The sequence below is a fragment of the Peromyscus californicus genome, unplaced genomic scaffold (assembly GCF_007827085.1).
Source record: "Peromyscus californicus insignis strain IS unplaced genomic scaffold, ASM782708v3 Scaffold_8__1_contigs__length_139910024, whole genome shotgun sequence".
Lineage (NCBI taxonomy): Eukaryota > Metazoa > Chordata > Mammalia > Rodentia > Cricetidae > Peromyscus > Peromyscus californicus.
Window position 1 is genome coordinate 125,460,185 of NW_026294606.1, and position 65,222 is coordinate 125,525,406.

The following is a 65,222-nucleotide window of genomic DNA, read 5'->3' on the forward strand; positions in this document are numbered from 1 at the left end:
CAAAGGCCGGGCTGGCGTGATGGTGCACATCTGTATCACTGAACGGGAAGGCTGAAGCGGGAAAATGAAGAGTATGAGACCAATCTGAGCTATGCAGCAAGACCCTGTCTCACCTACCCCCAAACAAACAAAGGAAGAGACTCTAGGGGGAATATTACTTTACTGCCTTTGAATGATAATAGTAAAAGGAATAAAAATAGGAAGTGTTGGTGAAGACACAGACACAAAGCAACTGGACTCCTCCCTGATGCTGGAGGGATGGTAAAGGTGTGCTCAGTCTGGGAAACGCTTTGCTAGCTTCTTCCAGAGTTGGACTTACACTTTCTACACATGCCAGACATTCCATTCCTAGATATTTACTCAAAAAACAAAACTACATGCCAGTAAAACACAGGAACATAAATTTATCTAGCGTCTTTGTTCCCATTGCTTTCTATGGCTGTGATAAACACTGCAACCAACAACAACTTGGGAAACAAATGATTTATTTGGCTTATACATTCCAGCCAGTCCATCACTTAGGGAAGCCACAATGGGGACTCGAGGCAGGAAAGTGGAGGCAGGAACTGAAGCAGAGACCAAAGAATAATATTGGTTACTGTCCCCACCCTGCTTGCTCATCTGCCTTTCATTTTACACAACCCAGGACCACCTGCTCAGTGGCAGCACCACCCACAAAGAACCAGGCCTTCCCACAATAATCATTAATGAAGAAAATGCCCCATAGGCCAATCTGATAGAGGCAATTCCTCACTGACATTCCCTTTTCCCAGATTACTCTACTTTGTGTCAAGATGATAACAACAAAAATAACCAACCAGCACAAACTTCATTCATAACAGCCAACAGCTGAAAACAATCTGCTGTCTATTACAGAGCACACTGATACACAAATCACAGTATAACCTTGGATACTCAGTAATATGAAAGCAGAAGTTAAGGCTGGTGTATAACTCTGTGGTCCTGGCAAACATGAGCAAGAAAGCAAACCAAATTCATACCAAATATTAGAGGCTCCCAGTTCTCCCAGTTCAGCACCAGAGAAAAAGGAAAATGGAAAGAAGGAAGGAAGGAGAAAGGGAAGGAGAGAGTCAGGGAAGGAAGGAAAGCGTTCCCCACAACAGCATCATAGATCCTGACATTTACTGGCTAGGTGAAGTAACTAATACAAAGGGAGAAAGTATATTGGATATTATTACGTTTATGTGAAATGTAGAGCAAGCATAAGCATCTGTGGTGGGAAAGAGGAGATCTGGTCAAGTGAAAGCGGCTGATTTGAGAAGATAGATGAGAATGCTTTCTGGAGAGATGGAAAGGTTCTATTAGTGCGGCGGTCACACATGTGCTGCTTAGATTTGTCAAGTCATTGACCTGTACACCAACAACATGTGGAGTTTTTTAAAGGAAATGTGTGCATTTCTCTTGTCAGATCCTCTGGAACTAAGTTAACCAGATGGCTATGGAGCCACCATGTAGGTGCTGGGAATTGAACCCAGGACCTTTGGAAGAAGAACCAATACTCTTAACACACTGAGCCATCTCTCCAGTCCTGCTTTTTCTTCCTTCTTTCCTTTCTTTCTTTCTTTTGAGACAGGAACTCACTCTGTAGTACAGGCTGGCTTTGAACTCACTGTGCAGTTAGGGGTGGCCTTGAGTTGCTGATGCCCCTGCCTCTACTTTCTGACTGCTAGCATTACAGGTGGACAACAAAAGAGACCCTGCCTCAAAAAAGATGGAAGGCAAGGGCTAGACATGTACCCTCACAGATTAACATGCAAGTATGCATATATTGCATGCACACACACACACACACACACAAATAAATATTAAATTTGAAACAATAATTTATTTGAGTGAGTATTATTTAACACGCCTTACTGATTCACAGGACTGAATGGACTTGCTTACCATTGAGTGCTCAGTGCCTGTGAAAATGGAAGGGTCCTAGCTTACAGCTGTTGAAGGAAGGAAAAAAGAACTGAGAATAAGTGCGGAGGAACAGTGGTTGTTGCATACAACTAGAAGAAACCATGCCGGTGCCATCACTACTGCAGGATGAACGCACCAAGTCAAGGGCAACAGATGAAAGGCGCATGCGTGGTCTGCAGCCCTCGAAGGAAGCATTTGGAAATAACTGAGTTGTAAGAAGCAGCAGAATTGGGAGAATTGGGAGACTGAACGGGTGTCAGAGAGGGGGTGAAGGCAGAGGTAAATGGAGGGTGAGACAGGAGCGGCTTCAGGGCTGTTCGACTTCACTACAGCACACTGGCGACCACTAGCTATTCTGGCTACACCTAGTGCCAGCCCTGACCCCTACATCCAGACCGTTGTGCCTGTCTGCCAACCTGTGCCGCGCCAGCCCCAGGCAGGCTGTGGAAGGGCTTCCCACCCACGCTGACAGGGGCATGACTTCGAACACTCCCACTGATCTCTGCGAGGCCCTGGTGTTTAATAGCGGTCCCGGCCCCAGGGCCTGCTGCAAAATGGGCTTCAAAGGGAGCATCTTTGGTCTTCTGAGTACCACACACAACAGAGACAGCAAATTACAAGCTGAAAATTCATTACATTTGTGGAAAACTTGAATTTATTTAGACAAAGGCAGATGGAGAGGGTGGGTAATCTCGTTACATTTCAGCGCACTCTACTTTATTGAGAAGAAATGAAACATCACGTTATGTGTTTTCTTTCCATCTGCTTTCTCTTGCCTAAGCTCAGGTTTGTTATTAATATAATGAATTCATCTCGCCTCCCTCTCAGTTCCATTAGCCTGTACTCCTAATTAAGTTCTGTGTGCGCTGTCCTTTTCAACAGCTCAGAGTGTCTCTTTCTGATGCAGCTCTTTGCCTCAGACCTCGAATCATTTACACAGATGAACTACTGCTTCTAGACATACGAAATCTCTTAATCAAATTATCATTTTTCTCAAATGTGGAGAAATTATCTAGCCCCTTCTATTCCCCAGACAGCTCTAACCTGAAGGGCAGATTCTACAGGGGCCTGGGACTAAGTCTTGACTCGGAATTTTGAAGAAGTAAAGAAGGATTCATGCTTCTCTGACAGCAAATGTCTAGACCTTGGGCAGCTGGCTGTTGACCAGATCATTAGTTCCCTCCCCCTTCTTTTCTTTTTTTCTTTTTGCCCTGCTCGCCCCATACCCACCAGTGCTCTTTGTTTTTCTTAAGGAATAATAAAACTTTATTTTTAAATATGTGGGGGTCGGGGAGGCTTGTGTGCACACGAGCACAGGTACCTGTGAAAGCCAGAGGCATTTGATCCCTTGGATCTGGAGTTGCAGGCAGTTTAGTCACCTGGCCTGGGAGCTGAACTCCATCCTCAACAACAGTAATATGCACTCTTAACCGCTGAGCCATCTCCCCATCCCCGGATTTTCCTTATTTCTGAATGGAACAGACTGGAGGATTTCAAGAACCTGAGCCTCCTAGACACAGAAGAGGGGTTGTGAGCAGTGCCTAGAGCCAGGTCGTGACTCAGGCAAGTATGCAACCTCCCTCAAGTCTGTGTTCAAACAGGCTGACACTCCTAACATCTCCATTTCCAGTCTGGCAGACACGAGAGCAGTTTGCCAAGGCGGTGTGGCCACTATCTGCTCTGGCCTGGGGAGTCTGGTTGCTGCCTGCACTCCCTGTGACACTGTTCTGACCTTGAGGCAACATTCCTTTAGGTTACGAAGAGGGAGACATGCTAAGACATCAGACTCCTGCAGTCAAATCCCAGCCCCATCTAGCTAGGGCCAACTTAGTCAAGGTAGTTTATGTCTCAGTTCTGCAGCTATGAAACAGGCTTAGGAGTCAAACCTGGTGCTGATAGTTACCCTCCGGGAGTAACTAAGGAGAATGGGGGTCAGGCCACTCTACCTCGAAGTCCAAGTCAGAGAGAAGTATGCCCCCCCACCTAATTTCAACCTTCCTGGCAGCGGTGGTGGGGGTGTAGGGGGATAGGGGGTGTAATTTGCTTCCGTCAGAACTTCCTTCTTGGGGCACTGTGTCCTTTAGACTACCAGCGTTGGGTGAGGCTGTGTTGAGCCGGGGAAGTCTACTGTGGATTGCTGTTGTGGAAGTTAGCAAATAGGACTCACCTGCCTCTCTCCACACTCCTGAACCCTGGATTATGGGGAGCCATCCCAGCCTCTGACCTTTGTTCTCCCGATGCTGATTTCTAAGGACAAGCTGAAGCAGCTCAACTGCAGAAGCCTTGATTCACACCCTTTCTAGAAGCTTCCTAGACCCAGAGCAAGAAGCCACCTTCCAACCAGGGTGTTCTTCCTCAAAGCAGGGTCAGGGCAAGTATGTACTGACCTCCACGGCCAGCAGGAGGCGCCACATTGCCAGTGGGCGGTAGAATGGCCACCGCCTTTAGTACATCCTTTGAAACCTTCAGAATCAACTTACCCCAACCGCCTCCTGCAGAACCGGTGACCAAGGCTTAATGACTGTGCTCCGGGGCTCTAAGGAGAGAGCACATTTTCTCAGACTTAAATCTTCTAAATTGGAATTGCCACCTTTAAAGGGTAAGCTGACCCAATGTCCTTGCTGGTCAGAGAAGCTTCTAAATGCAGTTGAAAAATTAACACTTCCCTTTCAGACATGGACGGGAGAGGCCACAGACAGGTCAGAGGACCAGCTCAAATCAAATTGCCCGAGTCTTTCAAGTTTATTTTTATAGATGAGAAGACTGCACGACGCCAATCCTTTCTATTGCCCTCCTCTGCCGAGACTCTCCCTCTACCGAGGGCATGTCCTTGGAGCTTCAGAGTACTCCACCATAAGCCTGCTTGCCCACCCAAGCAGACATGGCTGGCCTCACTGACCCAGAAAAACCATATTCATCTAGAGAGGCCAAGGAGCCACTCTGAAGGCAGGATGGTGGTCACCACTGTCTTCTCCAGGACCTGAGCCTCTCTGACCCCATGCTGTGTTCTCCACAGGTCCGCTGAGGCTCAGTGACAACAGATGAGCACACCCTGGCTGTTGTGGGAGGTAGCAAGGGCATCAGAGACATGGCCAACCTGGGACAGTCTCTGGGGTGGGGGTTGGGGTGTGGGTGGGAACCTCAGGACGTGGTTCTGGAGAACAAACTTGCAGATACTAAAGGCAAAAACTTGAGATTTAGAGCCCTGGAGCACAATTCCCTGAGTTTGAATCCTGACTCTGAGTGATAATGTTGAGACCATGGGAGATGCCTACTTTCCCCACACAAAACCCAGAACATGTAAAATATTTTATTTCATAAACTCATGGATTTTTAAATTATTTAAAACTCTTTATTACATCTATTTATTTGTGTGTGTCTGCAACAGTGCTTGCAAGCTGGCATATGTGCTATATAGCTCATGTGTGGCAGTCAAAGGGCAACCTGCAGGAGTCAGTCATGGAAGTTCTGGGGACTGAACTCAGGTTGCCAGCCTGGGCTGCAAGTGCCTTTACCCGCTGAGCCATCTCGCCAGCCCCTGGATTTTAAGGTTCCTATGGAATCCATCTCAGGACTGGAAGTGTAACTGTTTAGTAGAGTGCTTGGCTAGCATGCACATTCCATTCCCAGCACTGCCTAAACTGAGGGTGGTTGTTCTTGTCTGTGATCTCTGCTCTTGAGAGAGGAAGGCAAGAAGGTCAGAAGCTCAGGGTCATCCTTGGCTACACAGCAAGTTTGAGACCAGCCTTGAATACATAAGGCTCTATCAATAATAATAATAATAATAATAATAATAATAATAATAGGAAAAGGAACTAGAGAGATGGTTCAGCAGTTAAGAGCACTGGCTACTCTTCCAGAGGACCTGGGTTTGATGTGCCCACATGGCAGCTCACAGCTGTCTGTAATTCCAGTTCTAAGGAATCTGACACTCTCACACAGACATACATGTGAGCAAAACATCAATGCACATAAAGTTAAAATAAATAAATCATTAAAATAATAATAATAGAAAAGGAAAAGGAAAATATTTAGCTGTCCCCAACAGCTCTCTCACAGAAAGAGCAAGACCCACCTTCCTTCACAGGCCTCATGCACTGCCATTGACTACCTCTGAAATCTCCCCCCGCCCCCATTGCTCAGCCCCAGCCACACTAGCCTGAAGTTTAGTCCCTCCACCCCTGCCCCCATTGCTCAGCCCCAGCCACACTAGCCTGAAGTCTAGTCCCCCCACCCCTGCCCCCACTGCTCAGCCCCAGCCACACTAGCCTGAAGTCTAGTCCCCCCACCCCTGCCCCCACTGCTCAGCCCCAGCCACACTAGCCTGAAGTCTAGTCCCCCCACCCCTGCCCCCACTGCTCAGCCCCAGCCACACTAGCCTGAAGTCTAGTCCCCCCACCCCTGCCCCCACTGCTCAGCCCCAGCCACACTAGCCTTTTTGCTTAGATGTGGAGACATCTCTCTCACCTAGGGCTCACACTCCTCTCCCATCCATGGTGCCCCATTGCTCTCACACTTTTCTTCCAGCTGGTGCTTTCACTTCGTTCAGGGGAGTCTCTTGTCTTCACCAGCATATCTGGAATAAAATGTAATTGCTGTTAGCCCAGACTCACTTTACCTTTTTCATAGCCTACCCCCACCTTAAATGACATTATCTGTTGTGATGTTCCCAGAGCTTAGAAAAATATCTGATAAATGATCGACTCTAAGTGAAGGTTTGTTAGTGAATGAATGACAAGCAAGTAGTCAACAAACGCTCATTGCCTTTATGATTAGAGGTATCCTTCACTCATGGCCTAGCCCACTTCTGCTTTCTGTGACTGCTGGATTGATGGATGGCTCCAGAGCAGCTGTAATTCATTTCTGGCTGGCTGGCTCTCATCTCAAGAAGATTTTATTTCTCCCCAGGATTTTCCCTGATGTGTAGTTAGTCCTCCTCTGTCTCACCAGCCAGCTCCCAAATAAATACATGGAGACGTCTTATTAATTATGAAAACTTGGCCTATAGTTTAGGTTTGTTTCTAACTAGCTCTCATAACTTAAATTAATCCATTTCTATTAATCTATGTGCAGTTACATGGCTCATGGCTTGTTATTTCATCTCCTACACATCCTGCTTCCTCTGGCTGACAACTCTTCGTGACTCAACACTTCTTCCCAGGGTCCTCTCTGCTCTGAAAATCCTGCTTAGACAGTGTAATCAAATATCTCACAACACTGATGTCCTAGAGTTCCACTAGATCTAAACCCAAGTGTAGTCTCTCAGTGTGCTGTTCATGTCACTAGGGAAGCCTACAACCTGTGGAGGCAGGAGCTGCCATAGCTCCATCTGTCCTGGAAAAACAGCTATAAAAGATGTTCTTCAGGCTTTGGACTCCAGGCCCTCGGTGCACACAATACCCACCTCAGTATCACAGGCCTGGAGTGATTTTTTTTCCTAATCACATCCCTCACTTACCCAGTTTCTTGGCCTGCTTCCTGGGACCAATGCAGTCATGTCCCAAGCCCCTTGCCTCTGCCTCTGCCTCTGAGCAAATATTGAGCAGCCGCAGCTAAGCGGGACCAGGCTGTGACAGATAAGCCGAGACTTCCTGAGGGAATGAACACACAGGGGTGGGGGAGGTTTCAGGGGTTGGTTTTGGTTAGTTGGTTGGTTGTTTTCAGACGAAAGGAATATGGATTATAAACTCAAAAAAAGCCCTTCTGGGACATGATGTTTCAGTGTTTACCCCTGAAGATGGTAGCAATGGCATCCTGCCTTTCCATCCCCAGTCTTTCCTCAGAGAGACAAGATTTCTAGAAAGACTTTTGCCTCCTAATGAAAATTTAGCCTTTCGAGTCTTATTAACTCTAATGGGGGAAATGCTTCAATTTATTTTGTTCCAGAGGTAAAAGCAATGATATTAAGTGATCCAATTTACCCATTTCTAGTATCATGCTGGTCACTAATGAAGATGCCCCTGCAGCCCAGTGTGTGGTTTATACAGGCATCACTACTTAACAGTTTACAGATGGCTCCATGCGGTAAGAAAGCAGTACATGCAAATGAAAGTTTTGTGAATCAAACATTGCTCTCTTCTGTATTTACTTGATCTTTAAAAATAGTAGCCTTGCCTGGCAAGGCCTTCACAGGTTTTTCCCATGGCTACCTTCCCTCACTGACAGATGGCTGATGCCCACAGATACATACCTACAAGAGAGAATTCCTCTGCGAGTGAGTCACATATACTGAGCTTTGAGCAAGCAAGAATTTTTTAGTAGTGTCTAGTCAATTGCTCAATTTAGCAATAATCAGAAATATTCTATGTGCTGCACCAGCGTTAACAGCCCTATGAAGTAAGCCATACTATTATTGTCTTTTTTCTAACTGTGAAGTCTAGGCTGAGAGACGAAGTAAATTGCCAGGTTCATGCAGCCAGGCCATCCAAATTTATCATAGGAACTGCACTACAGTTTGAAACCAAAGTGTCCCCTTCAGACTCATAGTTCACAAGGCTATGCCCCAGGCAGTGGTTCTGTTTTGAGTCTATGGAGCCTAGCTGTCAGAAGCAGGCCACCAGGGTGGACCTTTGAAGGTTATATCTGTCTGGGGTTCTTGTCACACTCTCCTTGCTTTCTGGTTGGCCATGATGTCAACAGCTTCTGCCATACACTCTTATCATCCTGGGCTGAGCTCCACCATGCCTTTCCCACCAGAGTGGACTGAAATCTCCTGAAACTCTTGGCCAAAAAAGCCCTCCCCCCCTCCCTTAGGTAGTCTCTGTGAATAAATCTTCTCTTTGTGGTTACAGAATATCAAAGTGAGTAGTACAAAGTGCACACATGTGGTGCAGATCGCTCCTTTCAACTGAAGAAGAAAACAGTTTATGTTATTTACTTTATATTTTGTATCCATCAGCTTACTCACTCAGTATTCTTTGGGCACATCTTTATGTTAACTGCCTCATCTCATGGGATTCTCGTAATAACCTTATTCTCATTTCTGCTTTACAGTCTAGGAGGCAGAGATGTGAAGAGGGTAAATTTGTAGACTAAGCCATACAGCACGTAGCCGAGTGGAATTTAAACCCATTCTAGGCAGAACCCAGCATGACTCTCTTTGCCTTAACCTTATATTTCCTCTTACAGTAAAGAGTTAAATTCCAATCAGAGTTATTCGGTTCCCAAACCTGGTGTTGCTACACACGATGTGCAGGTATTATGTTCTGGATCTGCTTATGCAGGCCATGCAGCTGTGGACATGCCCAGCATCTGTACTCTTCCTTGATGGAGTCCTCTGTCTGCCCAGTGCCCTTCACAAGTGGGGATTGTAACTGAGCTCTTTATGTGTCTTGTGTACCATTTACCCTGGAGACATGCTGGATTCAGATTGAAATAAGAGTGTAGTAAATCACTAAGAGAAAAACCCAACCTAGCCCAGGAAGAAGTATATGCTGGGTCTCTGGCCTATGTCTCAAGAGCAAGGCAAAGGAAAAGGGATTGTGTCTTCAACTGAGGCCCTGTGTACTGCCCTGATAAACTCTTGTCCCTGTGAGCTACAGTGGTGCTGGGCTATGCCTGTACTCCTCTTGAATCAGGATCTGTGCTACATGCTCCCAATGAGCTTCATTTCAAATGCTAACATGGGAGATGAACAAATTATAGACGAAAAACTGCTCTCTGAACATATTTATTTATAATGATACATGAAGTCTGGTGTTTAAAGGAAACAGTTCTCCAAAAAGAAAACCCCTGATCACAATGTGAGCTGCCAGGAGGCTGACTTGAAAGCAAGAGAGGTACAGAGTTTTTCTGTGTATAAAATGCACAATCAAAGAGAGCCATCTGCCCCCATTGATAATGATGGGAATTGACAGACAATTCCATTAAGTGTAATCTTCAGATTGGGACTTTCACGAATGATATGCAAGAATGGGTTTTGTTAAAGATTGATTAAGCTTATAAACTATTTTTGTACAATTATTCAAAACAGACTGAGAGTAAATTATTTTCTCAAATGTTCTTGCAATGAGTGTGTACATTCAGGCTCTTGAAGTGCAGGCATTGTTTAGAGGGCTCTCGATGCCCTGCCACTTTATTTGGCATGTCTTTTAAAATGTCAGCAAGAGATCTTTGTTTGGGGATATTTTTAAGCATTTCTGTAAGACATAAAAAACAGAAAATGACTGAATTATAGTACAATTGCATCTAGGGCATTAAACTCAGGCTGTCTGCTTTTCAATGACGCTGTGTGGAAGTGATGGAGGCCACTGGTGTGTTGGTACTGGGGACCAGGAACGGCACCCAGATCTCTGCAGTCTATTCACAATATCCCAGCCTCACAGATGGATAAACTTTGAGCTACCCTCAAGTCAGAATGCAATCCCAATTTCACTGTCTAGATGGTCCTTCCAGTGAGTCCCATTGTATCTTTATCTTGCAGGACTTCAGAATAACACAGTCCATTTTTCTTCCTACAGAAGACCTGAAAACTTAAGAGCAACAACCATGCTCTTGAGGCAGGCTCTGTGCACCCCTCACTTCTGAGGACAGGCCCTGTGTACCCCTCACTTCTGAGGGTATGCCCTTTCCACAGGGGAGATCATGGAGAGAGAAGGCCTTTTGCTTCTGTTCACTGGCAATAAAAAACAAAACCACCCAGGCATCCCTGTGCTCACCCCTCCCCTGCTTCTACAGTTCTGCTTATATCAAACCTTTTGGTGGCTTAGCCTTGCCTGTAAAATAAATTCTCCTAGAATCAGGTATCAGCTTAACTCAGAGAATGGGGATAAAAGGTGAATTTTGTATCACCCAAGACAGACATGAAGAACGGCAGCATCTTGCTTATTGGTTGGTTTGGGTTAATATTTAACAAAGCAATGTTCTTCATGTCAAAACTACTCCTCAGGTATAAATGTGGCCCAAGTGGAATAGGAGATTTCTTTTCCCCTCTGCAAGTCTGAATTTTATTGTAGTCTTCTCTCTGAAGCCCCATTGTCAAACACTCCAAATTGACTCTCCTGTCTGGGCATCCCTGTGTGCTGAAACTCAACTGCCCCTTCTTCTGCCCTTGAATTGAAGACATTTCTAGTCACTGAATTAGAGTATCGCCCATGAAGTCAACTATTCTGTTTTCTCTTCCATTGTTTAGTGATGACATCAGCTGCCTGGAAAGAACGGAAACTTGTGGAGACATCAGGAAAAGCTGTTGAAGGAAATGGAGAGATCAGCTGGAAAAATCTAAGCCCAGAGGGAAAACAACTAAACCAGAGACACGGGTGACAGTGTAGCGCAGTGGTGGAGTCAGCCAATATGTGTGTGTGTGTGTGTGTGGTGGGGGCGAGGGCCGTGCACAAACTCTGGAGCTACCAGGGATCCTACCAAGGTTCTTGAGCTACATTTCCTTGGAGCCTCAGAGTCACCCTCTTGCTGTGGATATCGCTCTGTATAAATAAAATGCTGATTGGCCAGTAGCCAGGCAGGAAGTATAGGTGGGACAAGCAGAGAGGAGAATTCTGAAAAGTGGAAGGCTGAGGAAGAGAGATGCTGCCATGGAAAGCGAGATGTAAGGTACTGGTAAGCCACGAGTCAGGTGGCAACTTATAGACTAATAGATATGGGTTAATTTAATATATAAGAACTAGATAACAAAAAGCCTGCTGTGGCCATACAGTTTGTAAGCAATATAAGTCTCTGTGTGTTTACTCTGTTGGGTCTAAGCGGCTGTGGGACTGGTGGGTGAGAGGGATTTGTCCTGACCGTGAGCCAGGCAGGACTGGAGAAATCTCCAGCTACACCCTCTTGTCACACAAAGTATGCATCTTAGTCAGGGTTTCTACTGCTGTGAAGAGACACCATGATCACAGCAGCTCTTATAAAAGAAAGCACTTAATTGGGGCTGGCTTACAGTTTCAGGGGTTTAGTCCATTATCATCAGAGCAGGAAGCATGGCAGCCTACAGGCAGATGTGGTGCTGGAGAAGGAACTGAGAGTTCTACATCTAGATAGGCAGGCAGCAGGAAGTAAACTGGCTTGAGCTTCTGAGACCTCAAAGCCCACCCCCTAAAGGACACACTTCCTCCAACAAGGCCACACCACCTAATAGTGCCACTCCCGATGGACCAAGTATTCAACCAGGAGTCTATGGAGCCATTCCTATCCAAACCACCAGTGTGAATGTTATCAACGTGTTCTGTGACTTCTGTGGGGTAACATACAAGCATGCAAAGAGCCCACCAGTCACAGGATCAGAAAAGGACTTTTCATCTATCATGTAAGGAGGCAAGAGGCCAAACAGTTAAACTGACAAAAGACAGATTGATGGGAGAAAAGGCACACAAAACACATTGGATGTAGCATGAAATTTTTTGTATCTACCTAGGCATTCCACAGAAGAGGAGGTGGATCCCAAAGAGAGCTGGGCCTGAGAGCTCACAAACCAGCAATAATTTGTAAAGAAATGACAAAAGAAAGGTGTTTGGGATTTTAGGTTTAGTAAATTGTAAGGATATGAGTCTATACAGGAAATTAATGAAAGATAAAGGTTATCTCAGTAAGTAAGGCTTATTTATTTGGGCAGATTCATCAGTGACCAAATTATCTCCCTTCCTCGTGGGGGAGGCAGGCAGAATGGACACCTTCACCAAGGGAAATTCATACCCAGTGTAGGAGCAGAAAGAAAGAAGGGACCCATCTTTCATATAGGATTCTCATTTGTCTTCAGCCCAAAGTGACCACACACCAAAGTGGCATGCTCTGGGCACCCTGATTCTCTATGCACATTAGTGATTGCACAAGCAGGGTGATTAATCAAAGTGACTATCCCATGAGTTAAAACGTTTTCTTTACCCAGTGTTGCTGCTCTAGAACTCAGAATTTCTTATGCAACCATGGTATTTTGTGTCCCCACTTATTCTATCTCTAACATTTTAATTTTATTTAAATTTAGGAACAAATGCTAGTTTAACAATAGGTCATCTCTTCTGCCCCCGCAGACATAACCAGAGGCACTAAATACATTTTCAGTCCTGACCCTTGGTGACTTGACTCATAAGAAAAGGTGAAAAGTGCCAAGAAAGAAAGGAAATTATAAAGGCAAGTGAACTTAGAGGCCCAAAGGACCCAGGAGGGGCAGGGTGGGGGAGAGAGTTTCATATGATCAAACACAATTCTTATCCCAGTGGAACTTTGAAACAAAGATTTCCTCCACAGCTTCTTATTATGTTTGGAGAAACTGAGGCACAGAAAAGGACACATATCTACAGCGGCAGAAATAGATCACAAACCTAAGATTCAGCTTTCCAAAATGCTCACCCCCCCCCCACCTAGGATACTTTACCTTCTTTTCCACGATCCCCACATACCCACTTACCTAGTTAATATCTAGTCGGCTGGACTTTAGGCTCAAGCATTTCTCCACCTACATATACCACCCCCCAAGCCTCCCTGAGCAACCCGCTTCCCAGTGGATCAGGATCTGGTAATGTGCTTCCAGAGCACCTGCCAATGTGTCTTTCCCACCGCCTCCTTCTCCTCCCACTGCATAGGCCACACAGTCTGTGCTCCATAAGCACATGAGTCACCCAGGAGGGGTGGATGGAGCATTGCACCATGGCGGATGATTCCACTCCCGCAAACACCTCTATGCAGTTCATTCACAAAGCAGAGGGCAGGAATGGTTTCCATTCATGCATTTTTCAATAGCAAGGTTCATTATGGGAAGCTTCTCTAATTAATCCTGATGCTCACCCCTGCAGAGACAGTGCGACCTTTTCTCTCTCTCCTTGGCTCCTCTTCTCAAGGCAAACGCTGCTAGAAGACAGGGACTGGCAGGCAAATCCCATGAATCGTCCAGTGCTTTATTGTTTTCTAACACTTGCTCTTATCGCCCCAGACATACTTTATGTGGAACAAATTGATTAAAATATAAAATGGGGATTTACTTTCAGTTAGGCTCTGAAGAGCACAGTTATCAGGATGTAAAAAGATCCAAGGAGCTAGAAGAGAAGGAGAAGGGGGAGGAGGGAACAGGGCACAGCTGCAGCAAGAGCAGCCACCACCCCCAGACTCCACCACCCCAGACTCCACCACCCCCAGACTCCACCACCCCAGACTCCACCAACCCCAGACTCCACCACCCCAGACTCCACCACCCCAGACTCCACCACCCCAGACTCCACCACCTCCAGACTCCACCACCTCCAGACTCCATCACCCCCAGACTCTACTACCCTCAGACTCCAGCACCCCCAGACTCCACCACCCCCAGACTACACCACCCCAGACTACACCACCCCAGACTACACCACCCCAGACTCCAGCACCCCCAGACTCCACCACCCCAGACTCCACCACCCCAGACTCCACCACGCTCAGACTCTACTACCCCAGACTCCACCACCTCCAGACTCCACCACCCCCAGACTCCACCACCCCCAGACTCCACCACCCCCAGACTCCACTACCCCAGACTCCACCACCCCAGACTCCACCACCCCAGACTCCACCACCCCAAACTCCACCACGTCCAGACTCCACCACCCCAGACTCCACCACCCCCAGATTCCACCACCCCAGACTCCACCACCCCCAGACTCCACCACCTCCAGACTCCACCACCCCAGACTCCACCACCCCCAGACTCCACCACCCCCAGACTCTACCACCCTCAGACTCCACCACCCCAGACTCCACCACATCCAGACTCCACCACCCCAGACTCCACCACCCCCAGACTCCACCACCCCCAGACTCCACCATCCCAGACTCCACCACCCCCAGACTCCACCACCCCCAGACTCCACCACCTCCAGACTCCACCACCCCAGACTCCACCACCCCCAGACTCCACCATCCCAGACTCCACCACCCCCAGACTCCATCACCCCCAGACTCTACCACCCTCAGACTCCAGCACCCCCAGACTCCACCACCCCCAGACTCCACCATCCCAGACTCTACCACCCCCAGACTCCACCACCCCCAGAGTCTATCACCCCCAGACTCTACCACCCTCAGACTCCACCACCCCCATACTCTACCACCCCCAGACTCCACCACCTCCAGACTCCATCACCCCCAGACTCTACCACCCTCAAACTCCAGCACTCCCAGACTCCACCACCCTCAGACTGTCTTATCTTCAGTCCTAACATTTAAGCTCCTTGCCCAGAAGGTTAGAAGAAGAATTGCTTTTTACTGAGTCCCTACTCTGTGCCACGCACCGAGTAAAGAAACTCTCGTTATTTATTCAGCCATCATTGGAGGGCCAAGCTCTGTTTCCAGAACTGGGAAGACAGAGGTGAAGGAAAAGGACTTGCTGTCATGGGTTTCCTGTTCCTAAAGAAGAGACTGGAAGCACACAGGTCACATAACACCATGTGGCAATTAAAGCCAGAAAGAGAATAAAATAGGTTAAAGAAATTAGAGTGATGGGATAGACCTCAGGCTTTGCAGCAAAAAGAGTCCCGAGGAAGCAGGACTGACAGAACAAGGTGACCAGAAGGCTAGAGACACATTGGAGGACATGTTCCCATCAGAGGAGCCATTGTGGATAGACCAAGGTGTGAGAGCAAGGACTGGAGAGTAGGAAGAAGGCAGCTGTGTGGGTACAAGAGCAGGCAGAGAGGTAGACAAAGGCCAGGCCCCATGTCTGTGCTAAAGACATTAACCTTTTCCAAATTCCCTACTGTGGTGGTTTGAAGGAGCCTACCCACCCCGCCACCATAACTCATAGTTTGAATGCTTGATCCTCAGTGCATGGAACTGCTTGGGAAGAATTAAGAAGTGTGGCTTTGTTGGAGGAGGTGTGTCACTGGGGCCTTGCTTTGAGGTCTCCAAAGACTCTGGCCATCCCCTCTCTCTCTCTTTCTCCCCCTCTCTCTGCCTTATGATGTGGATCACAACATGAGCTCTTAGCTACTGCTCCAGTACCATGTCTGCCTGCCTACTGCCATCTCCCCACTATGATGGCCATGAACTCCAACCCTCTGAAATTGTAAGACCCAAATAACGACTTTCCTTTATAAGTTGCTTTGGTCATGGTATTTTATCACAGCAATAGAAAAGTAACTAAGACACTTAGCTGTAGATGTAACGAACCGTCTTATTAAATAAGAAACACAGAACCAATGCAAAGAAGAAAGCCAAGAGATCAGAGCTAAGAGCCTTACCCGCCTGCTGCAGCTAGCCTCTTCAACCAAGAGACCTCTCCGAAAGAGACCTACTTCCTGTCTGTTTGTCTTTATATAGACTTTCTGTTCTGCCTTCTCATTGGTTGTAAACCCAACCACATGACCGCCTCATCACTGCCTGTTTGTACAGACCTCCAGGTCTTCTATGGTTGGTATTGAAATTAAAGGCGTGTGTCTCCAATGCTGGCTGTATCCTTGACCACACAGAGATCTACCTAGTTCTGTCTACCAAGTGCTGGGATTAAAGGCATGCGCCACCACCACCCAGCTCTGCTATGGCTTGCTATTAGCTCTGACCCCCAGGCAACTTTATTTATTAACATACAAATAAAATCACATTTCAGTACAAATAAAATATCACCATACTTAGCAACCTTTTGTAGTGTTTTGAGTGAAGGCCTGTCATGATCACGTTCACTTTGTGAAAAGCTGTATCCTACTCAGTCCTCAAAAGGACCTTAAGAGATGAGCAGCATTGACCCCACGTGTTCAAATAGGAACTGGGGCTTGGAGACAGTAAACCTTTTGCCCAAATTTACGGAGCAATTTCCAAAAACAGATTGTGAGTCCAACTCAGGATAGTATTCCAAATGCACCCTTTTCACACAGTCCCACACTGTCTGAGGACACTGACTGGGTCTTATGTGACTCCAAAGCACCCTCACAGTCCCAAACACATAGCTGCTGCCCAGTGTCTGCCTTCTAAATGAATACATTAGGTTCAGCTCAAACCTGCCAGGTTTCTAGGATGCCTGGTGTTTGGGTCAGATGGGAGAAGAAATAGTAAAGGGATTTTTTACAATGAAAAAGAAAATAGAAAAAAAATAATATATTTAGGTCGGAGCTGTTTTTAGTACTATCCTTCCCAGGGGGGGAAACATAACTGCTTTTCAGAACTTCAATTTTTACCCCTTTTGCTATTTTAAACTTTTTCAGCTCTACACTTGCACACTTCAGCTCTGAAACACTCAGCTTGCTCTTCAGTCCAAGGGCCAATTGGAAATGGCACCCATTAAAAGTCAGCTGAGTTTTGCACTTGCTCCTAATGGCTATTCACACACATACATCATGCCAGGAAGCAAAACTATGAAGGGATCATGTTCTTTCTCCTTCCCAAGCTTTCACAGCCACATGGAGCAGCTCCTCTTCCTATGATTTCTGGGGTGACCTGGAAAAACAAAGACCACCTTCAGGTGAGCACAGGTGTGTGCCTGACAACTGATTCAAGCCTTGTCCCCAGACCCTGGGGCAGTCAGCTGTAGTCACAATGAACAAATCATGGCTCCTGCAGACAGACTCATAGAGCCAGAGGTGCCCTACTTGCCTAGGAAGCTCACAGGCTGGTGAGGTCCCTTGGGGACAAGGCATCATTCTCTTCCACAAACCCAGAGCAGCAGAAAGCTATGAAGGAAATAACTGGGTATTCTGAGGGCTTCTGGTCTGGGTTAGAAGCCAGAGTTTCTCTGAGGACACAGTTATAGGGGGAAGAAGACACAGGCATGCTTAATAGCACGTACCTGGAATCTCTCAGGACTCTCTCTCTGAGACCAGAGGATAGTGAGTTTGAGGCCAGCCTATGCTACAGAGAGAGGCCCTGCTTCATATAACCAAGGGCTGTCTGGGCATGGTGATGTATCCCTGTCATCTTAGCCCTTGAGAAGTGGAGACAGTAGGATCAGGATTTGAGATCATTGGCTGCACAGCCAGCCTGGGATCTAGGATCCAAGTGCCCTGCCTTAAAAAAATAAAATAAAGTAAGGAAGAAGGAAAAGAAAAGAAATCTAAAACAACAAACAATTCCCAAGGGCTGGAGGTCTTGATCTGTGTTCAAACATTTTCTAGAACCAGCAGTGTGTTGGGTTTAATCCTCAGGACCACCTTCACAGCAAAAGACAGAGGAGGGATATCCTGGGTTAAGAGCTTTCTTGGGATCTCAAAAAGGATAGAATGAAGGGTTCCAAAGACCTGAATGGGGCTAATAGGACCTAGGTGCAAGAAGAAGGGACCATAAGTGGTAGACAAGGACTCTAGGGATTATCTGAATGGATCCTTTCTCACCTCAGCATGCAGCGTTGACTCGGAGATTTTAGGACTATGTATGTACTGTCCAGTGTACAGTATGTCAGTATCCAGTATAACAGCGGTCTACAGTATCAACAGGTGAGGAACGATAGGAGGGATTTGCAAAGAAAACCATTAGGGGACCCTAAGTGAGCTCCCAGGAATCTGGCAATATTCAATGCTGTGCACCCTGGGGCCCCCAGAATCTCTGAAATGAGAAACAGTCATTGATGCATCGAGGAGCTGCCCACCTCTCTCTTCTCCGTGATAACACTGTCACCAGAGAATGGAAAATCCCTCAGACAGCTCTGCATCTCCAAACTCACCTCAGTGGCAGGCTGCATAGGCAAACAGCCTGGTGGAGAGCTGGCTAGGCTTGCAAGCAAAGAACTAATAAATAACCTTGAAATACACAGTCTGACGGCAGCTTTGCTCTGTGCCTCCTGGCTTCTGCCCTAGAAGGCTCATGAATTGCTAGGCCTGGCAGGTGGAGTCAGGAGAGCAGAGTCTGCCCAGTGTGTTGAAGACGTACAAATAAACACCCAGCGTTGGCTTCAGTATTGCTGCTTAGCCAACCTCTCCTCCGGGAAGAGGGGCTAGCCTGGAGCAAGGCTCAGGTAGGAAATAAACATTTCCAGCCACCCGAGAGGAAGGTCAGAAAAGGAATCACCCTGCCTACACAGGCAGCCGCATGTCTGCCAGGCAAATGGGTTTTTCAGTGGGGATTTAGAAACTCCTCAGGAGAGAATATGCAGCATTCAGAGAGCCCCAGTGGAAGGTGCAGAATTGTCAGTCAAACACATTCTCAGATTCACCAAAGCACTTTTGCAATCATTTGTAAATTGCTCTTCCAGGGCGTCTGTGAGAATGTTAAATGACTAGGAGATGAAATCAATACCTCAGCGCTAGGTTGGGGGTGGGCATCCCAGTGCAAAGCAAGAATCACATATCCATAAAAGGACGCAAAGATGTCGGTCTCCTTGGATGAGAAATAGTTCAGCAGAAGGTGGCAGGCGCCGAGCTAGAAGACTATCTAAACTGCAAACAGACACAAAACGGGCACAAGCAGCTAGAGATGTGGAGGCTCTTTGAAGAAAAAGAAAATCAAGTTGGGTATGTGGCTCAGGCCTTGAGCTCCAGGGCCTGGGAGGCTGAGGCAGAGTGGGTGGATGTTGAATGCCGGTTAATCTGCATAGTGAGACTTTGTCTCAAATAACAAATGATCATGTTTTGTCAGGGGAAGCACTGATGAGCAACACCACAGTAGATTACAAAGAAACCTGGCTTGCTCATAAATAGTGGCTGAAAAAAATGTGAGAAAAAAAGCCAATATTTGGGACATGAATAAGAAAACATGAATAATGTTGAATCTGGAAATTAATAGAGAATTTGTGTTTTTTTTTTGTTTTTTTTTTTTTTTTTAAACTGTCTCCTAGGAGAAGCTGCTTGGGAAGGTAAGCTCCTTCCAAGAGCAACAACTGTTATCCCTGCTCAGGTATTGGTTCCATGCCTGGTACCACACTGTGAGTGGGTGCTTTGTTTTGTGAACAGGTAGATTCCCTGGACACTCAAGAAACCTTATAAAGGATGTGCTGTGGATTTGGCTCTGTATGCTGTGAATGTGTATTGCTCTGATTTGGTTGATAAATAAAATGCTGATTGGCAGGAAGTAGAGTATAGGCAGGATAAGCAGAGAGAAGAATTCTGGGAACAAGAAGACTGAGTCAGGAGTCGCCAGCCAGCCACAGAGGAAGCAAGATGTGAAGGCAGAACTGAGAAAAGGTACTAAGCCACGTGGCTAAACATAAATAAGAATTATGGGTTAATTTAAGTGTAAGAGCTAGTCAATAGTTTACCTGAGCTAATGGCCGAGCAGTTTTAATTAATATAAGCCTCTGTGTGTTTACTTGGGTCCAAGCAGGAGCCGGGCAGGACCAGGAAAACTTCAGCTACAAGGATGAATACTATCAACCTTATAGAAAAGTTAATTATCTTATCCAAGGTCACATGGCAGACCTGGTGTCCCATGTCTCCTGTCACAGAGTTGCTGCTGCTGCTGCTGCTGCTTGAGTCTCCTCTCATTCTGCTTTGCTGGGAGGCAGAGTTTTGAGGGGAACAAGATGGTGTTCCCTAGAACAAGGAATAGATATCTTTACTTAAGCAGCTCCCACTCCAGGAAGAAAAGAGACATTGTGCAACTGTCCCTGGACTCTGGTTCTTTCTCATCAGTGATTTTCAGTGGTTTCAGACCTCTTGGTAGGACTTCAGAGTCTCTAAACACAGCTATATTTAGCTAAAAAAGTAAATTAACATATGTCAGAGAACAATTCATTTCCTGTTTATTTGTTTGTTTGTTTTTTCAAGCTCCTACAGGAAAAGGGACTCTATTAAAAGAGTCACTTGGAAGTGTTTTGGTCACACAGTGACAAGCACATGCCTGCCTTTCCCTTCTTAGCATGTTCTGACTGCTTTTAAACTGGAATAACCAATCACTGCCCCACCCCTTAGATAAATTGCCTAAATCTGGGCTGTGGCCCAGCGGAAGACCATTCGCCTCACAAATGTGTGAGACCTGAATGCAAAGCACCAGAAAAGAAAATTTAAAGGGACTGGGGCCTCACAAAACGGCTCCACAGGTAAGAGCATTTTCTATGCAAGCCTGACAACCTGAGTTTGATCCCTGGAATCCACAAAAAGTCAGATGCAGAGGGTTGAAGTGCCTCAGAGGCTAGGATCGCTTGTGTTCTTGCAAATAAACATCAGGCTTGTTCCCCCAACACCCCCTAGGAAGGCCCATAACCGCCTATATTTTGACTATCTGATGCTTTCTCTTCTGGCCTCACAGAGAGAGAGAGAGAAAGAGAGAGAGAGAGAGAGAGAGAGAGAGAGAGAGAGAGAGAGAGAGAGAGAGAGAGAGAAGAGGAGAGGAGAGGAGAGGAGACAGAGAGACTTATGAACACATACCTAATGCAGTGGCTTACATTTGCAATTCCAACACTTCTGTGAAGATGGGATGTGGGGACAGGGGGATCATTGGGGAAGCTCTCAGGGCACCTAGCTTGGGTTATGCAGAGCGGCAAGAACAAGAGAGACCATGCCTCAACAATGCAAAGGCAAGAACCAGCTCTCCAAGTTTGTCCTTTGGCCTCCACATGTGCCCATGCACACTCTCATCATAACATTTTTCGATTTTTAAAGGAAGAACAGCATGAACGTCTCAGTCAATGCTGTGCAGCAGAACTACCTCTGAGTATTCCCCTCAAGCATCATTATGATCAATAATCAGATGCCAGGAATAAAACAGGACTTGCTTTTTGTTTCTTTTTTTCTTTTTGGCTAGTGTTCTCGTATATCAACAACAGTTTCTTTCTCCTCTCAAGTAAACATGCAAATAGGATTCTCTTTCCAAATAACAAATGTGTGGTTTCATTGTGTGAGCAGGAATCTGGAGTGAGGCTGGCTGGCCTTGTCTCCCATCCATTCTGTAGGATACCCTCCAGTTGGCAGGCATTTTCCTCCCCAAAGAACTGATGTGTAATCTTTTGTTCTTTCAAAGCTCTTTTTGTTTCCAAGAGACAAAATACCTACTTTGTGTCATGTTCTCTTGTGTGTGACTAACGATAACGGAACAGTTATGAGAGTTAGGAGCTGGGCATTTGTATTCTTGTACTATAACAATTGTATTAGCATAAACTGCTGCTAAAACATAGCCTGTTAAAGCAAATTAAGTGACTTAAAATATAGATAGACACTAACTGCTAAACATTAGGAGGTAGACACCGGCAGTTCTTTATCCAAATGCTGTATGACGTCTGCTGCCTGAGAGATGCTCGGATGACTCCCTCTGCCTTCTGAGCTCAAGTGGTGTCTGGGCAGGGTAGATGGCAAATGCCAAGTCAGCCAACTATGGGCAACCCCACTTCTGACCCGACTTGCTTTGTTGATGGCCTCTTGGCACTTTGGTGTGTTGATTAATCTTGCTCTGTCAGTGAGTAGAACACATGAAATAATCAAGAGGAAAGGTCTATTTGGGCTCATGTTCTGAGGTCCAGGGTCACTTGGCCTTATCATTTTGGGGCCTGAGGTGACACAGTATGGGGGAACATGAGAAAGGAAGTTGCTCACTCCATAGCAATCAGAAAAGAGAAGGAGGAAGGGAGGCCAGGGTCGGGGAGTGACTGGCTCTGTGATCACAATATCCTCTTCAAAGGCGTGCTCCAATGATCTACATTCTTTCCACTAGGCCCTGCATTCTGAATGGTCCACCTACCACCCAACAGCACCACAAGCTGATGGTTAAGTCTTCAACCCATGTGTCTTTGGGGGGAGATTCATCTAAATCATAGCAATTGCTCATGAAATAAAAGTATTTTAAAACTATAGACTTTGCCAGGCACAGTGGCACATGTGAAGCTAATCTGAAGGCTGAGACAGGAATTTGCTTGAGTCCAGGAGTATACTATATCTAGCCTGATCAACATAATAAGATACATAGAGAGGCAAGGACTGTGGTAGATAGATGGGTGGCTGGATGATGAAAGGACGGAGGCATGAATGGTGTTGAATAGTTAAGGTGGATACTAGACAGACTGGTGGATGGTCACGGTGAACTTACTCAAGTCAGAGCACATCGTTTAAGGAACATCACCAGTAGCTCAGCTCATTTCCAATTACACTAGTGCCTGCTACATACAAGATCGGACAATGGCAAAGAGTCTGCAGGACAGAAGTAGAAAATGGAATGATAAGCTGAAGAAACACACAGAGAGATTTCCCCTAAGTCATGGACTGTGGACTATTCTTGGGATTCATGGCATATAATGATGTTCAGCTACATCTTTATATGGATTGTGTTGGATTAGGCTTCCCATGCCTGAAGAGCCCTGGCAGCAAACATGACATGGAATGGCAATGTGATAACAACAGAAAACTCATAGTTTGGCAGTCGTGAAGACAAGCCAGCTTTTATGTTTTTACAACATGAACTGTTTCATTTGAAATGGAAAGGACCAAAGGGGGAACTGGAGCCATGCTCTGATGCAACCTAAATAGTTTCACCTCTAACTGCTTAGAAAGATCAAACCTAATAATATTTGCCCAGGTTGTTCTTCAAGAGGATGCTAACAAATCTCTCCCTGGACTTTAGCCTTGCAAACAGCAGCATGTGGTAATTTAATTAGCTAGTTGTTGTATTGGCAGTTTATAAGACAAGATTTGAAAGTTTTCTTTACACACACACACACACACACACACACACACACACACACACACACACACACACACACACACCATCAACAGAAGTCCTGAACTGAAAAGAAGATCATTGGGAAGTGTGGCTTTTCCCAAAAGTGGCCATCTCGGGCAATGAGTCACATGGGGAAGTGTAGTAGTGTCTTAGTTTGCTTTCTACTGTTGTGAGAAACACCAAGACCAAAATCACTTGGGGGAAAAAAGGATTTATCTCATCTTACAGTTCACAGTCCATCATGAAAGGACATCCAGGCAGGGAACCTGGGGGCAGGACCTGAAGCAGAAGCCGTGGAGGAGTGTGCTTAACGGCTCACCTTCCTTTAATCATTAATCAAAAAAATGCCCCCACAGCCTTGCCTACAGGTTGATTTGAAGGCAGGAAGCATAGTCTCCATTGGGATTTCCTCTTCCTGGGTGACTCTAGCTTGTGTCGTGTTGACAAAAAGTAATGAACACAAGTCATGACTTCACGTTTCCCGGGCTGCTCTAACCGTAGATTTGCTAGAGCCCACATGCCCTGTACACTGTGCCTTTGTGGATGTCTGTCCCAAGGCTGGAGAGAACACTGAAGAGACAGTGGGGAAAATGAAGGAATGTTGTCACTTCAAGCTGATGGCCTGCCCCAGCCTTTGCTTCGAAGCCCTTGTCCTGTGGCCTAGCCTTCCTTCAGCCCCCCACATCCATCAGACATCTACCTGACATCACCCCAAAAGACAGATATTCCTAGGTCACTCTAGTCACTACCCCCTCGCTTTTGTCATGGACCCCTTTGCTCTCTTCACCCTGCTTCGTTTACTCCAATGCTGGTTTCACAGAAGGTAGCCAATATATAAGTTCTTAATGGATCAAGGAGAACTTATTGTTTTGTTGTTGCCTTTTTGTGCATATTTAAGCCTCCTTAAAGAGCCAAATTGAAAGCAAGAGATCTATTAAGACATAGTCAGCATTGGCCACTATCTATAAGCTCATCAACTCGGCTAACTCTGCCACTGCTGTCTTAGTTAGGGTATTCTATTGCTGTGAGGAGACGCATTGGTCACCATCTATGTGCTCATCAGCTCGGCTCACTCTCCCACTGTTGTCTTAGTTAGGGTTTTCTATTGCTGTGAGGAGACACCATGACCCTGGCAACTCTCATTAAGAAAACATTTAATTGAGGGTGACTTGCTTACAGTTTCAGTCCATTATGATCATGAAGGGGAGCATGGCAGCATGCAGGCTGATGTGGTGATAGAGCTAAGAGTTCTACACCTTCAAGAGGCAACAGGAAGTCAACTGAAAGTCACACTGAGTGAAGCTTGAGAAAAGAGACCTTAAAGCCTGCCCCCACAGTGGCATATTTTTTCCAAATAAGGCCACACTTCTTACTAGTGCCACTCCCTTTTGGGGGCCATTTTCTTGGCCAATACAACAAACACCATGACATACATTCTAGGCTTCTAGGCTTCGTCTTCTCCATGATGTAAGTTCTAGGCTGCATCATCTCTATGACATGAGTACTAGGCTGCTTCTTCTCCATGAAGTAAGTTCTAGGCTGCATCATCTCCAGGATATGAGAACTAGGCTGCCTCTTCTCCATGATGTAAGTTTTAGGCTGCATCTTTCATAGGCAAGCAAGCTAACAGAGCCAGCACACTCTGTAGAAGCACTCCCTCCAAAGGGACTGGTATTTAGAACATCCCTTGGCAGCCTATGGTGAAACTACCTTACTTCTGTGAAGCTGAGGAGGAGGAGCTGACATTGAGGGCTTAGTGTTCACTTAGGACTCTCTTAGTGCATTACCTGTGTCCATCCAGCCTTATAAGGTGGATACTGTTGTTAGCTTTGTTTTATAGATAAGGAAAGTAAGCCAGAGAGAAGTGTCTTTTTCAAGGTCAAACAGATGTTAAACATCAGAGTCTGACTCCAAGGTCATGTAGAAATCCCTCTAAGGAAAAAAAAAAAGATAGCTGGAATCTGTGTCAGCTTCATGGGGACCCAGCATGGGCTGTCATCAGGGCAGGCTACCAAGGATTCAGAGACAAGAGCATCACTTTCCCCTGAATAAGCTTATGCAATATTTACAGTAAACTGCTCATTGAAGGGACCAATAAATGTGGAACCTCTTGCCAATAGGGATTTTTTTTATAGCCAATAATCAGATATGAGTGGGGGGAAAAGCATACTCCAGAGAGCTAAAACACTTTCTGAGAAGGCTGGAAGAAACATTCTCTAAAACGAAACAAAAACAAAAACAAAAAATCAAAAAAGAACACAGTAGATAATGAGTATGCTAAATAATGTATATGGAAAATAAAGCTCGCCTAGTCCCTTGCGTTAGACTAAAAGGTTTTCTGTTGTTGAATGAGGGTTTCACACTTGCATCTAAGCTATTTTTTTCCACTTGAACTGCCTCAAAAAGAGTGAGTCAGAAAGAAGAGTTGCTGAGAAAGGAATTCAATAATATTTAGAGAGAAGTGAAATTAAATATTATTTGATGCCTCAATTCCTAGTTGGCCGTGCTTAGGTTCCTGGCAGAGTTGGCACTTATCTATGCTTCAGGAAGCAGCTCACTGGATTGTGAATTGTACATATGTTCATAAACACTCACAGTGTGAACACAGAGACAGAATAGAAGGGGCATGATCCTTTCCCAGAGAAGCGTGCTTCCTCGGTCCAGATGCTGCTTCCCTTGTTCAGATGTTGCTTCCCTCTGTCCAGATGCTGCTTCTCCTGTCCAGATGTTGCTTCCCTCTGTCCAGATGTTGCTTCCCTCTGTCCAGATGCTGCTTCCCTCTGTCCAGATGTTGCTTCCCTCTGTCCAGATGTTGCTTCCCTCTGTCCAGATGCTGCTTCCCTCTGTCCAAATGCTGCTTCCCTCTGTCCAGATGCTGCTTCCCTTGTCCAGATGTTGCTTCCCTCTGTCCAGATGCTGCTTCCCTTGTCCAGATGTTGCTTCCCTCTGTCCAGATGCTGCTTCTCCTGTCCAGATGTTGCTTCCCTCTGTCAAGATGCTGCTTCCCTCTGTCCAGATGCTGCTTCCCTTGTCCAGATGTTGCTTCCCTCTGTCCAGATGCTGCTTCCTCTGTCCTGATGTTATTTCCTTCCATATTGGCACCTTCCTACTTTATTGTTTTGCATCAGCATGATGAACATAGAACACAAATGATACTGCATGAAAGAGGCTTTTATGGTTAGGTACAAATGGGAGGCATAAATGCTCAAACATACATTGAGTCCTCACACTGGGTATTGAAGCTGCCTCATGTTTAGATTGACAGGGCCATCATGATCCTTGACCCCAATCAATGCATGGAATTAGGGTGCCCAAGACCCTTTTCAGGAGCTTTCCCCAGCTCCCTACAGATGAGATCTGTTCAGAATAAGGATGACTGGGGTCCTAGAAGGCCAATGGTCAGAAAGGGTTATATATCCTACATTTTCTTTTGTTTCACTACCTAGGCAGGAAACAGACTCACTGGCTTTCTTGAATTCCATGCATAAGACCAGCACAACTCTTCCCAGCCACAGGGGACAGTGAGCCATGCACTCTTCACAAGACCTGTCTCTCATCTTTACAAATCTTCAAACAATCCACACTGTGATATACTTGATGTCAGCTTCTCAGGCCAGGACCTCACACTGTCTGCAGCCATCCTGTGTAGAAGGGGTCAGGGAGCAGGACTTTGGCCGGGTCCAGGACACCAAAGTAGGCCTCCAGTACATGGCAATGCCCTGTGTGGAGATCTTGATTCAGTGATCTTGCCTAGTCTCCCAGGCCTCTGAACCTATGCTCAAGCTGAATTTCCTCAAATCCCTGATAGATAGGCAAGGTCTGGCAGGTACAGCAGGTAGACATACAAAGGGAGGTGGTCCTGCTGCCCCCATAGAGGCCCTAGTACAGTCAAAATGCCCTCAGAACTGTAGGGAGGAAAATCTGTACTTATCCCGGGATCAGTCTGTCCTCTCTCCCACTGTCCTTCCTCCTCATCGTCCTTTGGTTTGGCTTTTTGAGACAGTTTCACTGTCTGGAAGTGTCCTGGCTGGTCTGGAACTGACTATGTAGCCCTGGCTAAGGGTTTGGTGAGAAAGTTAGGCATGCCACTGACTAGTTACCACCCAAGGACAGTTCACCCTGAGTGAGACCTTCCAAGCCTTTTTACTGTCTGTGTGTGATCTGTGCGCTGGTGGGATGCACCTTCAGCAGCCGCCTGTTCTACTGGATCCAGGCCAGGGCCATCTTGGAGGTGTCCATACCCCTGACCAAGATGTCCTTGATAAAGTAGATGACCTTTTCTGTCCTGATGCCCCAGCTTGAGGTGGTATGCGAAGCAGGTGGAGAACAAGCAGGGAGCTGGCAGAAGGCCACTAGGCTCAGGCCTGCTGTTACAAGGGTCCGAAGTCACTCGAATTTTATATGGTTGCTCCTGTCACTTTCCTTCAGTCAATGACAATTTTACTAACTTAAATATTAATAATTACTATGTGCTGAACTCTCAATGAGCCCAGAACTACACTAATAGGACCCTCTGACTGTCTACTATCTGAGTGTCCATGATGAAGGAATTGTGGACCTCAAAAGGTGTCCAGGGCTTACCCCAGCTCAGTTGGTAAAATATGTACCTAAGTTTGAAACATACCACACTTTCCACACCCAAAGTGGCTAGCCATTCCGCAGCACAGACCCGGGGTCTTTGGGGCAGCTGTAGCACTCGGAGGTAGAGTTTGAATCCCACCCCTGAGCCCCACAAGATGAGGCCAGGTAAGAAGTGGTCCTTCAAAAGGAGTGGCAGGCTCTTTGACCAAAAGAGAAAAATACCAGGCTATAATTCCAGCACATGGGAGGCAGGAGGATCAAACTTCAAGGCCAGCTAGGGCTACATAGTGAGCTCTGGGCCAGCCTGGGATACACAATGAAATCCTGTCTCACAAACAATGCGGGGGGGGGGGGGGGTGCGAGAGCAATGGTAGGAGAAGGAATGGACTCATCCCAGAAGTTGTCATTTACACATGGCAGGGGTCTCTACCTCACAGCCCACACTGAGACACCAGAGACTGAAAAATGGTTTAGAGACACCATCCAGAGGTGATGAGCTGGGGATTCTAGGAATGAGGATGGATCATCTCCAGGAGGACAGTAAAGACAAGCCACACACCATGTAGGGATGTCTGGGGCTCTGGTTCACTGAGAACAGCAGTTTGTCTCCTGACACTGGACTAGAAAATGCCAGACAGGCCATGTCAGCTACAAGGCTTTTTTATTCTCCTTTTAGGATATAGTTAAAGGAATTTTCTTATGATTTCTCCAGAAGCAAATCCTGAGGCAATGGTGTATAAGTGTGTGTACATGTGTATGTATGTGTGTGTATTCACATGTTCAATTGCATGTGGAGGCACTTACAGTGCCTGCCACAGACACAGGAAGTGTTATCTTCTTCGAGAAAGACATCAGAGTGAGAAATTACATCATCTGCTTGTCTCCAGCTATTGGGCATGTGAGGACACGGACCCAGTGCTTAAGAGGAACTAAAAGTCAAGTTTATTTTGAACTCTGGATTTTCAAATATGTTTTTGCTGTCCATGGTGTCATTTTTGTGGCTGCGATAAAATGGGCTGACAGAGTGCAACTTAGCAGAGAAAGGAGTTTATTCCAGCTTACTTTCCAAGTTACCATCGATCGTTGCAGGGACGTCAATGTAGGAACTTCCATCAGTCACATCACGTCCAGTCAAGAACACAGAGAAATACATTCCACTTGCTCAATTACGCTCACTCTATTTCTCCACACTTATGCCACTCAGGGTCTCCTACGTAGGGAATGATGCCGTTCACAGTGGGCTGGGTCTTCTCACATCAATTACTTACGACAATGCCACCAAAGACACGCCCACAGGCCAGGACAATATTGACAGTCTCTTACTGAAGCTCTCTTCCCTGTGACTGTAGATTATGCTGACAATTAAAATTAACCATCATAGTAACCAAGTGAAAAATTAAAAAATACAAAATCCATGTGCCTGTTTTAGTTTATAGTTTCTGTTACAGCAGAACATTTGTTACCTTGTCATTTAATTGAATTAATTCACTATTTATTTGTTTGTTTGTTTGTTGTTGTTTGAGACAGACTCTTACTCTGTGGCTCAGGTGGCATTGCCCACCTGCCTACCTCAGCCTTCTGAGTACTGTGATTACACATGTGTCCCCACTGTACCCACCCTGGTTCCTTTCTTTAAGTTTTTGTTTTTCTTGTCACCTCACAAGTCCCTCATCACATCTCAGGAAAAGCATACTTTCTGGAAAAGGGAGGTTACAGAATATGTCTCAAAATTAGTCCTGCTGAGAGGCATAATTCAAGATGAAGGACTTTGCTGGGGATAGCAGGCTGGTTGGCGATACAAAGTTTTGACCATTTTTTTTCTGCCAAGAGAAGTGATAGTTTTATGACCTGCCTCCTCCCCACAGAAGCCTTTCAGCAGGGAATCAATGTCTCTGGCTTCTGGAGAGATGAATTTCTCCTCTTTTCACCTGCCAAATAGAGATGGGAATCTCTCACAGGTAGATGGCAACTGTTAGTCGATATTTCTCTGAAAAGTCTCTCACACTAGAAAATCCCATTCTCGTGATCTATCAATGACATCCAAAAGAGATGGATTTAATGGAGTCATGTGAATTCTAAAGATGACTTCATCTATAAAAGTAATTCTCCACTTTTAACTTCCAGAGAATGGTCAGGGAACGAGGACCAGACTCACACATTTATTTATTCACTCAATGAGTAATGTGCTCTATGTCAGGCACAGTGCTAGCTGATGAGGCTTTTAATAAGACTGCCAGGCTCCCTTGTGCTACTTAGAGCCCGTTCAAGGACACCAGCACCCACCCTAGGAAAGTCAGGCGCTTTAGCTTGGCACTGAGCAGCTGTGGCACCATATTCACCTGAGCATCATGCCCCTGACCTACCCACCTTACTGATCTGTGTCAAGACAAGACAGATCCATCGGTGTAGAGTGAATGGGGACACCGAGGCAGCCCTCAAGCTAAGCCATGGTTCTCGCTTGCCTTGTCTGTCTCCTTGCCTCTCCCAGGTGAGGAGGAACAACTGTGCCTTCCAGTCGCACGGGAAGAAGTGAGTAGATGACAAGTCCCACATTTAATCAGGAAGTTAAACATGGACAAGAGACTGCTTTCTCAGAAGTTAGAAATAAAAAGACTCTCAACTACAAAGATACACCATTTCACAGAAAATCAAGGTATTTTGCCTTAAAAATTAGCATTGGGTGGTCTAAATCAAAGCATGCAGCACTGTGTTTAGAGGGGTCTTGTAAAGATGCACCCGGGCTGGGAAGATGACTTAATGGTTAAGAGCACTGACTGCTCTTCCAGGACCCGGGTTCAATTCCCAACACCCACAACAGCAACTCACAGTTGTCTGTAACTCCAGTTCTGGGTGATCTTATGCCTTCTTCTGGCCTCCTCAGGCACCAGGCAAGCATGTGGTACAGTCATACTTGCAGGCAAAACCCTCACACACATAAAATAAAAAGTGTTACCCAATGCATATTCATGCTAATCAAAGTTGTGAGGTCCAGAAAGGTCATTTTAGGAACTTTTCACTTCTATGAGGTAAACTAAGGTTCCAAGAGAAAAAAATGACTTGCCAGGGATTGTCCAGCTGAAGAGGGAAGCAGAGGGGACACCAAGGCTTAGTCTAAAGCACCCTCCACCATGAAGCACAGACAAGACGTTACCGTGACTTGTCAGTTCATCAGTAAGTTTCCATGAGTACCTTTGGGGCTCAGGGAAAGCCCTTACCTAAATACTTCAAGTAAGATTCCTAAATACTTTTATTTTTATTATTGGCACATATTAATTATACACATTAATAGGATTCATTGATATTTCCATATGATGTGGTTTGTTCAAGTCTGTACATGTTTCTTCTTCTCCTTCTCCTCCTCCTCCTCCTCCTCCTCCTCCTCCTCCTCCTCCTCCTTTTTCTTTTATTTGAGACAAGGTCTTATGTCATTCAGACTGGACTTTGCCTGTCTTGGAGACTGTAGTGTAGTCACGGAGGACCTTGAACTCCTGGTCCTCCTACCTTTTGCCTCCTAAGCACTCTTCATTACAGGCGTGCACTGCTGTCATGCCTGGCTTAGATCTGTCCTTCCTCCACCATCCAACTTTCCTATTAACTACTATTCTGCTTTCTGCCCAACTTTCTTTCTGCTTGTCTGGTGTTTTGTTGTTGTTTGCTTTGGGTTTTATGTACTATAAATTTGTTTTTTTGCCAAAGTCTCGTGTAGCCCAGGCTAGCCTCAAACTCATTATGTAGCCAAAGATGATCTTGAACTTCTAATCCTCCTGACTCTACCTCCCAAAGGCTAGGATTACAAGTGTGTGCATCACACCCAGTTTTTGTGTTGCTGGTGAATGCAGACAGAGCTCCATGCATGCTAGACAAGCACACTACTAAGTGAGCTACACCCCCAGCCTCTTTCTCTTTTCCTTAAGTTATTCTAACTTAAGAGTTTTGAAGTGGAACCAGAGAACCTGCATATTATGACAAGTGCCTTTTTATTATTCTGGGAGTCAAGCCAGCCTATACAATACCAGCATGAGGGGCTTTGGAAGTAAGTGGTCCTTTGGTTGGTTGGTTGGCTGGTTGATTGGTTGTTTGGTTAGTTGGTTAGTTGGTTTATTGGTTGGTAAGTTTTTGTTGTTTGAGACATAGTCTGACTTTGTGACTCAGCCTGGCCAGGAATTAACTATGTAGCTCAGGTCAGACTTGAACTCACAATCCACCCAAGTGGTTGGGATCACAGGGTCATTTTAGCCGTTTTTCACTTACCATTAGGTAACCTAAGGTCTCGTTACTATATTCAACTTGGGATACAGTTCTTAACCAAAGCTGAGCATGACTATGTATGAGCACACATGCCCAGGCCCCTTCTCCAGGGACATTTCATTTCACTCTATTTCCAAATGCTTTCTGGGGTGCATCCCAGTACATCATGTTTGGGGAACTTCCATTAGTGGTGTTAAGTTCATAGTCATTATTTGTCTGCTTCAAATCCCAAGAGATGATGTTAACAGACTCTACCTCAGAGAACCATTGAGAAATCAACAGGACGCCATCAAGGGAGACGAAGTGTACCCTGAAGCATGCTGCTTGGTACACAGTTCCTACAAATGTCAGGCTGTTTTAATTACATGTGCTCTGCCAGAGCTATGCTTACCTGATGGCTTAAAACTGCATGTGAAGCTACGATGAATCCTGTTGGAAGAGAGCCTTCTACTGAACTTTGCCCTACACAGAAAACAAATATCTGAGTCTTACAAGTATGGATTTTCAAAGTTGAGCTTTAATGAGAAAGTCATTTCTGAATCGTGAAAACTTCCTTTCTGATCTCTACATCTGTCTTCTGTTTTTCTATATATTCCATATGTGCTCTCCATATAATATCTATCCCTTGACTGAGAGGCATTTCCTGGCACCAGCATTCTGGCAAAGGAAGAGTTCCAGGTCCATTTTTATGCAAGCTAAAGCACATGCTGATTTCTCGGAAAATCCCCAAATCTTCCAAGGTTACCCAAGAACACTGGTGAACTGACAGAGATTTTCTGACTTGACCCACTTTTTTCCTTTTTCTGTTTCTCTTTTTTTTTTCCTTTTTTCTTTTTTAGAAACTTCCTTGATTAGGGGTCACAATGAGCCATTCATTTTGGTGTTCTGCAAAGAGATTATCCTAATCTAGGGGATAAAACTATTTCAAAGGACCTTAAAAAATAAAATAAAGTATATTTTCCTTGCATTTAAAGCCTCTGCCTCCTTTGAACTTCTCATTTTAGAATCTTTGCTGATAAGGACAAATGCAATTTTCACCATCAGTGGATCTGAACAGACAATTACATTAAGGCAAATAAGACAGGGTGAGGCCAATGATGTAAATCACATTGTGTGCAGCTAATGTGCAAACAAAGCCTCAAATAAAAATGAACACACTCAAAACAGACAACTTTTTTTTGTACCTAATCAGAATTCAATTTGCATAAACATTTCTTTCCCCATCACCTACACACAATCACTTGCTGGCACTTAGGGGTCTGGGGAGTTGGGGGAATGCAACCACTTTTCAGAACACTTTCGATAAGAAACCTGTTTGGCCTCTTAGGAAAGGTTTAGACTCCTAGAGAGCATCATTCTCTGATTGCTATAGCACTTTGAGCTTGCAAAGACCTCATGCTCATTCCCCATGTGGTCCTCACTGCATCCCATGAGCTGGAAGGAAGGATGTAGCTTAGTTAGTAGAGCATTTGTTTAGCATGCCTAAAGCCTTGACTCTACCCCCAGCACTAACATAAAGAACTCCTGCAATCCCAGCACTCAGGAAGGAGACAGGACGATCAGAAGTTCAAAGTCATCCTTGGCTTCATGGTGAGTCTAGGTCAGCCTGGGCTACATGAGTCAATCCAGTTAGTTCTAAAGGCTCTATGAAACTCTGACCTAGCCAGAGCTGGACGGTGATTCAGAATTGCACCAGCCCATCTAAGATTTATATTTTTGAAAGTTGTGTTTGAGCTAGACAAGCAAAGTTGAGCTAACTTAATGAACTCCCTGTTAAGCTTTTATGTGCAGGAGGAAGAAGAAGAAATAATGTTTAGGAAAAGAATACCAGAGAGACCATGGGCCAGTATGGTGGAGTTGAGGCACAAATGTTTGTGCAAAGAGAAACAGCAGCCTGTTCTTTAGAACCTGCCCAGTGCTTGGCATGAAAGGAACAGAGACCCAGACTGGCAGAAGCAGGTGGCTCATGGTGTTAATTGCAGCCCTCATCACACATAGGATCCAAGGTTTGATGAGGGCCTTGGGCCATATTGGGGTATATTGGGACCATAAAGGAGAGCAAGTTGTCTGTAGCCTCCTCTCCTCCACTTGGCCTCTGACATGTTTTTGCCTCTCCATGGTTGCTGATGGGGAGGCAAAGGTCACTTAAATAGCATCTCTATGGAAGGGACAAGCAGGGCACAAGAGTCAGGATAGGGATGTCCAGGCTGGTTTTGGGGGGAGCTTTAGTTTCCACAGAGAAAGAAAGGACAATCTATCCCAAAATACAGACAGAGTGACCCTTTTCTATTTCATGAATCATTTCAGCTGAAGGAAATGTTAGAGAGGATGGCACGGGTCATCAGAGGTGTGAGGAAAAGCTTGCAAACCACTCTCAGGGCTAAGGAAACGTTATGGCTCCAAGTCTCCTTCCTCACTTAAGCAAAAATAGGTCTGTTTCATTTCTCCAGCCCAGTGCTTTCCTAAAGTGACATAAATTGTCACCGATGCTTTACATGACACATCATTCTGATGGGTGTGCATCTACTGCCAACCATAGTCACAGAAGATGATGCTGGGTGTGCATCTATGACACTTAAATGCAATATCTTTTACATCACTGTAGTTCCTTCTTTAAAAGTGAATTGATGTTGTTACCTAGCAACTAAGCAATGGTATGTGTTGGACATGGTGATGGCTTCATGACATCTGGTTCACAATAGTTTGGGACTTTCTGTGAGGACCCAATCAGTGGTTTCAGCCAAGTAACCCCTAATCCCCCAATCCATTGAGTCTTGGAGCAGATCACATGAGAATCTATAGCTGGCCAAATGCATTCCACGCCAAGACCAAGCACCAACTTAAACCATAAATGGCAAGAGAAGATGGCAAACCCAAAGTCACAGACAACAAAGAGCAGAGGTTGTGGTGAAGTGTCTTGATAAAAGTAAGATATAAATAGCCTTTGTGAGTCTGTATCCAGGATGAACTCTGTCTTCCAACCAGGCCACTCTATCACTGTCTCATAGCCTCACTGTTAACTTTCACCCTATGTCTCTGTCCTCTTACCCAAAATGACCTCTGTTCCCAATCTCTAATGCAGAGCTTGACCCTAAACTGCCCTAGAAAGCCCCCTATCACCCCAATAGCACACATTTTCTAGTATCTAGCATGCCCCATGCACTCTCCACATCATTTCATCCTACTTTCTCTGGAGCAAGAAGTGCACCTGCTGATTATACCTGAGATGATTTGTGAGTGGACCAACTATGCCTTAAATAAAGCTAAATCACAAAGGAGAAAGTCATTTTATTCTTGCTTGCTTCTTGGTATACCTGTGACATTTGCTAATGTCACTGTTTAACAAAGAAAGAGTTCACGATAAGAGCCTTTATGGTAGCATCCATCTAGAACTTAACAACATTATTTTGCTTTTATTATATTGATTTTATATTTGAGTTAATTTCTAACTGTTGCGTAAAATCCATAAACATTATACACACTGATGGGGTAACATGTTGCTTTGATATACATATACTTTGTGTAATGTTAAACTTGACTCTTTCCTCAAATGTGTATCATTTCTTTATAGTAGTTTTCAAAACCTTTTCTTCTGGCTTTTTGAACAGCATAGCACTACTGTCATCTGTAGTGGCCCTGATGTGCACAGCCACCAGAAATATTTGCTTCCAGCTGCCCGTAATTTGTTACTCATTGATCAACCTTTCCCCTCCCTCCCCAGGTCTCTTGTGTCCCAGCTCAGGTAACCACCATTATACTCTCAATATCTGTGAATTCAACTTTTCAGATTCCATGTGAGAATGAGGTCATATAGTGTCTGTCTTTCTGTGCCTAGCTTATTTCACTTAACATGATGACCTCCAATTCTCCAATATTGTACCAATGACAGGATTCTGTTCTCTCTCTCTCTCTCTCTCTCTCTCTCTCTCTCTCTCTCTCTCTTTCCTTTAATGAATCAATACTATGTGTTGAGTGTATGTGACACCTTTTTTTTGCTTATAAATGAGTGGTATTTACAAATTATATTTTTTTCTCAATTGATTAAAATGTAACCTGGTATTTATTTTAATCTGTTAATAACACAGATATTCTGAGGGCTGGGAAGATGGCTTATTGGGTAACATGTTTGCCATGCAAGCATGAGTACTTGAGTCTGAATACCTAATACTCATGTAAAAAGCCCAGCAGAGTAGTATATATCTATAATCCCAAGGCTGGAGGGGCTGTGGATCTTTGAGGCTTACTGGTCAACTATCCTAGTTGAATCTGTGAGTTTTAAATTCAGTGTGGAATCCTATCTTAAAATGCAAGGTAGAGGTCAACTGAGGAAGACACTTGGCATTGACCTCTGCCTCCATGTCACACCTGCACAAATAGAAATACAACACACACACACACACACACACACACACACACACACACACACACACACGGTTTTTAACAAAAATATATAGATATTCCAGGAATTTCTCAAATCATACTTGGTAATGATGTAGTAGTCCTTCCACTCAATTCTTAATTTCATGGAGAGGTCAGTTCTGTCCTCATTTCTTGTGTCGATTCATCCTAGGCAACATTTCTTACTTGGATACCATGCCTGTGTTCATCAATGACACTGACTTGTTTTCTTTCTTTCCTTCTAACAGGATACACCCTTCAGACATTGTAGAGTTGGTTACAAATCATCAGAATGAAGCTAAAAATCACAATAAAATAGATTGTAAGAGATTTTCAAAATTTTTCAATATATATAAAAATTATGTTTACATTGTACTGATGCCTGCAAAAGTACATATGCTTGATTTTAAAATGGTTATTGCTAAAAATGATATTATCTGAGGCTTTAACAAGTCCATTGTTTTGCTTGTGGTGAGCCTTGCCTCAATGTTGATGGCTACTGACTGATCAGGATGGTGAGTAATGAGGGTAGGGGCCTGTGACAATTTCCTTTTTTTTAATATGATTTCCTTTTTCTTTTTGAGACAGGGTTTAAATGTGTAGCTTTTGCTGCTCTGAAACCTACTCTGTAGACCAGGCTGGGCTCCAACTCACAGAGATCTGCCTGCTTCTGCCTCCTGAGTGCTGGGGTTAAAGTTCAACACTACCACATCCAGCTAGCTGTGGCACTGTCTTAAAGTAAGATGTGAGTGTGCTTTGTCATATTAGCTGACTTGTCCTTTCAGGACAGATACCTCTGCAGCATCTGATGCTGTTTGATAATGTGTTATCTACTGTAGAGTTTCAAAATCGAAGTCAGTCCTCTCAGAGTTTGATGTTTTATCAATTAAGTCTGTGCCTCATTCTGAATCTGCTATTGTCCTCTGCTCTCAGAAACCCTCACCAGAATGTTCCATCTTAAGAAACCACTTTCTTTGTTAATCTAGAAGAAGCAACTTCTTACCCATCAAAGTTTCATCTTGTGGTTGCAGCAATTAAATCATATCTTCAGGGGGCTAGCCTTGAACTTGCTATGTAGCCATAGATGATGGTGAACTCTAGATCTCTCTTAGGATTTCTATTGCTGTGATAAAACCACCATGACCAAAAAGCAACTTGGGGTAGAAAGGGATTAAAAAAAAAACCCAAAAAACAAAACTTCCATATCACAGTCCATTATAGAAGGAAGAAGACAGGAATTCAAACAGGCTTGGAATCTGGAAAAGGAGCTGATGCAGAGGCCATAGAGGGGTGCTACTTACTGACTTGCTCCTCATAGCTTTCTCAGCCAGCTTCCTTATAACACCCAAGACCACCAACCTAGGGGCAGCACCACCCACAATGGGCTAGATCCTTCCACACCAGTCACTGATTAAGAGAATGCCTTCTGGCTTGCCTGCAGCCCGATCTTATAAAAGCACTTTTTGTTTTTAGTCAAGGTTCCCTCCTCTCAGATGATTCTAGATTGTGTCAAGTGGACATAAAAACTAGCCAGCACACAATCCAAATAACCACAGAGGTTAGGTACCTAGTAAGGAACTGGGGAAGAGGAAAAGATCTCCCAAAGAAGGGGAAATAGAATGTAGTATTAAGGAGCAATAAAGGGGAAGTGAGAATAGGAAGATAAGTAGGAGGGGAATGGGAGAGAAAGGTAAAGGAGGGGCTATGGGAGGGACACCTAACACTGAAGCCTTTTGAAAGTCATATGGCCGCTTCCTATAGCTGTAGAAGCTTCCTAAAATGTACATACATATATGGAAGGAATTTAAATGGAGTCATCATGTAATGGAGGAACAGTGTCCCAAGAAGACATCTTACGTCACCAAGCAGAACCTCCAGCACTAGGAATAGGGTCCAGCATGTTGAGTTGTTCTTGTGAGCTTCTTGTTTCATTTTGGCTTTTTTTCTCTCCCTTTTTTTTGTCTTATTGGCTTTTTATTTGTTTTGATTTTCATTATTTAGAGTATTTTTTCAATATTTGTTTGTTTTAAAGAAGGTGGGGGAAGAACTTGAACTTGGGTGGGTATGGAGGTGGGGAGAATCAAATTGGGAGAGAGGAAAACATGAACAAAATATATTGAACAAAAATGTTTTTTAATTAAAAAAAAGAAGAGCCAACACAAGAGTCATCTACTTGCAATTCCTGAGTGCGAGATTACAAGTATGTGCCAACATGCCCAGCTTCACTCATGCTAGGCAAGCGCTCTGCACACTGAGCCACATCCCAGCTGCAAAGCTCCGCTTCTAGTCTTCGACCTCCACGGACCCCTGGCCACCCCAGCCCACCACCATGTTTCCACCAGCTCTGTGGTGACTTCCCCCACTGGAAATCTTGAACCCCTCAAAGTCATCCAGGAATGTTGAAGTCAACTTCTAACTCCAGCTCGCGTTGACGTTTTGACCTCCTTCCGTGAATCAAGAATGTTCCCGAAAGCATCTAGAATTGAAGTTCTTTCCAGGAGCACCTTAATTCACTGTGTCTGGATTCATTGCAGGAATTACTATCTGCCACAGTTTTATTAAACTCAAGTTAAATGTATTTTTAACGAAGTTTAATGCACTTTTTGTTTATTATAGTAGTTTTCATTCTCTATATAGACTTTTTACTTTCTTTGGAATAGTTTGTTGCCTTTCTAGTTTCCCATGTTAAAGGTGAGTTTCTTGTTTCATTTTCTGTCACTATAACTGAATCCCACAGATTAGGCAATTTATAAAGGCTGTAAAAACGTCTTTCTTAAATACTATCACTTGAAAGTCGAAATGACTCCTGTGGGCTGCGGAATGGCTGCTGTGTTAGCAGACTTGAGTGAGCCAGTGTTTGGTCAATGAACAGTAAGAGTTTTCAAGGAAATGTCTTGTTTTGTTTTCTGAGCAGTGAGTCTTCACAGCAGGCAGAAAACCAGGTTGTAAACATACACAACTGCCATCCAGACTCTACTGCTTCCAGAGCAGAGAGTTGGTAGTATTCTTTAGGCTGTGAACTAGTTGGAATGCTAAATGGACATTGGCTTCAGCTTGAAGTTATCAGCCTCATTAGCCCCTCACTTTGAACCTTGAAGCCAAGCGTGGTTTCCCACTAACTGTTTGAGTCCTAAATGGCATCTTCTTCCAACACAAGGCTGCTTCATTCCATTGACAATGTGTTGCCCAGTGTGTTCACCTTCATGAGTTCCTCAGCTGCATCTTCTGGGGAAATTGCCACAGCATCCACTGTTCCCTCTTGCTGTTCATTGTTGTCAAACATCTTAAACCTCATGGACTTTCTTTCTGAAAGAATTGGGCCTTGCTCACAGTCCACTTCTATTTGAGGAATGCCATGGCCATTCTATCTTCTCTCCAGATCATGAAAGCTTTCTTCACACCGGGGGAAAGCTCCCTTGTATCCTGCTAAGAATTTTCCTCTACATCCACACCTGAGTTAATTGGTGCAAAGGTCTTGCTTCGGTTGTCTTGGTTTGGGCATGCCTTTTTCACTAAGATTAGCATCATCAGTAGCTGTTGTAGAATATTTCTTTACACTGTGTGAAGATATGTCACTGTGATTGGTTTAGTAAAGAGCTGAATGGCCAATAGCTAGGCAGGACTTTTGGGGCAAAGAGAATGCTGGGAAGAAGAAGGCAGGGTCACCAGCCAGATGTAGAGAGGATACAAGACAAAAAGGAGGAGGAGTAAAAGCCACAAACCATGTGGCAACACGTAGATGAACAGAAATGGGTTTTAATTTAATTTAAATTTTAATTAAATTTAATTATAAGAGCTAGTTAGAAACAAGCCTAAGCTATAGGCCAAGCATTTATAATTAATTACATGTCTCCATGTCATTATTGGGGAGCTGATGGTCCTGATGGATCACCTACTTGTAGCCTTTGCATTATAATGAGGGGGTTATGCTCTTTCTTTCACTGGGGTACTTGAAGATCATTGTAAGGTTTATTTATTAGCCTAATTTCAATATTATTACATCTCAGGAAATAGCAAGGACTAAGCTGGGAGAGCTAGCAGTCAGTGGAGTGGTCAGAACATGCCATGCAACATTGATAAAGTGAGTCTGTTGGCTTTTAGAAACATACTTTGGTGCCCCTCCAAACAATGACAATGGTCACATCAAAGAGTTATTGTGAGAATTATCAAAATGTGCCACAGAGACATGAAGGGAGTATGTGATGTTGGAAAAATAACACTAGTGGCTTTGTACAACACAAGGGCGCCAAATTACCTGTCTTCAATTTGTAGAAAATGTACATCTGCAAAGTGTAATAAAGCAAAATGTAATAGAGCAGTGTACATCTGCAGTTAGGGGCATTGCAGAAAAAAATATATATATTACAGACTCTCACATCATTTTATGTATTCCTGGAAGTGTGCACATAGGTGTATACACACACACACACGTGTGTGTGTGTGTGTTTATAACATGGAAGTCTTTCATTTCTTCACAGTCAGAGCTAACTTACCACACTAACTGGACCCACATTGTATTGGGAGTTATCATATTTTTGATTACCTTTTAATTTCTTTAATGATTATTGTTCATCTCAAGTATTTTACTAAACGGAAGTTAATTTTAATTTTAATCAAGTTTAGTTTATCTGTTTTATCAATAGGAATTAATATTGACTTTTAACTTTCTTTGTTTTATTTTATTGCCTTTTCTAGTTTCCAGGGAACTAGAGTAGGTAATTTATAAAGAATAAAGACGTATTAAGTTTGTGGTTCTGGCAGATGGAAAGTCCAAGAACAGCATCTGGCATCATGTCATAATGTGGAAGAGAGTGTCTAATGGTGAGAGAAAACAGAAGAGAGGCAGTACCAAGAAAATGCCCAGGAAAGTCCCTTCTCAAAAGAGGGAGTCCATTCTCCCAACAGCTAACTCTCTCCTTTGAAACGTGCGTTAGTCATTTCCTGAGGGCTGGATCCTCATGGTCTAAACCCCATCCAAAGACCCCAGCTCAGACCACCACCTCACTGGGGATTGAACTTCAACATGACTTTTAAGAGGCGCATTCAAACCACAATGATTTCACCAACTTTCAATACTTATTTTCCAATGTTTGCACTGAAAGCTAGATATATCCCTTTAAAGGTGCTTTGGCTCCTTCCTATTGGTTTTGACTTGTAATGTTGTTATCATCATTCATTACGGTTTGCCTTGTAGAGCTCAGGAGATGGCTCCCTAAGCCTGATGACCTGAGTTTGATCCCAGGAATTCACATGGTGGAGGAAGAGGCAACTGATGCCTGCAAGTTGTCTTCTGACCTCCACATGTGTGATGTAGCACACTCATGCATGCACATACAAAATAAATAAAAATACCATTAAAAGAATTTTTAAAATGAGTGGCTTATGGTATTAATCTAGCAATCTTATATGCCAAGTAGATTTTTTTCTTTCATTCTTTTTATATTTAGCTACTTTGGGATGTTTTTCTCTTCCATGTACAACATATATAAAACATTTTAGATTTTCTATTGTGATTATTTATTTACTTGGAGACAAGAGTCTCACTTAGTAGATCAAACTGCTAAAAAACTCACAATCCTCCTGCCTCAGCCTCCTGAATTCTGGGATTACAAGTGTGTGCCACCACACCTGGCTTTATTATGATTTTAATTAAGAGTTTACAATTGGAAATCTATAGCATATTTGAGATGAATTAATATTAGATTGCCCCTATGTATCTCTACTTGTTTTGATCCCATGTCCATTGGTAAATTTCAGCATTGCCTCTATGTAGAATTTTGCATCTTACTTTGTTACTGCTATGGAGCATGCCATCTTTCCCATTAGTGTTTCTGATACTAATCACACGTCTACCATCAGTTTTGTGACTTTTAAAAATTTGACCACAATACTAAACCCATATTGGAATTAATAGCTCCTTGAAGTGTTCTCTTGGATTCTCTATGTAGAAAATCCCCTGCAAGCTACTGTGCAAAAGAGGTGCTTAACACATTTTATAAAATTAGTGCTCGAATTTTGGAGCTTGTCTCTTCAGCCAGTTAGGTGTCCTTCAAGAAACATGTCCTACAGGATTCTCCCAATTTCTCTGAGCTTCTGAGTTTTCTGTAGAAATTCTTCGTAGTTATGCAGTGTATTTCATCAAATTATGTAAGTAAGTTCCACTCTGGTCTTAAATAATTTAGAAAGATTAAAATGTAAAGAATTCAAGAATACAGTTTTTCCTCTTAAATCTGTCTAGTCTGTCTGTCCTTTAACATCCAGGAAAATGCTTCTTTGTTTTTAATGCCTATTCGTCTTAATCTATTTTACTGACTTGTTAAATTTCATGTACTTAATATAGAATCCAAGCATAAGAGCCTTACAAATACCAGGGTCTCAATGGCAGACACTCACATCGTTCTTTTTTCATACATATATTTTGACAATAATCACCCACTATTACTCTCTTGTCCTTTTTCCCTATCCCTGGTCCCCTCTCTCCCTCAAAAGGCCCATCCCATGACTTTAAAAGGAATCTAGGCTCTGCCTGAGAGAAGATATTTCACATAGCCTCCAGCTCTATTTTATTCAAGTGACATAATTTTGTTCTTCTTTATGGTTGAATAAAAAAGTATTATATGCAAATATATCATTACAAGTATTGTAAGTGCAAATAACACATTCTTATTTGTCTCTTTTTAAAATTTTATTATGATTACTTATTCTTTGAAAATTTCATACATGTATATGATTTATTTTATGGCATCCACCCCAATCCTTGCCCATCCTAGTCCTCTAGACTTCTCAATGTGCCTTCCTCCCATTTTTACCTCTTCCTCCATCTCCAGTTCTTCTTTTTAAAATAACTCACTGAGTCCAATAAGTGCTATCCACATGAGCATAGAGGAAGTGGTTTGAATGAAAATGCCCCCTGCCCCCATCATAGACTCATGTATTTGGATACTTGGTACCCAGTTGGAACTGTTAGGGAAGGATGAGGAGGTGTGGCCTTCTTGGAGGAGGTGTGTCACTAGGGGTGCGCTTTGGAGTTTCAAAAGCTTGTACCATTCCCACTTAGTTCTCTCTGCTTCATGCTTGTGGATCCAGATGTGTGTTCTCAGGTACTGTTATAGCACTGTGCCTGCTTGCCTGCCTGCTGCCATGTTCCACTCCCATGATGGTCATGGACTCCATCCCTCTAAAACTGTAAACCCTCTATAAGGTTGGCCATGGTGCCTGACCACAGTACTAGAAAAGTAACTAAGACAATGGGAAATCTGCCAGTAGCCACTTTCCCTAAGGAAAATGACTCCCCTTCCCCCAACAACCATCAATTCCTAATAGCTTCTCAGCGGGATGGAGCTTCATGAGCTCCTCTCTCCCCAGTCAGTGCTGGAATGTTGGCTGGCTTGATCTTGTTATATTTTTTAAAACTATTCATCTGGGCATCGAGGCTGGCTCCATAGCCCAGCTGTTGCTAGAGTGCCACCCAGTAGCTGTGGGTGTTCAGGGACCCCCATCATATACCCTGGAATATTCTGAAACAACATCTCCCAGCAAATCTAAGCTTCAAGAATACGGGAAGCTCTATCAGTCTGCCTTGCAAAAAGATGTTATGGCGAAGAGCCCTACCTTGTCTCTAAAAGCACAGGCAGGCTCCTTAAGTCTTTTACACTCAGACTTTCCACCAACAGAAAAACAATGCCACAACATGCCATGGACACACTTAATCCAGGAGAAGTTTAAAGATTTGAAACGTGCAAACTGCCCTCCTAAAAAAGGTTTGCTTTTCTTATATTTGACTTAAGCTATCCAAACTTGAGAGACAAAAAAAAAAAAAAAAAAAAAAAAAAAAGATGAGGACGAGGGAGGAAAGAGGAGCTGGAAAAAGAAAAAAAGAGGAGCTTTGAAAATTTCCTCTGGAGAGCAAGTGCAGCCTGTTAATATTAACTCCTAGGACCTTTACCCTTGGCAGCTTCTGGAGCCTGGGGCTGGCTCTCGGGACCCCTGCTGTGAATAGCTCATTTTGAATGTGGAGAATGAGACTCACTGCTTCTAAGTGAGGCAGAAAGTATCCGTTGTCCTTTGTGTGCACATGTTCAGAAGAAGCTGCCTCTGCCACGGAAAAGAAGGAAGCAGCAAGAATTCTTACCCGCTGGCTGTTCCTTGGTAAAGAAAATCCTTATTTAAGAATCTCACCAAGTGGAGAATGAATAGGACACATGGAATAAGCTAAGTTCATCTCGGAAGAGCTTTCTGAAATAGAATCGAGTGCTGACATTGCTTACAACCACGCCTAAGGTGGTGTGGTAGGAACAGCAGACAGCCTTAAATGTGTGTGTTCCCTCCAGGCAAGAAGCTCCTTGCTGGAAATTCTTGACCTTGAACACCAATGGAGTCTCACTATCCAGAAAGAGGTATGACTTACCCACCATACTGGGCTCAGTCATGTGCTCTGTACCGAGTCCCCTGAACACACCTGGTCATTTCCTTTTTCTTGTCCACCATAACCTTTTAGCCTCTTAACTCTTACCATCCTTAAAGTCAGTTCAGTCGCCACTTCCTCCTCTGACCTTCTAGACCCTGTGACCGATCACAGAAGGCTGCGACCATCCATTTTGTTGTTCATCTTTCCCCACCAGACTTTGTGTCAGCTGGTGTCGAATACCGCTCACCTGTCATGTGCCTGGTAGGTGACAAGAGCTCAATAAATATTTTTTTGACTGAATGAACAGAGTATAGACCAGCACAGCCATTCAAGGGGCAAAAAGCTGCTTCCTTGCCCTGGGCTGCTTCTCTGTTTAAATGGAGGTATTTTCAAGGTTAAATACATTCTTGGAGCTACATTTAATTGGCTGGTTTCCCAAACACTGAATCATTTAGTTCCAGGAGAAAGAATTTTTTTTCCCTCAGCAAATATTTCCTGAAGAAAAGTGGATGAGGTGATGGCTGGAAGAAAATGAAGCATTACGCGTAGCTGCAGGGCTGTGCGGTGCTGCCAAAGCTGTCCCACAGCCTTGCCCACTTAGGGTGCATCTATAAATATTTTCCTCGGCTAGGCTATTAAGATAAAATTATCCTGAAAACACTTTCTAAACATGAAGGCAAGAGTGTTTGCTAATAATTCAGGGCTCTACCTTTCTCCCCTTACAATGCAGCTAGACAGGAAGGCGTGTTTCATCCACTAGGAGCACATGAGGGTCTTGGCCTCATCACCTCTGGCAAGAAAAGGCACAACGGCTGAACCTCAGGGTTTGGTTAAGAGGCTCTTTCATCCTCAAATCAAGTACATTTGTTTTCTAGAGAGGCCATAACGAAGGCCGCGGCTGAGTGCCTTAGACAGTGGCAAGTCACTTTCTCAGACTTCTGGCTACAGGAAGCCTGAAGTGGAAAGGTGGGCAGGACTGGTTTTCTTTTCTTTTCTGACACCCCCTCCTTGGGCTGTCGACGGTTATGTTAGTTGCTCTTTGTGTTGTGGTATCCAGTTGCCTGACAGAAGCAACGTGAAGGGCAGAAGAGCGTTCCTTTACAGGTTCCAGCCCATTATGGGAGAGGGGAATGGCAGAGCAGAGTGGTTCATGTTATGGTGGACAAGAAGCAGGGGGAGAGAGAGAGAGAGAGAGAGAGAGAGAGAGAGAGAGAGAGAGAGAGAGAGAGAGAGAGAGACACGAGAGAGACTGCAGGAAGGGACCAGGGTAAGGTACAGCCACATCAACACATCTGCAGGGACCTAATTCCTCCAACCAGGCCCCGCCTTCCTCACCCCTCTACAGTCTATTCAAATGTGGGATTAAGCCATGGAGAGCTCTCATGGTGTAACCATCTCTGAAAACAATCTGGTAGACACACCCAGAGGGTGTGCTTCACTAACCTCCTAGACATTTTTAAACTGACAATCAAGATTCTCACCTTCACAAAGGCCATCTCCCAGTTCCTCCATCAGCTATGTCTGTGTCCAAAGTTCCTTTTCTTGCAGAGACCTCAGTTCTGTTAGGTAGCAGCCATTGTAATGACCCCATTTTAACTTAATTATCTCTTTAAGAATCCTATTTCTAAATATAGTCCCATTCTGAATTATAAAAGTTGAGACTTCAACATATGAACTAGGGAGAAGACGCAATACCAAGATACAGCTTATTTTTCTGAGATATTTATGGATAGAAATGGAAGACACAGGATCACAACCATCTATGGTTAGGAGGCTAGCTCAGCAATAGAATGCTCACCTATCATACAAAATGATGTGGGTTCAATCCCTATCATTGGGGTGATGTTAGGGTCCTGGAGAAGTTCCACAAAAGACCATCATCCATGTATGCAATCAGTAAGAATATTTATATCATTATCAAGATAATGATTTATTATCTCGAGAAAGATTCCAGCATGGTGGGGTCCGTCATCCCACACAAAGGCAAAAAGGCAACGACCTCAAGAAGAGCTCACAGGCTTTTAAGCACAGCCAAGGGGAGGTCCTAGGGCAGCTCAATCACTTTGGATATGATTGGCTTAAGCAAGTGGCAATCATATTAGTACATTCCAATTGGCTAGGGCTAGCCAGGGGCTGATTAGGGCTACAGTTTTCCATTTCTGGGCAGGTCTGGACAAGTCCCAGGCTTTGTCTTTATTTGGTTATTGCCTTGAACTTGCTGACTGTGGCTAAGACCTGGCCTGACCTGATACTGCATGTACCAGGCCTCCTTGTCCTTGCTGTCGGAGGTGTTGGAGTTTGATTGCCCTTTGTTTGTGGCTCTCTCAGACACTGCTTGTTTAGTCTCAGGAAACTGAAATTGAGGCCTGATCTCTACAAGAAGACTGAGCAGCCTGTTATGGCATCTGCTTGGTCCTCTCAGGTGATGGATAGAAAAAGAAAGAAAACACGCGCACACACACACACACACACACACACACACACACACACACACACACACTCACACACATGGAGAGAGAAGGTAGGGAGTAAGGTAGAATACATAAAATCTACAATCTCTTGAAAACCCAAGAGAAGCAGAAACTGCCATTCCACATGAGATGAACTTCTGTGGGAAGACCTAAAATGAAAAGACAGCGAGCGATCTGATTGATTATTCTGTGGTTTAGTCTACCTCCCCGTGTGAGTAGGAATAGGATTACTATAGATTTCATTGTACTTGTTTTCTGATTTCCCCATTCTTTTCCATTTCCAAAATAATGGAGACTGGAGGTAAGGGATAGAATGGTTAGAACCACTGAGCACTAGACCCTTCCAGTCCCTTCCTCATGTAGGTGGGCCTGTAATTAACAGGTCACTTTCTTTGCAGATGCAGGGAAGGGGAGGGGCTATTGTTCTCTAAAGAGGAGAAAACAGAATGAAAAGTGACTGGGGTGTTGCAAATCTCATCTGCCCTGACTTTGATTAAGCTGTTGCTGACTGCTCTTAGGAGATAAACAGTGTTTAATGAGAGAGCCTGCACGTCCCATCGCTCTTGTGCAGACACGGACATTTTTTTCCTGAGCAGATGGAGAGCAGGCTGTCAAGAACATCACTTACCCTGATTTGACAACTGCAGGGAAGCCAGGAACAAAACATCAGCTATATCCACAGCCAACCCCGCTCTGGATCCCCGCCAATGCCCACAGCAAATGCTGCCCTGGATACCCCTGGAGACACAGTGCCCTGTTCTGATTTTGCTTTGAGGAAAATCCCTGAAAAGTTGCCGTGGTTCCTATCCTTTCCCAGTGGCTTTGCTGTGGTTTGAATGAGCAATGTCCCCCATAGGCTCATATATTCGAACACTTAGTCCCCACCTGGTGATGCTATTGGGGAGGTTATGGAACCTTTTGTTCACGGAGCCTAGTTGGAGTATGTCATGGGGGTGTGTTTGAGAGTTTGAGGCCTTGCCCCACTTGCAGGTCTCGGCTTCTTATGTACAATTATGATGTGATCTCTCAGCCGTACCTTCCAGCCATTATACACATCTAACCCTCGGGAACTGTAAGCCAAAATCAGTCCTTCCTTGCGGTCACGGCATTTTATCACAGCAACAGAAAATTAACCAATATAGGATTATTTGGAAGGGGGAGGGGCATGAATTACCTTGGATTTGGTGAAATATTTTTATCTCCTTCCCAGCCTTTTTCCTCGACTTCAGTTATGTCCACCTGCCTTTCTGACAGCTGGGCACACACTCCTATGTCGTCTCGGACTTGTAATCACAGGCTTCCCTGCCCTAGCAGATGGTGACTCCATTCTCCAGCTGCTCCCATGAAAAGCTTAGGTTCCTGTCGTCTCCTGCCTTCTCTGTAACGTGCTCCTGCAAGCACTGAGGACACTTGGAAGGCTCTGACCTCAGTCTGTGTCCAGGTCCCCCCACAGCACCATCCTATAGTTGACATCTCTTGCAACATGTATTATTAAGTCTCATCAGTGGCCTGTGAGCTTCTCCAGTCATTCGCTTCCTGTGGTCCTGCTCTCTCAGCAGCCAGAGTTCATCTTCCTATTGAAAATTAGAGCCTGCCACCCCTCTCCTCAGACCTTCTAGGCCAAGTTTTCAAATACATGAACCTGTGGGGGATATTTCTCATTCAAACACCACACACTTCACTTGGTGTTTCTTCATTGTTTACTGTCTTTCTTCCCACCAAGCCTTTCCTCCCCTTTCCCGAAAAGAAACTGAATTCTCTAAGTATAAGAATCTTTGTTTTGTTCTTAGACATATTCTAGCACCTGAAATGATGCCTGACATATATTATGTGCTCAATAAACAATTGTTCAATGAATAAGAATAGTGAAGCACTGTGTTTCTAGCAAATCTTTTTTTACTCAATATAGCCAAAGCCTGTGCTGTTGTTTGTAAGAAAACCAGCCTCTGTAAGGGGAAATTTCTCCGACCCACCCAGCCCACAGTCTGGACACCTGCCGTCGGGCAGCTGCTTATAAAATAATTACTCAGAGGCTTATATATTAATCACAAACTGTTTGGTCTATGGCTCAGGCTTCTTACTAGCTAGCTCTTACATCTTAAATTAATCCATTTCTATCAATCTATGTAACGCCATGTGTTTGGTGGTTTTACCTGTGTTGCATTACATCTTGCTTCCCCTGGCGGCTCTCAGCATCTCTCCCAACCCTTCCTTCTTCTCCCTGTATCTCTGCTTGGATTTCCTGCCTACCTCCAAGATACCTTGCCATAGGCTAAAGCAGCTTATTTGTTAACCAATGGTAGTAACACATAGTCACAGCATACAGAAAGACCATTCCATAGCACTTCCCCTTTCTGTCTGATCAAAAAGGAAAGTTTTAATTTTAACATAATAAAATTATATATAACAAAACAGTTATCAAGCAGGAATTATAGTTATATCTAGTCTTTTTGTATTTGTCAAAATTAAAGAAAATACTCTATCATCTATCCTATATTTGTGAGTCTAAAGTTTCACATCTAATTTATCTTTTATTATATCTAAAGAAAACTATAATTATTATAACTATTTAGTCTTCAACTCCATCAAAGACCCCAGAAGGATATAATATTATCTGAGTAAACAGGAAGTTCATTGTAAGCAACTTCCAAAATTCTAGAAATGACACAGATGTCTGGCTGCCCGGACAGTCACCCAAAGTTCCTCTGCAATATTGAGACATCCATCTTCAGCCTACAGGCCTAAAGTCTCTGGTAGACTTTTCAGTGAAGCAGGAAATTTGGAGGACTGTCTTGCCTATTGGCAAAGTTCATCCGTCATTTTCCTCTGTGTCCTGAAGAATGCCTGGCAGTTTCTTCTGTGAAGCAAGAACCTGAAGGATCATGCTGCCTTGTTTTTCCAAAGTTCAGTGGTCAATTTCCCATGGGTCCTGCATGTCCAGTTTATACAGCATACTATCAAGCAGTCCAGGCAAGAGCAGTTTCTTGCCCAAAGAGCTAGCCTTTTCTTTTCTTTTCTTTTTTTTTTTCTTTTTTTTTCTTTTTTTTTTTGGTTTTTCGAGACAGGGTTTCTCTGTGTAGCTTTGCGCCTTTCCTGGGACTCACTTGGTAGCCCAGGCTGGCCTCGAACTCACAGAGATCCGCCTGGCTCTGCCTCCCGAGTGCTGGGATTAAAGGCGTGCGCCACCATCGCCCGGCCAAGAGCTAGCCTTTTCTATATTGTAAGCAAACTCCATAAAGAGTTTCTTCGATGACTATCATCCTCTTGGAAGTAATTGGTTCTGCCAGGAGCAGACGTGTCTCACTGTCCAGAAAAGTCTAAATTACTAAAACATTTTAAAGGCCATATTCTGTAGGTCTTTGAAGTGTTGAAGATTATCTATCTAATTGAAATATATCTTTGTATATCTAGAAAACTTGACTAATATGACTATAAGTTTGATTATCATAGATGACTATTAATCTATATTTCTTTCTTTCCTTTTATTTATTTATTTATTTATTCATTTATTTATTTATTTTAATGCCGAATGCCGCCTATTGAAGGAGGGAGGAAGTCTTAAATACAGGCTTACAGCACAATGGGAGAACCCCGGAGGGCAGAAGTTCGCTACCGATGTTCTACAATCTTGCATCCAAGCTGCTAACGCCCATCATACAGGATACACAGACAAGGAACCTCCCCCAAGCACCCAGGAGGGTGGAACCCAGGAGGGAATTACCATAGGGAGGATATCAAGGTCAAGGTCAGCAAGCAAGGCAACAGTTACCCAAAATATATCATATTTCTTAATGATATATTATATTTTTAAATGGGCTGCATAAACATAATACCTTAAACAAGAGTAGAAATATACATATAGTATAACAAAATCTTAAATTTGTATTAATAAACCAAAATCCTTACCAATGTACAGTATTTTAAGATTAACAGTTGTTTTTTGCATTAGATTCAATAATCCATCTTTTTTTTTTAATCATTTCTGTATCAAGTCTCAACTGAGGGAATGCCCTTCTCAGCATACCACAATTCCAAAGAGGAACCTGAGACTCTTTTATGAATTAAAAAAAAAAAAATCTACCGGGATTATGGTGCATGGCTGCAACTGTAGCCTTCAATTGGCTGAGGCTGGAGGATCATACATGTTCAAGGCTAGCTCAGGACACATAGTGAGACCTTGTCTAAAAAAGGGATGTAGTTCAGTGCCAAAGCCCTTGCCTAGCATGCATAAGGCCCTGGTTCACTCTTCAACATACACACTTTGCAAAAACAGTTGATGAAAAGATGGGGGATTCTGTACATCTAGTATTGAGTTCAGCTGTTCTGGGACAAATTCTTCCTGCCTTCCATGTTAGATGTTGGCCTCTCTCTCCTTTTTTTTTTTTTTTTAATTCATAAAAGATTCTCAGGTTCCTCTTTGGAATTGTAGTGTTCTGAGAAGGGCATGTAGATACTCATGAGAGAGAATGTAGCCTTAGATCCTTGGATCCAGGTGAACAACTGCTCCAGCTGAACTCTCATGGGAAATACAAACTTGCATATAACTAAAGCTCCCTGCACCCCAGTTTCTTTCCCCATATATCAGAGCTGGCAATCCCTATGCCTTAGAGTTGTTATAAAGAGTAAAAGACTCAGCCGGGCGGTGGTGGCGCACGCCTTTAATCCCAGCACTCGGGAGGCAGAGCCAGGCGGATCTCTGTGAGTTCGAGGCCAGCCTGGGCTACCAAGTGAGTTCCAGGAAAGGCGCAAAGCTACACAGAGAAACCCTGTCTCGAAAAACCAAAAAAAAAAAAAAAAAAAAAAAAAAAAAAGAGTAAAAGACTCACCCAGCACTCAGCCTGAGATGTGAGTAGAGACCCCTCACAGTCACAGTGGCCTGTGGTTGGGAACAGGAGTGTTCTAAGACAAGCAAACCCAGTTCAAACTCACAACCTCCACATCCCCCACACTCCTCCCCACTCATTGCTGAGAAACCCCAGCACATTACTTGTCTCTTCTGAGTGTCCTTTGCCAAATACTTAGAGCCAGTGGAGAGGACAGGCAGAGGATCCCTTCCCTGGTTTGGCCAGTGAACATCCATTGTCCCTGGAGTCCTGCAAGTGTTCTACCATTGGTAGGTGTTAGGATCCTGTACATGTGCAGCTCAGGGTCTTGGGTCTTTTGTCTTGCATCTTACATCATCAGTGGACGCTGGCGACTATGTACTATCGCGTGGTCACGCAATCCCTGCCTTAAAAAGCTGGATGCAGACCCCCATCCTCTCTCTGTGTTCTCTCTCTGTTCTCTCTCTGCTCCCTGCTCTCTGCTCTGCTCCCTCTCCCCCAGGCCTGGCTCTCCCCTCTTTCTTACCCCTGCCTTTCCCTCCTGACAAAGCTCTAAAAGCTAACATTGGATTCTGTCATGACCATGACCTTTCCACACGGTAACCAGCACTGCCACCAGCCCTGTATACCTATCAGTAGGAGCTGCAGTCCCTGAGCCAGACCAATTCTCTCTTTTGCTCCCTTGATGCCAATAATGACACATAACCTTCCCCAACAATGTCCCTGTTCCCCAGGAATATTTTGATGAAATAACAAAAGTGTTTTCTTGGGCTTTCTACAGGTCCAGTCTTATTACTTGTGGTCTGGAATTGTCAATGTAAACTGGTGTGAAGGCCTAGACTTGATTTTACAGACTCTACCTTAGGGAAAGGGCAACATCTCAGACCACCTGCTGTACTCAGTTCCAGGAAGGACCTCAGGAATGTGCCGTGACAACTCAAGTGGATACAGAGTAGTACCCTCCTGCAGACATCCTGTCTGTGGTTTATGGCCCTTGAAGATACCTAGATAATCCTGCTGATCAGTCCAGATAATCCTGTTTAGTGGGTTGTGGTTCCCTGCCAAAAAGTCTAACCCAATGGTTTCAAATGTGGTTTCACACCGAAAGTCTAGACCAATAGTTTTTAAAAAAATCCCCTTGCCCCATATCCCTTCTACCCAATCCTAAGTTGCCAATTCCTGGCTTGTGGTCTTTCCCTATAAAAACTCTCTACACCTGGGCCGTGGCCACCGTCACATTTCTTTCCATCTGCTGTGCGATGACCCAGGTTGAACCTGAATAAAAGGACCTTTATGTGCTTGCATCAGAAACCGGCTCTTTGGTGGTCTCTGGGGGGTTTCGAGAAACGAGTACAACACCGGAACCATGGGCTTCCTGCCAAGCGCTCTAGAAGGAGGGCTTTCCATGTACTCCCTGTCCCTGCACCCCATCTAATCCAGTTCTCTACTGTGGTATTGTACCAGCTGGGCTTGAGTAGTTCAAAACTAGAAGCTTATTTTTGCTACCTCTGCAGAGCCCAGGAGAAGGCCTGAGGGTAGAGACGTGGGAAGCTGGTTCAGACAGGATCAGGGAGCTGCAGGCAAGGGCTATATCTGCAGAGTCCTGAGCTGCCTCGAGTGGAGTCACAGCTTCTGAAACTCTTGTTTGTTGATCAGTAGTGAAAGCCACAAGGACACCCGTGTGCCTTGAATCAGGTCTTTCAGAGTGAAATGAGATGCCAAGAGCAGCAGGTGGCTGACTGCTCAGCCTTGTTGTTGTCACATCACAGATCCTGTCACTTCAGGTCTTGATAAGGATCTTGTAAACCAGAAGCCCTGCTGAAATGAATGGAAACAGTTTTACCCGCTCTCCCACAAGCACACTCCACTGGCCTTCACTTTCCTCTGCTGGCTGTGAAAGCTGTGCCTACTGTAAAGGCCAGATGCTCACACGAGCTGTACCTGGCTCCTCTGAAGCCATTGTGTTCATCCATAAGTCCGCAGCAGCATTCAGACAGGCCTCTGCTGGACCGTCCAGTTCCCTGGGACAAATATTTAGAAATAGCCCCCTGTCGGCCTTTCATCCCTCACCCTCTTTAGAGAGGTTTATATGATGACAGCCAGAGTGCAGGTGGAAGGAACCACCTGAAACTGGCCTAAATGGGAGAGGGGAGGGGCAGGTCTCCGTGGCCAGAGGTTTATGGCCACTCCGCTTCAGGCCCCCTGCATCCCGGTGTGGTGCATCCAGGTGCCCTGCATCCAGGCACTAAAAACGTTGTGGATTCTTGGTGTCCTTGTACGGATGCTGGCTTCTTCCATGGTCATCCTCTGCAGGGGGACTGTCCTTATGGGCTGTGAGGATGAACTCCTAACAGTCTGTTTAAGCCTTCTCCACAGTTTAGCTGCCCCAATGCCCTAGAAAGATCCCAGCAGAAAATACCCATGGATCTGATTGGCTGTGGTTGGGTCTCACATTTGTCCTTGCTTACCCCTGTGGCCCGGGACCTATGATAGCCTCACATGATCCTCATTTTAGTCACTGTATTAATGTTCTACTGTGTATAGACTGCACATTGTTACTCATTGTCACAAAATAATTAACCTACCCTGAGTTTACCTCCCCAAATAGAAAACCCAAAATTTTGGCCCAGTTTCCCAGTACTCCTTATCAGAGCTTCAAAATAGCCCATATCTTCATATAAAACAACTGAACTTGCTTCAAGACTATGCATCCATCCCATAGATGTCAATTAGGCAACCATGGTGTGCAAGGCACTGGCTTTCATACCCTGCCCCCAGATTCCTCCCCCCAAAATTGATGGGACTTTGCTGAGTAAGACTCTGGGGTCCAGTGAGGGACATAGATCCCAAAGAGAAGTAGGTAACAATTTGTAATGTCTCTTTGACTCCCCCCAGGAAATTCCATCATCTAGGTAACATAGAATGAAAGGGTCACACCATGCTTTGGTCCTAGGCATAGTTTTCTTGGTCTGGGTGGCACTTTTGTTTTTTTCTAAATTGAGTTTGTTTACAATGCTGAAAACAGGGCCCTTCTCAATCAAAGCCATGCTTCTGGTTCCACCTATACATAACGGAGTAGTGGTACTGAGTCCCCATTTCTATAAATCAGTGAGTCTGAGTGGAGGCCTGGTGACAGCCTATGTATGGGGCATGTTTTCCACTTGGCCTGAGTTTATGACATTCCCTGTTGTTTTCTTTACTGGCTTTTCCTTGCTAAGACAGCAAAAGGAACGTTTGGTTAAAGAGAAGACATGAGGGATTCTCCTGGAGAGGAAGGGGGAAAGAGAAGTTCTGGGAAGAGACCACATTTGAGCCAGACTTAAAGGCAAAGTGGGGCTTGCAGAGCAAAAGCCTGTTCATACATTGAGTAGAGTTTTGTTACGGAGTGCTCCAGCCTGGAGAAGATGAGTGGGGGGCTCAGAAAGGTATAGGGAGAACTTGCAAGAACTTTTGGGGGGCCCTTGTGTCAGGAGGCCATTGATACACCAGCAAGACCAGCTGAGCTGAATTCTGCAAAACACCGAGCAGCCTGAGACCTTAGGACAGTCACAAAAACTCATGGGGTGTCCCAGCTGGGGAGCCCAGCCTGTGGTGACAGGCTAGGGGACTGTGCTCCAAACTCAGCCTACCCTCTTCCTTTCCATGGACAGAGCTGTATAATCGGCAGGCCTGGTGCACAACTTGACTCCTCTTCTGCTGGGACCAGGGCCTCTTGCTGCTTCTTTGGGGTGCACAGGAGGAAAGGGCCGGGAATCGAGTAATGGTGCTCAAACACACCTGGGTGCTTTCCTCCACCTGCTCCTGGGAAGCTGGCCCAAACCCAGCGTTTCAAAACAGACAAAGACCTTTGAGCTCCATTTCGTCCTCTATGTAGTTAGGGTAATTTCCCAATCTTTCAGAATGTTGCATCATTCTAAACTGCGTGCTGGCCTAGTGCCTTGTGTGCATTAACTTACTTAAAATATTAATGAGTGTCTGAGACAGCCCAGGTGCTTGGGGCGGTCACACCACTGATGGAACGAGCACACTTCCTTCCTGTGGAGTTAATGTCCTAAAAGCCTCAAGTGGGTGTAGCGCTGGACAGAAAAGCTGACTGGCAACACCTGTGGAAGCTTCTGATGTGGGCGGGGAGCCACATACCAAACCCACCAGTATCCACCACTCCCAGAGTGCAGGGAACTGACCTGCAGGTAGAATCCTCCATCCCCAAAGTTCCCCCCTTTTCCATCCTATAAAAACCCCAACACCTCCACTCCACATGCACAGTCTCACTTCCTTCCTCAGAGAGAGACGGTGGCTCTTCAGTTGTCCTGACTACAGAAAGATTCTGCCTCTGGAGATGCCTGTCTTCCCGTTGTTTTTCACATCGTCCCCATCAATCCCTGTCTAATGCTCACAACGCCTCATGTGGCCTGGCTTGTGGCCTCCCAGCTACCAGGCTACTGCAGTCTGAATCTGGTGACCCAGCCCCTTCCCAGATGGCTCGCTCCCCTTAAGGCTTTCCGACTGACGATTCTGCTAAAAGCTCTCTCAACGTCTACCTGTACAATGTTGCCCAAATTTTTACCTTCCCATGAGGCTTTCTCAGACTTGCTGAAGACTAAAAATTGTCCCCTCCAATACCTCTAGCATCTGTTCCCTCTTTTTTATCTTATTACATGTACGTATGTGTGTGGGTGCGCCACAGCACTCCTGTGGAGGACAAGGGATAATGTTCAAGAGTCGGTTCTCTCCTGACAACGTGTGGGTCCTAGGGCCAAACTCAGGTTGTCAAGCTTGGTGGCAAGTATCTGTACTTGCTGAGCCGCTTGCCAGCCCTGCCCCCTCTTTTTATAAATTACTTTGGTTTTGGGGTAGCGCTTGTCTTCTTACACACTGTCAGTGCCCCATGCCCACTGGCTAAAGACCACCAGGAACACGTTCAGTTTCTAACTGCTGCATTAAAGACCAAACACGGGGAAACCTGCAGTGTGCCCCCCTATTAGAATGTACAAGCACACATGTGCTCCTGCTGGCTTGGGGCCAGAGGCCCTGACAGTACCACATGCATTATCTGTCTGGTTTATTTTTGTTTGTTTGTTTTCTGTTTCTCCCTTGCCATTTCAGGGAGATAAGGACATTTCAGAGTTCTATTAACTGACACATATAATTAGAACAGCAGACCAAACTTGGCTGGGCAGTTCAAAGTAAGGGATCCTAGAAAGGAATGGATTTTTTTCCTTAGCTAAAACTGGAAATATCCTTGACCCTGTGGCCAACTCCATCCCTGTCCAAGGCCTGAGATGCCAGAAGTATTTAAGTTGGAACGTCTTTGGTCCTGCCCTGGCCAGAGGCAGGGATGCCAGAAAGAGAGGAAGAAGGGTTCTGGTGCTTCCTCATCTCTTCCCCTAAATGAGCATGGGGACCGACTGGAACTAAGAGATCCTTGGACACCTGGAGTGGGAACTGGACTGGCCAGCTCATCCATGGTCACCCAGTGAAGCACTATTAATCGAAGGCAGTGACCTGCAGTGGTACCCACTCCCAGGGACCCGCTCTTGCTGCAGGAGCTCTTCATCTTTCTGTCTGTGAAGCTTCCTATCATAAAATACTTCTTTCTGAACTCACCTCTGTGCTACGAGAATTCCATTCATCAACTCTGTGAGACACGAACCAGAAGGCCACTTATTTTGTATAAGTTTTATGTGACTGCAAGCATCTATCTTCCTACCTCCTGATTTAAAGGCCCACCCAAAGCCAAGAAAAACCCCGTTACTCTGAACAACACCCTAAAAATTTCCCATAGTGCATCCACATGGGTAGTGCCTCCTCTAATATTCAGGGAAAGCTCAAGTCCTGTTTATTGAAGGAATTATTATTAATACACATGCTTACAGGGCTTGGTTGGGAAAGTGGGGAGTTACAGTGAGCCAGAAGAATGGCTTTGGGAATGGGGTGGAGGGAAGGGAAGGTGGACAGGCCTGCAGACTGGGTAGAGTCAGGGACGAGCTGTTTCCAGCTCTCATCTCTCTGAGTCATCCTCAGCCCCCGTGAGCAGGAACCACAGCCCCTCCTCTCCTCTCTAGCCTCCACACATGCCTGTTCCTCTGTTAAAATTAAAGCACATGCTGGGCCTGGTGTAGTCACACCCACCTGTAAACTCAGAGCTTAGGAAGCAAAGGCAAGAAGTATGTCAAGAGTTGGAGGCCAGCCTGAGCTACTGAGCAGATTCTAAGCCAGCCTGGGCTACTGGTGGGATTCTAAGCCAGCCTACATTAGAGCAAAACTCTCTCAAAAGTCAGAAAATAAGATAAATAACAACATAAAATAAAAATTAAATTAAAAGGGTAAACAGCGTTGTAAATATTAAGTAAGATTCCTTTACCAGTTAACATCTCTAAAGATGAGTAAACTGGGCCGGGCGGTGGTGGCGCACGCCTTTAATCCCAGCACTCGGGAGGCAGAGCCAGGCGGATCTCCGTGAGTTCGAGGCCAGCCTGGGCTACCAAGTGAGTCCCAGGAGAGGCGCAAAGCTACACAGAGAAACCCTGTCTCAAAAAACCAAAAAAAAAAAAAAAAAAAAAAAAAAAAAAAAGATGAGTAAACTGAGGCACACAGGAACAATTAAGTGTTGAGTGGCTGAGCTGAGATTTAAGTGTTCTTTTCCCATACAGAGGATCTGCACCACCCGGAGCCAGCAGGTATGGCCTGAAATGGCAAGAATGGAAGCAAAGTTGAGGAGAACCCCAGCAAACTTGACCTTGTGACTAAGTAAAGAAGAAATCTTTATTTTGCACTGTTAGAATGGAGATGTTTCTCTGCATCTCATGGGGAACCTCGAAGGCTGCACTAAGGCACTCTCCCAGCCAGCCCTTCCCATGCAGCTGCCATTGCCCCCGCTGAGTTACGCAATAGGAAGGGGTTGGTTCCTCCAACACAGGCATCAGCTGACAAAACCATAAAAATGTAGAAAGAAGCCAAGCCAGGCCCTATCCTCACCACCACTGAAGGAGAGCAGCTGAGTTCTGAAAACAGGGTTATTAACTCTATCAGGCTCTGGAGTTGCCATGGATACCACTAACCCAGCGCAGCATCTCTTCTGCCTCTTGGTCCTAAAACTGCTTTGCTCTTCAGCCCTGAGTCATGCTGGCAAAGAGTGGGTTTTTCTTCCCACTTCTCCAAATGAGCCCTTAAAGTACAAATGGCTTTTGAAGACTCAGAGCTGGGGAGAACTCATTCCATTCCACGCCATCATTTCAATAATTGGTTCCTTTCAAACACTCTTGTGTATCACGCTAGCTGCACTCACATGAACGTGAACTTGTGTGGGTGAGTGTAACTGTATCCTTAGGAAGTGTGTATCTGAGCCCTGAACACCAAAGACCTTGGAAGTATGAAGGAAGGGCATTAATAAGCCAAGTAGCGAGTTCAAGTGTCTGTGTCTATGCCTGTAACAAGTGGTGATCACGGCGATCTTGAAAGGTATGTGCTAAGATTATGAAACAATACGGCACAGCGAAATCAACTTCATCCCCAAAACGGAGCCCTCAGGTTAGTTCATGTTCCCAAAGCCTCAGCAAACAAGCAAATTTGCTTCTGACACTAACATTCCCAATGAGTGCTTATCTGATAGACATATTTGATTGCTGCTTTTATCTTCTCGCTCTTTACCTCATTTGAGCCTCACAGTTACATAAAACCAACAGGGCAATTGTTGCCCATTACAAGAGGAGCCGTAGAAACACTAATCACGTAAGAGTGCTACTGGAGAAACCTGCCTGAAATGTGTACTCCAGAGTGGATCGATGGGCGGGCAGAAGGCTGATTGCTGGAGAAAGAATAAGCAACTGTAGCAGAATGTCAGTGCCTGGGTTGGACAGACATCCAAAGTTCTCCCACTTGCCCGAATTCTGCTTTTATCTGGACTCCGTCAGCACTTCTCAGATATGGAGACACTTGCTATAACATGAAAGTGAGTCAACTTGAGTCAGCTTAAGAAAAAGACCAACCCGGCAGAAGCTCTGAATGGAGTCGGCATGCATGGCCTGTGGTGGCAAACATGGACGGAACCCTGGACCAGTCCTCCAGAGCTCTGTCTGCTGCCAGGACTGTGTGTCACCGCAGGTCAGCAGGGGCTGGTGCCAGCATCACCTTTCCCGTTATCATCTGTGTTGTTCTCTCTTGGGGTCCGGATAACAGAGAACCATTTTACATCCCCTGGGCCGTGGAAGGGAGGCCGAAGCTCCAGGTGTGTTTTATGTTTCTTCCTACTCCGCTGAGTTAAAGCAAACCTCAGCGCCAAGGAAGGGGAAGGGATGGCACTTGAGCAGTTCGACAGCCTGCTGCCTACACACAAGGAATGGGCACCCTGTTCTGTTCGTAGCCAACTCAATTTCACTCTCCTTGGGATTTCTCTCATAATTGTGCAAAGTAGATCTCAAAAAAAAATATTTTCCCTTCTCTTTCTGACACTCATTCAACACTTACCATTGGTAATGATTGCCTTTTTCATATCTTTACCCTTAGAGAAAAGTGGTTCTCACCTACACGCTACAGCCTTCTTTGCCTGTATGAGAATGAAATGCAGTGGATAGTGGGTCTCCGAACCTGGGAAACAAACACCTTTTGTTGTTTTCTCTGCCAGGTGGAGAGCTGAGGCTCAGCAGTGTGGCAACCGTCTTTCTGGGGTTCTCACCTTGATGCTTTGCTATTGAACCACTACATCCGGGACCTGGGGAGAGAAAGGGCCTTGGGAAATTTCTTCAAGACACAAGTCACAATGAAAACTCAACAGGAAAGAGCCAAGAGCGAGGGAGGAAGATGGGAATCCCAGGGAAGAAAAGGCTTAAAACACCTCCCGGGAAGGAAGGCCCAGGGTTTGACTTCAAGGCAAAGATCTTAGTCCTCATTTGTGGGGCTCCCTTGCCTCTGTGCCCTTCCCACCCACAGATGCATGAAGTCCGTGCCTTGCAGCAATGTGTGGGGCCAAGTACCCTCACCAGAGACCATGGAGCTGGGTGCTTCATGCTGTACAGCCTGGAGCCTTCCAACACGAGTTCTCTGAAAGGTAACTTGACTCAAAAGCCAAAAAGCACTGAGCCTTGCAAAGCAACAGCCACAAGTACATAAATGAATCACTCCTCAAGCACTCCGCACATCAGGCATATTTACTACAGGAACACACTGGCTGGGGCCCAATTCTTGGCCTCCTCACTGTGCTAGTCAATATCACCCGTCAATTAGAAACTAAAAGAGTTTTATCACTCCCCAACACCCTGGACTCCTGGCTCATGAAATGGATTTCAAGTCAGTGTGGATAGTTTGCTTCGCCCAGCAGCTGCGTTGCTGAAAAGATTCTTATAAATCAAATCCTCTTAAAATGCACAGAACTTTCTATTCAATGGGAACGCTGTGATTACTCCTTTTGTAGAGCGAAGAATCTTTTTATGCTGTCTAAAACGGCACGGCCACCTGTCCCCTTCTGTGTCTTCCTCCCCATTGCCTTCCATGTCTGTCACCTGCCCCCACCCTTCTGGAAGGTCAGCTTCAGGCTTACATAGCAGTTTTTAAAGTGCTCACATCTTTGTGGCTCACAAACCAAAGACCCATCTTTTTAAACGTGTGTCTTACAAACACCCTGGGAGTGAGGCCCACAGAACACATATCACTGGCTTACAGAGCCCACAATACACAATCACCATAAATGCTGATGAGCCGGGCTGTGAAAGGAACTCGGGATGTGTTCTGAGGGATTGGCTCATCAGCCCTCCCAAACCATGGACAGCATCTTGGAAGACAGGTGGAGACATAGTTAGGGACATTTTTATGTCTTCTGTCCAACTCACCCCTTCTCTTCTGACTAGTGAAGACTGAAAGGGGTAAGGACTGTAGAAAAAAGCACCCTCTAAACATCTTTGTACTGTAAAAAGTATTTATTTAATTTTATGTGTATGTGTGTGCCTGAGTATATTTATGTGTACCATGTGCATGCACAAGCCCATGGAGATCAGAAGAGCCATCAGATCCCGGGGACCTGGTCTTAGAAAGGGCTGAGAGCCAGCATGTGGGTTGTCTTCGAGAGCAGTAAGCACTTCTAGCCACTGAAGCGCCTCCCCAGCCCCGGGGTTATACTTTTGCTCAATGACAAGGTCCAAAACCAGCCCGGTGTTTCTTCATCTTTGGCCACTAGGGATTTTTGCCATGCCCATGTACAACCTGTAATACTATTTAATTCACTTTTATTAACTCAAACTCACTGGTTTTCACTTTGCCTCATGAAAAGTAATGAGCCCAAGACACTGTGGACTTGAAATATAGTTACAGTTTTTCCAGAATAAAACAAGTTTATAACTCTATTTTGTGTGTGTGTGTGTGTGTATCCATCCAGATGCGACCTAAGGTCATCCCGTGAGCCACCTATAGACAAGCACATCACAAGTTAGCCTCCCTGGATCTGGCTGAGGCATGATGGTCTCTCTCAATCAGCACATCTGTCCTGCATTTGTTATTTGTAGTGGTTTAAATAAGAATGTCCCCCCAAAGGCTCATATATTTTAATGTTTGTGTTTGGGTGGGAGCTGCACCTCAACCCCTGGCACCCTGGCATCCCCATACCCAAAGAGTCTGGAATGTTTGGAAGGAGTCTGATGGGAGATCCACCTTAACTCCCCTCCCCATCTCTTTCTCTAAACCTGCCCCTTCAAAGCTCACCAAACACAGCTCCTCCCCCAGAGAGGCTCAAGACCACTCCTACGGGGTATATAAGCTGCATCTCTGAAAAAAAGAAAAAAGACACATGGTTCTTCCAGTCTCACGTCCCAGTCTCCTCTCTGCAGGGCCGGGAATCACCTGGGAACACTTTACCCATTAAACCTGGGCTTTTCCTGATTTGGTCTGATTCGGTTTGTTGCATTGGTGGAAAGGCCTTCAGGGTGCAAAAGATTTATCATCTGGAGGTTCCACCAAGGGGGCACACCTAGCGGGGGTTGTTGATTTTTCCCCACTGGCCCAGGGCCGCTTGGTGGGAAAACATCCCTCTTTCCCACACCTGCTCTATGCTGGCTGGGTAAGTTGCCCTTTCCAAGTCCTTGCCTTGGAGGCTCAGGGTCTCTTTGTTTTTCGGGGTGCCTTTCAGGAGATGTGGCTGTGTCAGCTCCCAACCCATTCCAGAGCACAGGGTTGCCTTCACTCCATCCCGACTATGACAGAAGTTGGTACCAGGAACTAGGGTGTTGCTGTAACAGGCCTGACCATGCTGTTCTTTGGAGAAATATGGAAGATTTGGGAGCTTTGGAATAGAAAAGTGGTTGAACACTTTAAATGGGGCTTAGTGGGCCACAGTAATAAGAGCATGGAATACTGTAGTGCTGAGATCTATGTGTACTGTGGGGAGCTGACTCAAGAGGTTTCAGAGGGGAAGAATATTAGCAAGTGGCCTACAGACTATTTTTATGATAATTGTACAAAGAATATGGCTGTTTTTTACCCTTATCTGAAGAACCTGCCTGAGGCTAAATTGAAGACTTATAGATTAACAGCATTAGTAAAGGAGATTTTAAGAGAGCCTTTTGTTGACTGTGTCACACGGTTATTAGTGATCACTCTTATGGAGATCTACAATGAAAAGGAGAAAGTGGGACAAAAGGAAATACAAACTGTACAGTTTGAGAAGAAAAAGAACACCAGGAAATATAATATGAGAGCCAAGTCCTGTGTTCAAGAAAATTAAGACTAGTTCAAAATGGAGTAAAGGGAGTGGTGCCCTCAGGGCAAGACCCCAACCAGCTAAGCTTCCAACTTGTGAAAAGGAATTAAAGGAAAGTGTAACAGCAAAGGAAACCATCAACAACAGAAAGCTTCTGAATGATAACAGGCTATACACCCCTCCCTTTGAAGGAACAGACACTTGTACTTAACATTACTGGTTCCTGTAGTGCTTATCTGTGAGCACAAGAGCCTCCATGCCTCCCACAGAGACAAAAAAAATCCATAATTAAGTAGTGTTAGTCAAGTATGGCCCCACTTACCAGTGCCTCAGCTTCAGCATTGCAAGATGTCTAACAAATTTATTAATCTATTAATTACTGGTCTCTATAAAAGGATATGCCCCTGGGTGTGGCCTCATCATCACAGATCACTGATCTCATCCTGGGAATGATCTGTCCTGCAGGACTTGCTGTTCCTGGAATCTAGGGTACCTGTGAGTTTGGGACAATGGTTCATCACAGAACCCCCAATCTTAGATGGGGATTGTTGTACCTTAAAGGGCAAAATTGTAGAAAGAAAACTGGGATGGAATCCCCCTCCAACAGCTTTGTTTGGAGAGTTGTGGCTCATAGGCAAACATTGTGATACCCTACAGTAGCCACCGTGGATAGCATGATAGAGGTCCTTGGAGGGGGGGATCCTCATTTTTGTAATATTAAGAGTGATAGCATCATGCTATAGACAGCATGATGGGACCCTTAAGGAAGAGATGGAAACTTCAGTTCCCACAATATTTGGAGAGCCATAGTGTTGTACATTGGCAGCATGTAGGGGTTCAAAGGGAGAGAGTGCCTTCAACTCTATAACGGAGTTTCTTGCTCTTGTACATGGGTTTTGTTTTTTAGTGTGTGTGTGTGTGTGTGTGTGTGTGTGTGTGTGTGTGTGTGTCCATAGAATGTGACCTATCCTATGTGCCACAAGTCAGAAGGTCCTGATAAATATAATTGTATATAATTCAAAGCTGCCTTAGTAATGGGGAGGAAGATGGCCCTTACTTGCTACGACAGCTACAAGCCATGGCACATTTTCTCATCAACTCTGTCCTAGGAGAGAGCCTGCTTTCTGGGAGAGAAAGCAGCAAATAGCGGGCCTGTGGTCAGGCAGGGGTGAATAAGGTGGACTAACACGGCCATGCATAGTCCA

General features: G+C 44.9%; 2 long non-coding RNA genes across 4 annotated transcripts in view; one reads left to right on the top strand and one right to left on the bottom strand.

Annotated features, from left to right (window-relative positions):
- Window positions 1–13,851, bottom strand: part of LOC128104304 (uncharacterized) — a 16,224-nt gene extending 2,373 nt beyond the window's left edge. The window contains exons 1-6 of one of the 3 annotated variants that reach the window (XR_008215946.1): window positions 13,280–13,408; window positions 7,388–7,520; window positions 6,397–6,505; window positions 4,410–4,465; window positions 1,909–1,955; window positions 1–51 (exon numbers count right to left, since the gene is read on the bottom strand). The exon at window positions 1–51 is cut by the window's left edge and continues 266 nt beyond it. This is a non-coding gene — a long non-coding RNA (uncharacterized LOC128104304). Of the gene's footprint in view, window positions 52–1,908; window positions 1,956–4,409; window positions 4,466–6,396; window positions 6,506–7,387; window positions 7,521–13,279; window positions 13,409–13,656 lie in introns of those variants that run through there. The other 2 variants (XR_008215945.1, XR_008215944.1) reach the window with 2 other exon arrangements.
- A 5,234-nt stretch (window positions 13,852–19,085) lies between these two features.
- LOC128104065 (uncharacterized) lies at window positions 19,086–53,645 on the top strand. Its single transcript, XR_008215857.1, has 4 exons — window positions 19,086–19,274; window positions 19,598–19,615; window positions 51,057–51,256; window positions 53,116–53,645. It is a non-coding gene; the product is annotated as an uncharacterized LOC128104065 (long non-coding RNA).
- Window positions 53,646–65,222: the final 11,577 nt, after the last annotated feature.